The sequence below is a fragment of the Pavona decussata genome, unplaced genomic scaffold, assembly GCF_977016875.1.
Source record: "Pavona decussata unplaced genomic scaffold, jaPavDecu1.1 SCAFFOLD_38, whole genome shotgun sequence".
NCBI lineage: Eukaryota > Metazoa > Cnidaria > Anthozoa > Scleractinia > Agariciidae > Pavona > Pavona decussata.
In genome coordinates, this window is record NW_028145460.1 from 2,876,357 (window position 1) to 2,948,445 (window position 72,089).

The 72,089-nt window shown below is 37.7% G+C and overlaps 4 protein-coding genes across 6 annotated transcripts in view; 2 read left to right on the top strand and 2 right to left on the bottom strand.

Moving 5' to 3' along the window:
- Nucleotides 1-8,408: 8,408 nt before the first annotated feature.
- LOC146483614 (uncharacterized) lies at nt 8,409-21,053 on the bottom strand. The gene is made up of 11 exons (XM_085105771.1): nt 20,943-21,053; nt 20,719-20,865; nt 19,327-19,422; nt 17,649-17,777; nt 16,387-16,517; nt 14,442-15,523; nt 13,371-13,456; nt 12,496-12,606; nt 11,174-11,215; nt 9,807-9,866; nt 8,409-8,581 (listed from the first exon to the last, which is right to left on the bottom strand). The coding sequence occupies exons 1-11, from the start codon at nt 21,036-21,038 to the stop codon at nt 8,426-8,428; spliced, it is 2,136 nt and encodes a 711-aa protein (XP_084961897.1). The 5' UTR covers nt 21,039-21,053; the 3' UTR covers nt 8,409-8,425.
- A 12-nt stretch (nt 21,054-21,065) lies between these two features.
- LOC146483615 (intraflagellar transport protein 88 homolog) lies at nt 21,066-50,217 on the top strand. Its single transcript, XM_085105762.1, has 28 exons — nt 21,066-21,281; nt 24,573-24,638; nt 25,411-25,443; nt 26,790-26,840; nt 29,679-29,739; nt 31,258-31,345; nt 32,128-32,218; nt 32,715-32,819; nt 33,982-34,084; nt 34,451-34,565; nt 35,896-36,005; nt 36,465-36,586; nt 36,823-36,893; nt 37,120-37,206; nt 37,484-37,583; nt 39,672-39,758; nt 39,859-39,928; nt 40,758-40,874; nt 41,809-41,917; nt 42,423-42,461; nt 43,042-43,153; nt 44,415-44,530; nt 45,406-45,458; nt 45,899-45,964; nt 46,079-46,185; nt 46,923-47,016; nt 48,254-48,373; nt 49,535-50,217. The coding sequence occupies exons 1-28, from the start codon at nt 21,195-21,197 to the stop codon at nt 49,660-49,662; spliced, it is 2,508 nt and encodes an 835-aa protein (XP_084961888.1). The 5' UTR covers nt 21,066-21,194; the 3' UTR covers nt 49,663-50,217.
- Nucleotides 50,218-56,148: 5,931 nt separating this feature from the next.
- LOC146483616 (uncharacterized) lies at nt 56,149-58,864 on the bottom strand. Its single transcript, XM_085105788.1, has one exon. It carries the CDS (start codon nt 58,777-58,779, stop codon nt 57,787-57,789), a length of 993 nt encoding a protein of 330 aa, XP_084961914.1. The 5' UTR covers nt 58,780-58,864; the 3' UTR covers nt 56,149-57,786.
- The window catches only part of LOC146483617 (uncharacterized), a 73,427-nt gene continuing 60,176 nt past the window's right edge, over nt 58,839-72,089 (top strand). For 2 of the 3 annotated variants that reach the window (XM_085105778.1, XM_085105777.1), the window contains exons 1-6: nt 58,839-58,907; nt 59,001-59,090; nt 62,215-62,340; nt 63,009-63,179; nt 63,513-63,698; nt 70,634-71,557. In XM_085105778.1, coding sequence (XP_084961904.1) covers nt 58,884-58,907; nt 59,001-59,090; nt 62,215-62,340; nt 63,009-63,179; nt 63,513-63,698; nt 70,634-71,557 — 1,521 coding nt within the window. In that variant the 5' untranslated portion in view covers nt 58,839-58,883. The remainder of the gene's footprint in view (nt 58,908-59,000; nt 59,091-62,214; nt 62,341-63,008; nt 63,180-63,512; nt 63,699-70,633; nt 71,558-72,089) is intronic. The other variant, XM_085105776.1, reaches the window with a different exon arrangement.

The window sequence follows — 72,089 nt, forward strand, 5'->3', positions numbered from 1 at the left end:
TTAAAAAGATTCTTAAAAAGTCTTTTTAAAAACGTTAAGACTTTCCGAGTTATTGTAGATGTTTTGCTCCACGGAAGGCGAAAGCCCTTTGGCCAGTCACAAGCTCCAGGATCTACAATTTCTTAGCTAAAGAATCTGTATTCGGGAGTCTTCTGAGAACTTAATTTTCCGGAGATTTATACAAAACACTGTTCATGTAAGGTGTATTGATTGGTTTTGGATAACGGCACTTGTCATTGTTCTATTCGATGTTTTCTATATTTTCCCTAAAACTCAGAAATAATGAAGAAATATTTATCGTGTGTGTTTCTCGCCTCAATTTACTAAGCATCTTTCCCGCCTAATGATTAAAAAGTTTCGTTTCAGGTTGAGCTTTGTTGGGAATTAAACAATTAAAACAGTCTTTATTTAGTTGTCTTCGTTTATTACAGTGCGCTGTCAACGGTAATGACTATCATCATTATCTAAAAATAGAATAATTGCATCATCGGGATGGAAGGGCTTCATATGATTTTGTGTAAACAGATAGAATGTTTCGTGGTTCGCTCTCTTTTTACACCCGCTCGAGTGGGATCTAAAAATAAATAGAATTATGGAAAAAATAAAATTATTTTTCGACAGATAATGTGGTTTTGCTGGTTATAAGAAGATGAGATTGTTTGAAAAGCACATACTATTTTGAAGGAGAAATTTGACGCGTGTTCCATTAAATCACGCACCGTTACACAGCCTGATTCAGTGTTAACTCAGTCGAGCTTTGGTGTCTTTGTTTATTACAGTTCATTGATTCCTTGCTGCTAAATTGTGTGTTAAAATACGTACACAGAGATTTCACAATATGTATATCACAATAAAGTCGATTATGTTTGTTGTTGATGACTGCCCACCTTTACTTACATTAACAAGGGTCAATGCACTTTTGGCTTTCAGATCATTAGCTTTAACCTCTCTTCACGGTCCGTTAGCCACAAATTATGCAATAGCAGTGACCGAATCTAAAACCGGAATTTGCATGAAAAACCTCTACCTTTTTTATCAAAAACAATAGACAGCTTAAGTTTATAGAAATAATCAATTAAAACACGCCCAGAATTTACTGAAAATTCTTTATTCAAATCGTTCAACAATGAAGAACCACATTGCTCCAAAAGACGAACCCTTTCAAATACGCTCTCAGATTGTCCCCTATTTTGGCTTTTTAATTTTCAGTGCGCAGACATTTTTGGATTTATGACGTCATACGGTCGCCACTAGTGTCAGTAGGCAGAGGTTCTTCAGTGTGAAACAATTGGGCAACCGTATGATGTCATAAAATCCAAAATGGCGGCGCCCGGAAAATTTTAAGCTATAATAGGAGATAATAGGATGTTTTATCCGTTAGACACATATCCATGTTTTCCAAAGAATTGTGAAATTAGATTGTATTTCAACAATTTAACATTAATTTATTTCAATAGTGGAAGTTTCCTTTAAGAGCGGAGAATTTTTGTTGTTTACCTGGAGCTCTCGAAAGCTTGTAATTGTTTTGTTTAGCAGCTACTATTGTTTTTGTTATTGATCTGATGTTTGCTCTATTGTTTTCTAGAAGGGTTGCAAGCCAATCACGGGAGACCTTGTGAGAGCTGCTACATCGCCCATAAAGCTGCGAGAAATGTCGAGTGATTGAAGATGCCGAGTCGACAAGTTAATTTAATTTGTTCGCGGTGGACTCACCCGAGGTCACAGTGTACTATGCTTTTTCACAATGCACCAACGACAAGTTTTACTACAGGGACCGACACAAAGTGTGGGTCTACAAACATGTTTTGTAGTTTGCGAAATATAAGGGGACGTATGAAAATAACAAAAGGTTCATATGGCGTGGAATATTGGCATTTATGTTCACTTACCCCAGTTTCTGTGTTTTGTCGTCCTTGTGACTTAAAACGGGCAATTTTAGTGATTTGAGGGGTTTTGCTTGGCTCTCTACTTTAAGTAATGCTAATGTTCCACAATATTTCGTCGTTAATATGAACCAGGTTCGGTTTTCCCAAACATCCTCTTGTTTCAAAACTACCAAAGGCTACCAAGTTACCAAAGGCTACCAAGATTATTTCATACTGTTTAGGGATGGACCATTTTATTTTTGACAGGGGGCGGGGGGTACTTGGGCAATTTTGTCTTTAAGAATTTTTTTTTTCGCCATGGGATGTGCAAGAATTTTATTTAGCACCTTAAGTTTGTGCACGAATTTTTTTCCATCGGTTTTCAGTCTTCATATTACCAAAAATGAGCATTTATGAGGTATGCCTGTACAAGTATGGAACAGAAAATGATATCTGTACCTAATAATAATAATAATAATAATAATAATAATAATAATAATAATAATAATAATAATAATAATAATAATAATGATAATAATAAAATAAAAACTTTATTTCTATAGCGCTCTCATCCTATGTTCAAGGCGCTTTACAGTCATGTAAACAACAGCATTGATAAATATTTACAAATGTACAACCATCTCCTATTATATTAACAATGATTAAAAATTAAAAACTAACGCAATATATACAAATCTATAGAACCAATGATCGTCATTACTAAATTTAGTAAACAAGTACGTCTTAAGTGAAATTTTAGAGCTCGAAATGGTGGTGGACTTCCGAATTTCATAGGGTATTAAGTTCCATTCTCTTGGTGCATGAACAGCGAATGATCTAGTATAAGAACGATAACGCAGCTAAGTAGCTAGGTGATGTCCCATTCAGTGATTTATACACGAGAAGCAGAATCTTGAAAATAATACGATATTGAATCGGTAGCCAGTGAAGCTCGCATAAAAAGGGGTGTAATATGCTGAAACTTACTTGCAACACAACTCTAACCGCCGTGTTTTGTTCAAGCATTGCTTTCTCTCCAGGCTGATACAAGCTGCATTTAGTCTATTCAGTGTTACATGTTGGGTTACAAAAATAAAATACCTGGATCTTTTTATCCAATGCCAGAAAATCAGTATTGGATATCTTATTTAAAACGCAAATGTGTTCTAAAGAAAACACCTAGCCATTTACTTCCCACCCTCTAAAGGCTGGTTTCCATATGATCGCGGATCGCAGATCGCAATAAGGTCTGCGATCATCTGCGATCATATGGAAACTACTTCTGCGATCGTCTGCGATCCTGCGATCGCGATCGCAGAAGATAGAACCATGTTCTATCTAAAGGCTGGTTTCCATATGATCGCAGACCTTATTGTGATCTGCGATCTGCGATCCGCGATCATATGGAAACCAGCCTTAACAGTAAGGAAGCCTTGACATAAATGCAGCCTGACAGCATAAAGCCATGTGGTGTAGCTATGCCCCTCAGTCTTAAACCGCTTCCTGGCTGGTGGCAGAAGCGGAAGCAGGGGCAGAAACATAGTTTATAGTGGGCACTATCAGACACTTTTTGGTTTTTTTCGTTTTTTTTTTTTCAATTTTGACAGTCTATTACACACCAACTGTTAGATGGTGTTTGGGTTTAAGTACAACCACTCTAGCAGTTGTCCTTTTATAGTTGTATACATTCAAGACTGTGAACACTATAATAGTTATTGTTTATTTAATTAATAGATACAGGCCCTGGGCAGGCTTTTTGCGCGAGGCTGCGGTCCAACGAGGAGACGGACCAAACGAGAGCCGGAGGCGCGAGACTCTAGGGGGGTTCGGGGGCATTCTTCCCCCCGGGAAATTTTGGAATTAGGTTGTCTGTGACTGCATTTCGTGTGTTTTGAAGGCAGTATGATATGAAAACAGGCAGCCAAAAGCGAACTTAAAAACGTGGATATTACTCAATTTTTTGAACTTCAAAATGGATTTTTTTCGGCGCAGAGCCTACTTTACGTTTGTATTTTACAATTTTAGAGAATAAGGTCACTATTTAAAAAGAACAAAAATAGAAATAAAGTTAGAGCTGTATTATTCACTGGGTTTACTGCAGCAAACCATGATGATTAGCAGTGTTGATAATCATGATCTTTCAGGAGTGTGCCAAGCTCAAGTCTCCTTGGGTACTTCTTAGCAAACAGATCAATGTCTGTTAGATAAACTTGGATGTTTGACGTCATTTGAAAACATGTTTTGTTCGCCAGTGCATTCACGGGTACATGCAATGGACGGTATATATTTTCTTTGCTTATTTATTCATTTTTCCTACACTAACAGTGAATCAGAACGGAACTAATCTATCTATATTATCAATTCACTTTTTTTGAATCGTTGGTCAACAAAAAGTGGACCTCCGCAGCCTGTGGGGGAGTGAGGGCGCACCCGTCGCATCCCCCTTCCCTACGGGCCTGAGATATCAGATATGTTGCAGATAGCTGAAAATTGTATTTCAATACAAGAGATGGAAAGTGATATTTTATGACACGAATTTTATATTGTACCAGATTCAGCGAAAAGTTGAAATTTATGTTTTAATACAAGAGACAGATGGAAATGACGTATTTATGATATTTATGACAAAGAGGTGAATTGTTATACAAATAATTACACAGCATTTTCGCTTGTTGAAATTAAATTATGACAAAAAGTACAGATTAGTTTTTCATTTGGACTGACAGGATCCTACGAGTAGAAAAGCTTGCTCGATTTTTTTTCCCTTGGTCCACTGTGCATGAAATTGTTTTCTCTCTACTTTTGCTGTACAGGAATTTTTTTGGTAATTGCCCAACCCCCCCCCCCCTCCCTTAAAAATAAAATGGTCCATCCCTTAGAACTATTTGCAAAAGAAGCAAGGAGGTATCAAAAGTTGCACTAAAGGTTACTCGTAGTAAAAGCCATGTTCGAGTTCCAGTAAAGTTTAAATACTGTATACCTTTTTCGCCTTCCAATTTTAGATTGACTGATTTCATACCTGTCAGTCAGTCAAAAACGTGGGTGGTAGACGCCCCGTAGAAGACTTGCCCCAGGTTCTTTTTTTCGTCTCTTTTTTTTTAATCATCCTGTGGGATGGAACGATAATAGAGCCTTATCGGAGGCTATCGAGTACCATCTTCAATGTTACAGTCACAGGGTACAGGATATAAATCTTATTCTAATCTTTGTAAATTACGGGCAGTCCTCTTTTTCTGAGGTATAGTAAAGCGTGCGGACCACTCGAGCGCGGATTTTAGAATCAAAGGCTCCTGTGAACCAACTTGTGAATGCAGAAGTGAATAGTGGTAACCGTAAAGCAGTGCTTGCATCAAACTACGCTACAAGGATTCGTGGACGCCATGCCGCATACGGGAATGCATTATCTATAAAGTTATTTGCCTAACGCGCAAAACAATTAAATTACACACGCACTCTGATTCCTTTCGATACGCGAAGCAACGCAAAGGTGGAAGTGTACGTTATTCAGGTGGTTTTACGTGTTGTCCAATTAACAAAAAAGCGTCCAGTTTTTCTTCCAAGAACATCCGTATTTTTTTTTCTCGCTTCGTGTTCTTGCCGTGAGCGTGACCTAAATCTCGCCGGTGTTTTCAGCATGGTAGTTTTTTTCCACGTTGAAACGACGGCTTCTGTCAGCGTTTTATAACATCGGAACAAGTTTCGCTAAAGTTTCTATTTTGGCTTTATCCAAGTGAACGTAAATTATAGAAATGCGTCAAGCTGCAGTACTCAGTAGACTCTCAAGCAAATTTTCAGTGTTTACGTTTGTTCCAGTGAATCGATCTTATCGCTCACACTAGACCCCGAATGGAATTTATTGCGAAGTTTTGGTTTCCTATTTTACCCTTAGCATTTCACCCACGGAATTGCCTTGGATCTTTAAAGTTAATTGAACGTTTACATTTTGCGGCCGGAGATGACGGATATAGGAATGCGTGAATTGTTGTGTTCGGCTGTATGTAAATTCAGTGTTTACGTCCTGATCTTATCGATTACGTTTGACACTGAAGGGAGATTTATCGGACTGTGGAATTTCCTATTTTTTCACTTACGTCATTTCCTCGGTTTTTAGGGTAAGTTCCTTCATAGGTTTTCATGTTTACGTTTAATATTTGCTGAAACGAGCAGTTCCGCCTTACGAGGTCGACCTTTAGGAAAATATCCGTCCCGAAAGGAAAGTTGCTCCTTAGTTTCGGTTAATGGAAGGATTAAGCAGACAACAAACCTACTAGCTGTCTTCTTTTAAGAATAAGTTATTCGTTGCATTGATTTTTCGTCCTTGTCTTTTGTCCCGTAATGGCAGGTGATGGTGAATACATGCACTATACGTAGACTTATGAAATATTTATGATTTTGATTAAATTCCAATTAATTTAATATAAAGTTTACGACTGATCGAGCGACAATTTAACCGTGACGATAACTCGTTCATTGCGCATGCGTGCATTCACGAGTTAAAAATGCGACTGCTTGTAGTCTAGAAAAATCGTGTATTGTTGTGTCCTACTTTCATTGAAAACGTCTTTGAAAGTTTTTAGTAATCTTTCCGGAAAACTTCAAAAATAACGGCTGGGAAAGGGTTTCTACTGAAAAACTGCGGCCTGGGGAGCAGGAACCATTCTGATATCGAATCCTAAAAGGGAACTTGGATCTCTGGCACCTTTCTAGAACACAGAAAGCGAAAACTGGGAAATCACTCTAACATTGGAAGTGGCAGAAAAAGTATATTTGAGCTTGACTCGAACGTGACTCGCGGTCGAACTTGGTTTGTCCTATGACTATACTCATGACGAGTAACCTATGAAATGTTTGTTTCTAGGTGCTGCAAGGACTCGCAGTCCTTCGTAAGTCTTAACAGCAGCATTGATCATCATATACATGTACATTACATGGGCTCAAAGTGGAATGCAGCTACTGAACTTCGACAGTTAATAACAAATGGATAAGGGGTTAGTTTTTAAAGAAACTGTGGTGCTGCGTCGGTGGGGAGTAGAAACGAATGTTTGGTTTATCCACAGAGTTGATTAGGTACGAATGTTAGATCCGCTCTGAGGAAGGGCCAACGCTCGAAACGTGACCACTCGAATCTCTTTACGGTGATAAAGCAAAACAATTATTTGACAGTGACTCGTGCTACAAGTGAAATCCTCGCAGACATGATCTGCGTGTGAAACAGCCATGAGCTTTTATTTTCCCTAACATAGATTGGTCCGCGTACTTAGGTACTTGTTGCGCTAAACAGTTTACTGGTTGTGTTAATCGGACGATTATCTGATGACTATCGGAGGGCCTTAAAAGGTATGCTCAACACGAAATATGAGTGCAACTGTAAGAATTGTTCATAACCGATTTATACGAAGAAATAGGCGTTCCTCGTTCAACTGAGATTTACATGTAGTTTTCAGTTTTAACACATGTCAGCAATACAAACCCGAAAGAAGATAGCTCGCTGAAGTCGCTTCTTGTCGACACAAGACCCGGCGAAACAAGACAACGCAACAAGGTAAGTTGATTTTATTGAGGAAACTTCGTAACTTCTATCTTTAAAACGAATAAATCCGTTCCGTTCACATACAAATTCAAATTCATGTATTAGTTTTATTTAACACTGGAAAAGCATCAAGTCATCGTCATTTCTCTGTAAGTGTTATCAAACGCAGTACTACCTTCATGTGAGGCCATTTAACTTGATCTTTTTGCTTTGCGAGACTTCACCGTTTGGTTTCCATGAGTTCAACATGTATGTCTATAACTGTTTCATTTTTTGGACACGAAATATACATTTGCAGTCACGATACAGCACTGTGAAGGAAAGTTGAATAAAAACACAAGTTATGTGGCCTAGTGTAGCCGGAAGAGGTCATGTCCCTTACAGAAGCTCAACAGGTTGGAAGTTAAAGAATTTAAGGCAGGCAAAACAGCTCCATATTCTTGTGCCTCCATTTACAGACTCTACACTCTGTCAAAACAGTGAACCCTCTTTGAGCCTCTAAAGAGGACAGAATGATCGGGCCTGAATGGCGTGAACGGAAATGTCAGATGAAAATGCTCAGACCAAACAGAATCGCTTTGTCAACATCTAGTCGCATCTGGTATCACATTCTCCTCCAGTACTACAGGGTTAAGGACGGTGCGTCTTTTTGCTACTGCGCATACGTTCTACGCATCTCGAGATGGTGTGTGAAGCTCTGATTTCTTTAAGGACGGTGCCTACTAATTCAAGGGTATTTTGTACGGTTTATAACTATGCGGTAAAGGAGATCTTTGCAATGACTATTGGAATCCAAAAAGGAAATCAGGGATAACCACACATTTTTCAGAAATAACTAAGCTTCAATTTGGAAAAAAAAAATGTCATACATTTTTAGAATTACTGTTGTTTAATTATCTCTGAAAAATGCATGGTTACCCCAATTTTCGTTTTGGATTCCAATAGCCCTTGCTAGGGTCTGCTTTCTTGCATAGTCATAAACAGTGCAAAAAACCCCCATTGTATCAGGAGGCTTTCTCATTTTTTAGCATCAGGGCAGTGAATTGACATGACGGAGCATTGCTGACACATCTGTGGAAGTTGGCTGAGCAAGGTGAAGAACACGTGGTCGAGGCATGTCTGGGGAGAACTGCAAGTCCATCAAACAAGATGTACAGGCAAGGTTTCTTTGAAATAGCTCGGTTCTCTGTAGGAAGAGTATTGAAACCAGTACTACGCATCAGAAAAGTCGTTCAATTCACAGTAGTTACAGTTTCACAGTATGTTTCACTATTCGATTCGAAATACTCCAAGCATCCATAAAGGGTGATAATTTCTAAAGAAAATGTGGTGCTGCATTGTTGGGGGAGCAAAAACAAAGGTTTGGTTTATCAAATGAGGTGATGAAGTAAATTGACCACCATAAGGAGATACAAAGCCTGACGTTTTGAGAGCTAACCCATCTTCTGAAAAGATGGGTTAGTCTAGGATAAGCTCTGACAAAGTGCTCGGAACGACAGCTTTTAAATCTGTTACGGTGGCCAGTTTACCTTATCGGCTCAGTTGATAAAACCAAATATTAGTTTGTTATTAACCCTAACTGAAGGTGGCACTTATGTCCAGAAATGCAGGCAATGGCGAATTTGGCAATTTTGACAAAATTTTGCCACAGTCATAACGGTGACGAATTTGGCAAGGAAATATGCTAACCTGGATTTGAAATGCTTCCATTCAGAGCATTTAACGGCCTTTATAAAATTAACTCCAAAGGATGCCCGATCAAAACAGATCTCAAAGTTATCTTCTCAAATCACGGGGGGTGGGGGTGGGGATGATGGATTTAGCAGACAAAAGAGCATCACAGTAACTGTCATGACTATGAGGTAAACAGTTGCAAAAACGACTAAAAAAAAAAAAAAAAAAAAAAAAAAAAACGAAAAGAGTACGCTTGAACAAATTTCAATCCCATTCAAAACTGACTTTTTTCAGGCTTTCTTTTTTGTAACTCAACAGGGTTGCCTCCCACCAGAATAAAAAAACATTCCCTGAGTATTCACTGACCACAAACCAGTAAAAACTGACTACCAAAGACAAGTCCTTAGGCAATAAAGCCAGTGATGAAGCTACATTAATAAGCTGCTTTGCAGATAATTTTAAGAATGACCTTGCCCTTTTCCAACAAGGAAACTCGTTTGGAAACCCAATGGCTAGCCAGATATCAAAATTCCCAGACTTTTCACTGACGGTGGGTTGGGATTTAGAAGTTCCCTGACCATGGCAACCCTGCTGAAGTTGAATTCCTAACTGCGACAATCTTTCATCTGTTGACCCATTTATCTCAAACCAATAATTATTCAGACAGTGATTGTAACAACTTATCCTTGTATACAATCAAAGGAAATTTCAGAAAATAAAAAATGGAGGAAAGATACCTTTTGTGACCTTTGACACAGAGCTGTGTCACGTGTTTTAATGGCTTCTTGCATTTCACGCTGCAAATAGAGCAAATAAGAGTCACATGTACTATTTCCTTGCTTTGCTGATCAATAAGTTAATTTACCTGTAAACAAGTTCCACGGTGGTGAATAACGCAAAACAAGAGCAATACAGTAAACACCCACATAAAAGAACAAGTGGATTAAGAACCTCCAGGCTGAAATTTGTCATTTTAGACACCTGGCCCCAGTTTTTCAAAGAGTGGATAACTTTATCCAGTGGATAAAATACTATCCAGCGGATAAATGTACTTCAACCAAAGCTTTTGGTAAGTTTTTCACACAATCCCATAGTAAGATTAGAGAAGACGCTTCTACTTTAAACACAAATTATAGGGTTATCAGGAAACTCTTGTACAAATTTTATCTGCCCCATAGCGACCTATCCAGTGGATAAAATTATCCCCTCTTTGAACAACTGGGGCCTTTTATATAAGAACCTTACAATAAATATATATGAAGACTTATTCAGGCTGACCTTGAAAAAAGTATGTTCTTAAATGTGGGTGTTTGCTGTAGTCCATTTTTCAGTTGTGTACTTAAAAACCTAGGCCCGATTAAGCTAATCCTGGGTTAATGTGAACTTTGATTCAAGTTTATTTACTTACCCATACAAACTCTTCCAAAAGATTTTGCCATAAATTTTTCGTTACCATTAGTTAAAACTAGCCTTTAAAAACAGTCTTAACGAGCGAGATGAAAACCTTGGTTAATTTTTAATCGTGGATAAGTGTTAATCGGCTCTCGAACAACTGGGCCCTGGCCTTGCGTGGAAGCGAGGATGAGGTTAACTTTGTGTTAATACAAACGTCAGTGTTTTTCATATGTAATGCAAACTAGTTAGCAAAAGAACAGCACTATTTCCATATGATAAGCAGTAAAGTTTGTATCAAAACAAAGTCAACTCCAGCAGAAGCGAGGTCAATAAGCACACAACTCTAAAATACTTTGTTCTAATTACTTAACTGAGGGAGACCATTCCTTGTAAGCCCGGTGGCTTCCCTTGGGCTTCCTCGCCATTAATGTTTAAATAATTAGTTTTGTTTTCTTGCTTTTGTACCATTTATGGCAAAACAATAAACTGAACTGAACTGAAATGGGCAATTCCAAACAAGACTCATCTGCTGCCAAGCCTTGCTTGACTTGCTCCTGTCATCCACCCTGGATATTTTCACTCTATTTTCAATGAAGCCGCATGCTCGCAGGCTAAAATTACACAATTATTTTGTGAACATGTTACCAGGTCAATGCAATCATAAATTAATACCAAACACTTAAAAGACTGTTTTGAAAATATCACATACCCGAAATTCATCTACTGGAAATTCCAACAACTCAGTGAGAACCTGGAAAAAATAATTGAAGAGCTCAGAGCATAACCAACCTATGTCGTTTTTCAGATTGCTTTTTGTTGTTTTAGTGCAGATTCATTAAACTGTGAGCAATACTACTTTGTTCCTCAGATCATGGCACAAAGCAACAGTAAAAGTACGCAAATTAGAAAGTGAAGAGGAAGGATTGGGGAGAGGGAGTGTCTCACAAGAAATCGTACGAAAGTGACAGAACTCAGGAGAAGAAAGAGACTGCCTACAGATTCACTGGAATTTTTGCATGTGACCTTGAATTCTTTCAGGAAACGTTGCTTGCATATTTTCTCTGCTGCTTTGCACTTTGTTTGCAATGAAAACCTATGATTATGGGCAAGATTTCTGTTTATCATAAAATGTAGCGCAAAGCAGTGGATAAAAGATTGGAGCAACATTTCCTGAAGGAATTCAAGGCCACATGCATAACCTCTGGTGAATCTGAGCTATAACAAGAAGCTATCGGAAATGCGACATTGGTCGGTTATGCACTGATCCCTTCAATTGTTTAGTTGAGTGTTACTACCAATACAACTATTGTTAATGTAACTAAACAAAGCCAGTTGGTGAGAAGAAACATCTCATAGTTTGTCCAGATTTTCAAAGGTGAGTGGAAACAAAGGGATATGAGAGAGCATCATTCATTACTACATTTTTCTGTAACGCAATTTCTGAGGTTCCCTAAATGCCATTTAATAATTCATGAACAGCAAACAAAGGAAAACACCATGGTGAAGGAGTTTTCAAATTGTGATCTAAGTAACTGGTATCATACAATTTGGTGCACTTTTGCTTTGAATTTTACCAAGAATTATTAACGGATTAAGATAGTATATAAACTCTCGAAAGAGGTATCGTCCTATTTCCAAACATCTCAAAGTTGGTTACAAAAACTTGCCTGTGCCTTGTTTTTTTTACTCTACTTCTATGGCGCCAATGTGTTTGGAAATGAGACAAAACACTCTTCCTTGTGTTTGATACATAACTTGAAAACCTGCACCTATTGTTTGCACTCCAATACAACCAAGAACTCATAGTTGCTAACTCATGACAAAGTTCTTTTGAAACTGATAAATTTAAATTTCTTGTTTCCTGAGATATGACAGTATCATATCATTGAGGGAAACATACATTTAAGACTGCTGTGTATCCCCTTACAGGATGAAAGGTTCTAGTTTTATGAGAATCATTTGAAGCTGCTCTGAAACAAATAAATTTATATACATACAGTGTACAGTTATCAATTCCAGTGAATTTTTCACCTTTTCACTAAGATCAGCATCCACAGTATCTGTCCCATCATTCAGTTTCACAATTACATTCCAGTTTGGTGATGACGGATTAGAGCAAGACACGATGGTAGCAATGTATGCCTACATGAATAACAGATTTCACCATCATTAAAAGGTAGACAAGCAGTGTGAAGTCATATGTCAATCAATACTTTAAAGTGAATCCCTTCTGCTTTCCATCATTTGGGGTTAGGTAAACTTGCACTCAAGCTGCAAGTGGCCCACATGGCCAGAGCTTAATCTGGTTTCTGTGGTATGAAGTGACAAAGAGTATTAGTACTTCCCCTGGGTGGGGCACTAGACCACAGCACGATACCTACACTCACTCTCCAATCAACCTCTCCAGCCACACCAGACGCTGTTCCAGAGCCACCATTCAGACTGTGACACCATAGTCTTCTGAGACTGAAGGGGTATCAATCAGGTTAATCTAAAACTAAGTTTGTTTTCTGGGCATAGCGTTGATTTCCACTGCCTTCTTGGGTCCAGTAACAGCAGCTGGTTATCAAGTTTTTCTGTCCATTGCATCACTAATGTTTGGTTTATCAACAGAATTGATACCTTAAGGTAAATTGGGCACCATAAAGAATCTCTTGAATCTGTACCTTTACTTATCAACTCTGTTGATAAACCAAACATTTTGTTTCTATTCCCCGCTGATACACAGTACCAGTTTCCTTAGAAACTAACCCCTTTAACCCTTCCATTACTAGTCTAATGGTGCAACACATGCCAGTGAACTGTCCATTGGGGGGAATAAGAACTGTGTAAGAGTTTCACTGTCAGTGATGAAATGATACACAATGTAGCATACGTGTAGTGTGGAAACATAAAGAAATACTGACCTTGACTCTTACAATGCATTCCTGGTGGCCTTTCAAAATCTCTGACAGGTACTCAAAGGAGGTAGCATTGCACTCCAGGCTTGTATCTGTCGAGAAGAAAAAAATGCTGTTCATGTGGGGTCTTACTTGGCTATGGTTTGTGCGACAAGTTGCATGGACCAAATTGGGTCCCTGAGACTTGTCTCCTTTTGTGTGTTGATCTTAAAGTTTGATACAGATACCTGTTACATGTAGGTGGATTCATGAACTAGTAAATAAAAATACAATCTGATGTGTTTTTGTCACTCATTCTATCTTTTTTAGGTGGAAAAAACCAGGACTTTTTTTAGTTACCCTATGGGCCACTGGATTTTAATGGGTCTTGTTTTAGCCCAATGGGACTTTTTCAGGTCTTAAATAATTGAGACTTGTTGGCACGTCCCGGTAACAAATAATTTTATACCTGAGTTACCCCTTGGGCCTTATACCAAGCTTATTCCCAGAGCTTTCTTCTCTGGTGGTCAGCAAGGGAGAAGGAGAGAGCCATTGGAACAGGTTTGAAATAGTGTAATTGTACTTTGAAATAAGTTGTACTGTCTTGTACTCATGATCCTTGATAATTTTTAACTTCTTTTTCAGTTTGAATTTTAGAGCTCATGTGTTATAACAAAATAAACTCAAATCTCTGTTAAGCGACTGCACTCTTGTAAGCCACTGGTTCGCAGAGTCCCAAGGAGGAGTTTACCAAAAAGTACCATAAACAAAACCGACCACCTCTATGGAGTGGCTGTGGCTCCCTTTTCCACACCACACATAAGCATCCACTAGCTTATTCTACGTGGGTGGCTGCACAATGAAGGCTTGACTGCAATGACCTTTGTGTCATTCCAGTAAATATCCAAACCTCCCTGACCGCAGGTCTCTGGAATTTCCTTGGGGGAAGGAGGTCTAAAAAGTCAAAGTTTTAAAAGGACAGGATGGACCTAAATTGTAATTTCCAGAAAGGTGGAAGCGGTCTAAACCACAAAAACTCCTGCAGTTAGGGTGTGGATATTTTCTGGAATGGCACACTGTTGCAGCAAACAGTATTACCTTGTTCCTCAAAGGTACTTGATTCATATGAGCAATGGTCAAGAATACGTTTAGGGTGACTTGCATGTGCAACTGTGGTAGTAGAAATGTTTTCCTCAAAGTGATCATGCTGCATTGGAAGACTGGAAGCCTGGAAAAGTGATGTTGCTGAGGGCATGGTTACTTTGATCCCTGTCTTGTTGGCAGAGAAAAGTTTTGCTGTCGTTGAGCTGTTAAGTTTAGTGCTGGATTTTGTTTTAATCAAACCACTGCTTGAGTTATTCATCTGAATCATGGGCTCTGCCTTCAGGTTAGCTGGTCTTGTGGAAGTCACACATGGTTCTGTTTGATTTTGAATGTCATGATTTTGTGATGTAGAGGAGGTTGTGATCCTGGAATGATAGCGAGATTCCACAGAATGACTATTTGATATTTTTGCTCTCTTTGATTGGTGCTTTGCTCCTGAAGTGTCTAATCTGTCATAAATTCGCTGATGAAGAGGTTTTATTTCAAAACAGTCGGCATTCTCTGGTAGGGGATCTCTTGTGATGAAATCACCTTCAAAAATGTCATCATCACCATCACACAGCATTTCTAAATCACTATTTTCAACTTTCTCCACTTTGCAAATCATTGTTCTTCTTGACATAACAGTTTTGCTTCTATTTTCCATCCCAAGCTCCAGCTGATCAATCTGTTCCATGTCAAAATCTTCATCACTCCCGAAATAGTCTTCATCTGCAATAGCAGCTATAATGTCATCATCATCATCAAAAAATTCTTCATTGCACACTGTTTCCGCTTTGAAATCTCTGCTGGAATTTTTAAGCATTACTCCTTTCACTGCCCTATTTTCACTTGAAGCTTGTTGTTTAAATCCTCCTCCAAATCCGGAAAAGTTCTGTTTATTGCCACCAAGACCTCCGGCAGACATGTTTGTTGGTTTTGCTTCCCTTTGTGTAACAGGTCTTTGATTACTTATACTATTAGTGACTACATCTCTAGCTGTGTTATTTTCAGTGCTGTTTTGGTTCACATATGGCTCATCATTGCCGATGGCTTCTGTTTTAATGACACCAGGTCTCTCAGGTGGATCTTGTCCTCTAATGAAAAAGAGAAGGCACATAGAGATAATGACACCAAAATAACAAGCAAAGAAATGAAGGAAAATGCAAAAAAAAAAAAAATTCCTCTTAACTTTTGCAGAAAGACTGTTCTATCTTTTTTATTCCAGTCAGAAAGAAATGATATCTACTATTTAAAACTGATGCATTGGAGAATGCAATTCCTGAGTTTTGATTGGTTTAGTGGCCATGGTATATGAGCCATTGTTATATACCTAGACTTTCACTCAACAAAACGAGCACTGTGATTGGTTGATTCTTGGTCATGTGCCCCTGATCAAATACAAATGTATCCCGACGGGGATACAATTTTGCAGTTGTTGCCCTCTCAGTTGTTTGTTTGTTTGTTTTGCTGTGATTGTTGAAGGGGAAGTCTACATATATAACAAAGCACTTAATGTATGTTCCCTCGGGAAACTAGTTAGTTTTGTTTTCCCTCGAGTCCTGATGTTTCCCTCGACGAACCACAGGACTCTCGGGAAAACAAAACTAACTGTTTCCCTCGGGACCATACATTAAGTGTATATTATACCATGCCCCACAAATTTGGTATGTGTACATGTCAGCAAGAAAGAAAATATCACTGAATCAGCAATATGCATGTCAGCATATTTCATGGTTGCTTTAATTATAAAACAATAATTGTTGACCCCTGAGTGTTGACCATCCATCATCTCATATCCAACACATGCTCATGAACAATTATTAAATATTTTTTGATATTTAATAATTGAAAGCTGACTTTATGCAAGGTTTGATTGGAATCAGAAACATGTATATATATGCGTGTGCTTTTGGAGAAAATATTGAAAGGCATAAAAAAATAAAAGTGACAAACATACATTGCCTGATGTAAGACATTCCAGAAGGAGTTTTCCTCTAGTACCTCCACGCTTCCACCTAAAACTTTCACATTACTGGCCGTCAGTAGCAATGCTCCAAGTCGACAAGTCATGGGGCCACTCACTTGGATCTATAAAAACAATAATGGTGAAATTTGTTTTTCCTTAGAGTATTTAAAGGGAAAGTTGCATGGAGGCAACAAGTGGCTCACATAATTGGAACTTAACCCAGTTTCCATGGCATGAAGCAGCTAGGAGATACGTAGTCCTGCATGGATGGGACTAGTCCATCCCAGGCTTACCTTCACGATTTTGTTAGCAGTTCATCAGTACTGATTGATACCCATGGGGCCTGGTTCTGGAACATCCAGGGCCCAGTTGTTCAAAGCTTGATTAAGCTAGTCCTGGGTTAATGAAACTCTGATTCGAATTTAATTGCTTATCAGTGAAAGATTCTCCCAAAAGATTTTAGTCCCTTAAATTTGACTTAGACTTCTTCTTTACCATAAGCTTAAAATTAGCATTTGAAAAGCATTTTTGACAAGCGAGTTGAAAACCTCGGTTAAGTTTTAATCGGGGATTAGGGTTAATCAGCTTTCGAACTACCTGGCCCAGATAATTTACTGACTCTGATTAAGTAATGTACATGTGTATTTTTTTGAAATCCATTTTTATTGATTAGTGATAATTTTTAGGGCACACTTGGCCAATGCATTCAAATAATATTATTAAGACTTCAAAGCAATAAAGGATGAACCTCCCTTCAAGAACACTGTGTACATTTATAAGCTTTTGGCCTGATAGGTTTATGGTTGTGATGATTTAGGAAACAGACATAGAAGGAAACAACACAATGACTATTAACATTGGAGGGCTGGAAGCATCACAGACCTACACTCAGATTCACTGGAGTTTTTGCATGTGACTTTGAATTCCTTCAGGGAATGTTGCTCTAATCTGCTGTTTTTGCACCTCATGTGCAATAAAAACATATGATTATGGGCAACGTTTCTATTTTTATCACCAAATTTAGCCAAAAAGTGGGTAAGACATTGTAGCAACATTTCCTGCAAGCAAAGACTGTTGCAAATCTGAGCTAAAACAACAAAATGCAATCTGAAATGCACTTAGGTTGGTTATGCTCCCAGTCGCTTCAATTCCAATAGCCTAGCTAATGTACCACCATGGCTACGCTGATGAAACAGCATCCCAATACATATTTAAATTTGATGGTTTCGTAGACGACAATAAAGTCAGTTTACCTTTGTTCCAGGAGGGGTTGTGAGTTTCAAGGATGGAATCAGTTGGTATTCCATTCCAAAAACAGTCTGTGTCCCATCAGTTAGTTCAAGGAGTAACATTCTGCTGGACTTGATTTTTGGTTCTGAAGGCTGAACAAAGGAAATCAATAAATTCAGCTGATGTGGATTTACAACAATTGAAACAATGCTAGCAAGAAATGTTGTACAGTAGATATGGTACAACGTAACGTGAAAAGTCTCCCAACAAGGTAAGCCCCTTTGATTTGCGAGGAAGCAAATGGGGGCAAGGAACAAGGCCAAGGCTTTAAACAGAGCAGCATATGGTAACCAACTGGATTTAGAGTGTGTTTCTTTAGAGAAAGTACTGGCTGATAACTGCCTCCAGAAATATGGATGGTTTTAAAAAATGTTCCGGAGATGATAAGCTTTGAAGGCATATATACTAGTTTTCAGAACATCAATTTTTTAAGGGAAACTATCTAGTTGATAGTCCGAAGACAGAACTCTATAGCTCTATAGTTCTAAATTTCCTTCCAAGCAATCTCTGACACTGGCAGTTTGAATTTGCAGCTCTAACTTGATCGTTTAGGCAAAAGGTTGAAATAAGGAAGCAGAATAGATTAATAAAATGGAAGCAAACTGTCTGTTAGTAATAAAGGGGTTAGTTTCTAAAGAATTTGAGGTGCTGCGTTGGAAGGGAAACTCCACTCAGTTGATAAGGTAATTTGATCACTTTAAAAAAATGTGAGTGCTGATGTTTGGAGTGTTAGCCATTATCTATTTATCAGAGTGAATTGATTCACTATGATTAAGGGTTAACACAAGAAACGTCAGTACTCACATCTCTTGACGATGGCTAAATTACCTTATCAACTGAGGTAATAAAACCACATATTTGTTTGTTAATGAATCAGAAGTGGTTGAGTTCCATCCATCTAGGTATTTGTGGCAAACGAACCCTACTGGCTGCTAGTGTCTCTCCACAGATGAACCCTACCATGTTACATGACAAATTTTAACCAATCAGACCCAATGAAATTGAGCAATTAACTATAGACGAATAATAAGTCTCTGGTGACCAAAACTTTCCTGATCATTCTCACTGACTGGAAAAAGATTAATCAGAAAACAGTAACACTCTTACATGAATAGGCCACACAACAAGAAAAGTAATAAGATTAAGGACCCCTACTTTTGTTACTATGCATACGTTCTGCGCATCTCCAGACACTCGGGTTTCCTATGGGTGGTGCCCACTAATACAGGGACATTTTTGTGTGGTTTAAAACTATGCAGAGAAAGCAGAACTTAGCAAGTGCCCTTGGTATCCAAAAAGTAAAATTTGGGGTAACCATACATTTTTTTTAGAGATAATAAAGCTTCAATTTGGAAAAAACGCCATGCTTTGTATTTTACTGTTTTTAGAATAATTGTTGCTTAATTAATATCTAAAACAATGAATGATTACCCCCAATTTTCTTTTTGGATTTCAATTAAGCCCTTGCTAAGATCTGCTTTCCCTGTATAGTCATAAACCACAACCAAATTGTGCGTGTGGCTAATGCAAATTTTTCTGTAGGATGTCTAAAATGTAAGGTGTGTACATGCATGGATACATCCCTAACTGGACAAATACAGAAAGCATGGTGTAAAAATTTGCATGGCATCCTATTTTTACATTTGTTTTCCAGTTCAGCTCCTGTGGATCATCCTGGCCTTTCATCTTTTGAATCTGAGAATATGCTGATTCTCCAACATTCAGGATAGAATTAATCTGCAATGTGTAAAAAAAAAAAAGGCTCACATGTTTACAAGGAACATTGTTATTCGCCGATTACAATGGTAGCACTCAAGTCCTGTTTTTCCTTGGGCCACTGTCTTAAGCCCTTGCCAACTTGTTATGACCTTACGACCTTTTCCCTCTACCTTGACTGACAAGCCCTTAAGGTTCCCTTTTATTTATTTGTTTTTTATTGTTGTGCCATCTTCCTGGTATAAATTTTATGTATCAGTTGTTTCCAGCTTTTCGATTTCCAGTCATTACCCCTGGCTATGTTACGGGTACACATTTATACACTTGGGTAAAGAGAAACAATATGGAGTAAAGTTCCTTTTTTGAGGAAACAACACAATGGCCTAGTGCCCAGAACAACAACCTTCAGATCTACTGCACTGAACACCCAGGGGAGGGGGGGGGGGGTACTACCATAATATAGAAGATATATGGGTATGTTCCACTGTGAACAGTATGGTTTTCAAGTGGTATAGTCTGTTTCATTTTCCAGCGAACTGATCAATTGCTTGAAGAATTTAGTCTAGACAAGGTTTCCCTGGAATTGACTCCTAAAAAATGTGTTTTGGTTGTTGTTGCACACATAGCAGATTTTGTTTTGGCTGGACTGTGATAGTGACCAACTTTCTGGAAAACAGAAAGTCTGGGATAGGGTAGGCAATTTTGGTCTTTAGTCTAGTATAGGGTTGCAAAATGCAGCTGAACTTGATCTGGTTTAGGGTAAGGGTTTCAGAGTCCCAGCAGCACACCCCCACCCAAAAAATGTTAGTACCCCCCCCCCCCCCCCAATCAAAGCTGTGACTGAGTACTACACCACTATCCCTGCACGCAACAATGTGGAAACTATAAAATTGAAGTGTGTGTCTACCACTCATAGAAAATTCATCATTCCACTTTGGAACTGTTGTGCACGATACTAGAGGAGAATACCCTGTACAAAAGGAACACTGGCCCCATGCACAATGCATGTCCATGCTCAAATGCATTGTTTATTAATTTTCACATCGTTGTCAAGGCTCAGTCTTGCTGACTTCTTTTGCTTGTGTAACCAACATCTGAGTGGGATTGGGGGGCGCTGGGCAGGGGGGTGGGGAGAAGATTAACAAGTGATATTATGGGATTAGTGGCTCAACCACATAACACCATCGAGGCTTTAAGAAACGTTATTGTCAATCAAAGTCAGGGCACAGCCTCCAAGATTTCTCGGCTAAGAACATGCCATGAAGTGGCATGGCCCTACGGGTCCCCACGAAGTTTAATATGACAAAACTTTTAGACCTGAAGGTTGAAACATCCCTCTAGTTTGCAGATATCTGCGTTTCCAAGTCCTTCTGGTAGGCGAGGAAGACTGGATTCTTGAATGTCAGCCATAAGCCACTGCTCATACACAAGATCGTTCAGTTGGCGAGACGTCAACACTCTTTCCTGTAATCCATTTTAAGCAGTTTATACAAATTAATCAGTGATTTAAACTACAAAACTGCAAACAAATTTTAACAAACCTCGTTGTCTTCTTTTACAAAGTTTATGCAGGCTTCTAACCATTCATTTTGAGTGTAAACATGACGAGATTCCAGCCATTTGCGAACAGCCGCCATTTTGAAAATCTGCGCGGGAAATTCAACGCATGCGCACAACGCTGTTGGTGACGTCTTTGGGGCGGCCATGTTGTTGATGGTAACTACACACATTCCGAATTTTTTTTGCTCTTGACGTGAAAAAACAATTTTTCCAGACATCATAAGCCATACAAGATGATGCAGTCAGTGCATCTCGTTGGTGAAGATGAGGATGACCTCTACAGTGGTTTCAACGAATACAATCCGGCTTTTGACACAGAGGTGAGTCAACGCTTTGAAGGAATAGAGTGGAACTTCGACCATACTAGCTTGCTTTTCGGTTAATTTGATCGATGTTCATCGTCTTTCCTGTTGAGAACAGTTGATTGAATTGAGCAGCATTGCATTGATCGTGGATGCAGTGACATAAAAGTATTTGTTGTATTGTATACGTGCGAAATGTAAATGTTCGACCCAAAAAGTTCAATTCAAATTTCAAATAACCACTTAAATATATTGTTCTCGATCTTTGTGAGACAATCAGAGCTTTGATGTCTCTCAAACGTACAGTCAATGTCTTTTTGCAGACTGCACTTTTTTTTGAATAAGCTGCAGGATGAGTCTCGGCATTGAGCAGTTTCTGGCAGCTTGTCTGACAGCATCATCGTAATGCTATCTATAAGCTGTTACAGTACATCTGGCCCCAGTTGTTCAAAGAGCGGATAACTTTATCCAGTGGATAAGTTACTATCCAGCAGACAAAATGTACTACATTGAATCCATTTTATCCGCAGGATAGTAATTTATCCACTGGATAGAGTTATCTGCTCTTTGAACATGTACAACCAGGGCCAGTAATAGAAAAAAAAGCTTTTGTTTTTGTTAGTGGTGCTGTGCTCTACAGAACAACCAATTACTATTGTCTAAAGTGCATGATTAAAACCTGGTTTACCCGTATGATGCAAGCATAAGCACAAGCATAAGCACAAGGATGTTTACACGTGCGATAAGCATAAGCATAATGTTACATACGCAAGCGCAGAAGCATAAACTTTTGCTGCCGCCATTTTGCAAAATTTTATGGCAATGCATGAGTAACTAGAATGTACGTTGACAATTTGATGCCATTTTTCAGTTTCCTTTCCGTGCGCTTGTGCTTGTTGCGTCACCCGGTTTACACATGCATAAGACGTAACGATGCAAGCACAAGCACAAGAGAATGGAAATCATTCCATTCTCTTGTGCTTGTGCTTATGCTTGAGTCGTTGCATCATATGTGTAAACTGGGACAACGCAAGCATAAGCACAAGGGCAAACACAAGGCGCTTATGCTTGCATTGTACCGGTTTACATGTAGGTTTCTTATGCTTGTGGCATGTGTGTAAACCAGGCTTACACCTGTAAATGACAAATTTAATAATACATTTGTAATTACAGATGATGAATGTTATTGTACAGTCTTTTCTTATTGGTTGGGGATCTTACCCACTCCCTCCCTCTTCCCCCCCCCCCCCCCCCACACCAAACCATCTATCTCATACAAAGGTTGCAAAGAATCTAACTCAGTTGTTACAATCCTATCTATTAATTTCTCCTTAATTCCATCATTTTGGTATAGCAATAGGATGAAATCACCCGGTGACCAAAATTACAACATTTACATCATAACAAATTTGACCTGTCTAAAGTTGGTCACTGAAGTGTCTCACTTGGTACTGGGACTGTCGTTACATAACAAGATGGCTGCCAAATAGGCCTTTTGCAGCAGTTGATCAAGTACCCACCTCACTAGTTTTCAAAAGGGCACAGTCTTGACCTCAGTGTATTGTGTCCGTCAAATTTCTATTGTTTTCCATTGAAGTGAAGAATGCATAATCACACATGAGATGTGCTGAAATAATTAATTGTAAAAATGGTTGTTGAACAAGTAACATATTTAGCTGCACCTCTGATAGAAAGCAATTTAATTCATTTGTCATTGAAGAAGTTAAGGTGGCCGAACACAGTTTTCTAGTAAACAGGTGTTAGTGAACATTATTTGAAAACTACGTACTTCTGAGAACCCGAAATTAGCATGGTGCAAGATTAATTAAGGAGGAATAAATTTTGATAATTCTTGTTGAGCAAGGTGCCATTTCCATGGCAACGCAGCAAGCTATTAACCATCCACAAATAATGGTTTTCCTTAATTTTTAGAAAATGCACTCGTTACATTTTTTCCATTTTTTTTATCCAGAAAAACTCACAAAATACTAACATAGTGATGCTGCATTCATGTTATTTTAACGGAGAGATCTCCTGTAAATGTCGGTTTTGCACTTTAATGTTTTTTGAAGTAACCCTCTGTTAGATTTTGTTTTTGGTTTGTAGGCAAGTTACGCTCTTAGAAAACTACTGTTTTGTCAAATTTCACGAAATTCTAACGAGCGGTTCCTTAGCAAACAGTTCATTTCCATTAATACAACCAGTCACAATTTTTTGCTCAAATGCGCGTGTGTGGCTTTTGGTTATGTTTTCTCTACAAAGATGAAAAGCGCACAAAAAGGCTTAGCTCATTCTGAACTCACTGTCTTTGTTCGGCGATAAATGAAGAAGGATTCACAAACGAGAAACTGAGTTATTTTAAGAGCAAAACTTACCTTTGTGATCCATTTGGTATAAAATAGAGGGATCGATAGTATTTGCTTACCACAACCCTAGCGTGCGCTTAATGGCATCACTAACAGAATCTGTAAAGCGCGCGCAAACTGTGTTCGGCCACCTGTATCTTAATACCGCATGAAATATTTGGCAAATGCGAAGTAGCAATAAAATTACAAATGCATGTATGCTCAGCATGATCCTACACATGTCAGATTTTTATTAATTTTATAATGTTCAATGAAGGATTAGATGCACTCTACATTGTAAGACGAGTAAAAGACTCTAAGGCAATCAAATGTTTGACACTGTGGTCAAACATATTTCCAAAATATGACATTTAGTATGCTGACACTATTAAAATGTTGCTGAAAATAATGAAGTCACTACTGTCAAGCCAATTTCTTTACCAGATCTATACATGTACATGTATGTATTTCTTTTTGGAACCTACCTATTAGTAATCAACTGGATTTATTCTCACAGATTCCAATTATTGGTGTCATCGCCGTAAAAAAACATCCAACAAATTGTCCATGAAAAACCTTAGGTAACAAAGTAAAATGTTGCCAAAAAATTGGCCGAGGCATTCCATGAATGCTAATTGAAGTAAAAGAACCATTATTTTAAGCAAGGTATATGTAATGATGGTTCTTTGTAACGTATAGACAGAGTAGATTATTTTATAGAGGGTTTTTGAGCAATGTAAATTGGATGGTTTAATATTCTCAGTACTGTAATGGCAGGACCACAACAGTTCTGTTGTTATTGTTTAACTTGTATAAACAGTTTAATGCTATTATTATTATTATAGGGATGGAGGGCTACCACTTTCATAAAAATTCGTATAACAATTTTCTTTACTTGCAGCTGTGTACATTAATTAAATTATATTTTTTCTTGAATCTCTACATGTATGAATTAAATCTACAGAACCTTGAGGAGGACGAGGAGTTTCAACAAGCTTTAAAAACCAGTCATGGACAAAGACCTGGTGTGGTGTGTATTTCCAACAGTACTATGGCCTGATTGGATATGTTGTGGTTCAAAATGTGGGGGGGGAGTTAAAATTTTCAAACCATTTTCATCGTTATTTTCCTTTTTCCACAAAGGAAATAAAAATTAAACTGGTTTGAAAATTAAAAAAAAAGGAAAATTGAAGCACAGCAGATACAGTACATTGCCCAGAGAACTGTTTTGTACACCAATGACCTTTGTTTTGTAAATAAATAAAAATTTACCTTAGCTTGCATGTGACCTAAACCAAAATGGTGACCAGTCAGACCATGTCCTTTGAACAAAAGAATTGAATGGAAATGTCACACTTTGGGATTCTATCTGTAAACTGCACACTGCCTGAGAATCACAGAATGATGCACTCCATCAAAGTTCTCTTCTTGTGTAATACTAATTACCCTGGACTGTGAGATGTCCTATTTTCCTCAGATGCTATAATTATTAGAAGAAGAGACTGGTTTCAGTCTATTATTATCAATATTTGCCCTCTGGGAAATCCTTTGTGCACAGGTGTTTTTTGTAGTCTGTAAACAAGCCCTTCACCTGCACTGCTGTCTTCTACCAAAAGATCATTGTGAGAGGTCCCAGGAATTTGGTGGTTTAGTATTTCTTGTTGTCCAACTCTATGTGTATATATATAAAAAAAACCTGGAGGTGGTTTTCATTATGGAATTATTTTCTCTGTATTCTTAATTTACAATGTTCTTTTGTGAACAATAATTATGCACATGTTGATTAGCTTTTCTTCGTACAGAAAACTGGCATGAAGATATCAACATCAGCTGGGGTAGGAGATTATCTTTGATCCATTATTTTTGTGATTTTGTCAGTGTTATTGTCATGAGTGTAAGCTAATGTGGAAGCAGAGGAGCCAAGTGCTTCATGTGTAAGAACGTTTATTTTAAGTCACAGACGCTGCCATAATTTATGGTTTTTTTCTCAGACAAGAAGCTTTACTTCATAGAGTATATATATATGTCTGTTGCACAATTTAGACTGACTTGAGATATAAATCACAAAGTTTGGACTGCCTACATTATACTGTACTCCTAGTCCTCATCAGGCAATGAGGTTGACTGGTTAAGCATTGCTGTTTGCGGCATGACAGTCGCCTGTGATTGGTGTGTTTCAATTCCATTATTCAAAAGACTGAAACTTCCCCCTCTGTGGGCTGCTGCTGTTGTGATGTCCTTTTGCGCTTCTTTATTGTGGGTATCCACAGTAATTTTGTTGCCATTATCCATGTTGACGTTATCAGGGCAAAGTCTTATGAAGACTCTGTGGGTGTATAGTCTCAATAAGCTTAACTTTTCCAAAGTGAATAGTGGCAGGCCTCTTAGGCATTCTCAGAAATGGAAACATGCTGATCACAGCTGACCAACGCAAAGCAAAATAATGATGATGCAGTCGAATTCCCTGCTTGATGAAGACTAGCAGTTAGATGTCAAAATGTCATGATTTACATGTTCCATTTCTCAGCTGATTACATGTACATTGTAAGACAAATAATAAATAAAGACACTTTTTTATGGTGACTACATGTACCATGATGAGCGTCAATCACCTTTTTCATGACAACATTTCCTTTACATCATCTTTCTCAAGCTGGGTGTATAAATTTATTGGGAGCCAGCAAACCGTTAGAGAGTCCTAGTAATAATATTATTATTGAAGTTGCTGGGTTTAGTCTGGGGTAGAATTGCATCCCATCTAAGTTCAAAGGGAGGGAGATACATGTAGGTATGTTGTCCCACGTGTAGTTTCATTCATAGAGGTGACTAATGGTAAATTCTAGACTTTTTGGGAGGGTGGCTCTATGGTTCTTTTCTGTGAGCCAGACTCCTTAGTCTTTTCAAAGAAATCACTCTGTAATGGCTTATTGCAAAAGAGTTGAAACTGTGGGCATACAGTTTGATTAAATATTATTTTGCAGTTCCAATTCATAGTTTTTGAGAGATAAGTCACCACCCCTACAGTACAAAAACACGTTGCCCATGTGAGCCACCTCTCACATGAATAGGACTTAATTGTTATGTATGGTAATAATGACTTTAAATGTGACTAGCTTGGTAGCTGGTAATTAGGTGGCCCTTTTGTTTTACTGAATCCCTTTCTTTTTTGATGGATGTTTAGCGTGGCAAAGTACCAGGATCTTCCATGGGACGGCCTACTACTGGCATTGCAGTAAGAACATTATCTTTGTCCTCTAACATACTAGGGGTGTATTGTTTTGTGACTATTCTGAAATGGGAATACACAGAATAGATGGTATTTATGTTCTTTTGGGAACTATTCTGTCTTCAGAATGAACAGATTACAGTGTTCCGTTCATTGTGTTCCTGATAGCAGAATGAATGGAATACAATGTACCTCATTCGTACTAATTTTCGTGTGTACTTAATTTCGCGAAAATCCTGGAGGTGAATTTCGTGAGTATAAATTTTTTGCGATTGCAAGGAAAAGTGGACTAAATTTTGTGATTCTGTCAGCATTCTATTTTCTTCAATAAGCTCTGAGCAGAGGGCACTTGTTACAAAGAATAAGGAAACACTGGAAAGATACAAAGGTCTGGTTCAATCTAACTACAAGGAGCCTACAAAAGGAAACTTTGATGACAGTACTAAAGAGGTTTTGGCCGAATTACAAACTGAAGAAAATAGTGAATCGGAGGAAGAGTGCTAGTTGAAAACAAGACCGAAAAGATGTTTTCAGGAAAGATAGTTACAGTTTTAATTCAGGACAATTCACCACAAGGCCCGCTTGACTCAGAACATTTAAAATTCTTATTGGTGTGTAGTATGATGTGGTATTATATTTCACGCAATCATTTTTTTGCGCATATTAAATTTTGCGATTTGTTTTTAAATTGTAAACATCGCAAAAATTAGTAAGAATAAGGTATGGTTTACTCAGAATAAGAGGAACTGTGTTCTTTTAAGAGGGTTTACAGGTTGATGGGAATTGGCAATGTGGTGTAATTATTTGGTCACGACATAATTTTTTCAACCTTACCAATCAAAATTCATGAGACATGGGTTTTTTCCCTCTCTGATCCTCAAAGAGTAGGACAGTTCTTTGATTATGACTCATGATCAGGTTACACAAATCTAAAAAAATAATAATCATATTGTTTTGAATGGCTTGTCCACCATCACATCTTTACCAGACTGTTGCGGAGCACGCTTGTGATGCATTCTGGGATTTCGTGCGTCATGTTAGATTTCAATGAGTGAAATGTGTGATGTTGGTGGGTACTGGTGCCACACAGTGGATGTATACATCCATTTGTTTTGTAGCTAAAACTACTGGCCCCAGCCAGTCAATGCCTGCAAATGGCAAATGCCCAAGCCCACAACTTTATGGACCTTACTTATGGCAAACTTGTTTTCCCAAAAAGTTAGCTTTAGATTGCGTTTTGCAAGGATCCCACACATAAATTATGCAATTCAAAGTAATTATTATCACAACATGTTAATTAACTGCTTTACATATTAAATTACCATGAGGTGCTGCAGGTGATGGTTTTAGCATTTTTGTACCGGTGAAATTTTTTATTTATACATCCATTAGTGACAACAGTCATATTGAATTCCATAGGAACTGTCTGCTGTCAAATAAAAAAATTATTGGAGCTTTATGAATTTCTATTTTTTGTGTTTTAACTCATTTTATTTTAAAAAGTTGTAAAGTTGTAATTCTAATTTTTGTAAGCTTTTTTACCTTTAAATTATATGTTGCATATTGTATTAGGCAGCAGTGACCGTTATCTTATTAAACATGAGATCACACCATGTTATAACTCAAATCCTGAATGGTTTGACTTGCCACTGAAAATTCCAAATGGGGATGTTTAATTTGCTCACCAATAACTAGAAGTCATTAAGGCATGCTTCAAACGTTCTCGAAACTTCCTGGTTAAATATGAGATCATGACTTAATTAGCATCAAATAGATTAAAGTAAGAGTTCAAAATGTTATAAGTGTCTGTAATTTTGTGGCTAAAACGAGTTTTCATCCCTGTGAAAGAGGTTAGTGGTTAATTCTAGGCCATGGTAGAAATCATGTGGAACAGTTTCACCTACTCAAAAATTGGCATTATTTTATAATTATTTTTTAAAGAGCAAGAATGTTGAGGCAAAATATAACCTTGCCGCAAAATCGGAGGCAATGCAAGTAAAGCCACAGAAAACTAATTTAAATGGGGATGGAGACAGCTGCAATAAACTGAGTAAAATCCATTCCACCTGTTTTAGAACTGAAGCAGAACAATAACTCAGCAATTTGAAACAAAACTGTACTGTAGTGTGGATTGTTTACAAGTATTTCATTCTTCCTTGATCAAAAAAGTATTTTATTTACATGTACCTTTTTGTGCACTAAATTATCTCATTTTGCTTTTCATGTTTCAACAAACTCCCACACTTTAGTAATGCTTGAGTTAATTCAGGCTTTGATATTATGTTTTTAGAAGCTGTAAACAGCTATTTTAGGCACATAAAAGTAGGCTACATCTACTTGACATCTGCAACCAACAAAATTATTACTTCCTGTGGTCCCTTAAGGACAGAACCTTTTTAGACAGACTGAGGTGTTTTTGTGCAGTTTATGACTATGTGTGAAAATCTTAAGGAGACCTTAGCAAAGGCTAATTGAATCCAGGAAGGAAATGGGGGGTAACCATACATTTTATTTTTCATATGTAATCAAGCAGCAATAACTCTAAAAAGGTTTAAAATACTGAAAAATATAGGGCATTTTCTTTCCAAACTGAAGCTCAATTATCTCTGAACAATGTGTAGTTAACCCCAAATTATCTTACTTTTGGATTCCCACAGCTTTGGGAAAGATCTGTTTAAACACCTAGTTGTGAATCGTGGAAAAACACCTTTGTTTTAGTAGACCACCATGCTTAAGCAAACCAAGTTCCTTAGACAATCTCAAGATGCACAGAGTGTATACATTAGATAGTAACGAAAGGGAAACTGTATTTCCGTGTTTAATGTACCTTTTTTTTTCTTGTAGGATACAGGGACGGCTCGTCCCATGACTGCAGTTCGTCCTGTGGGTTATACATCATCCGAGCGTAAGTAGAATTACTGTTAGTGTACATTGTATTGGAACAAGACAACATCAGTCTGGTTTCTTCAACTAGACACCAAGCAAGGAAATTACGTAAAAACTTAAAAATTACTAGATGTAACTGCTAACATCAGACATTAATCTTTTTAGCCCCAATAGTGATCAGCATCTAACAAATTCTCCCAAATAGTATCATAAGAAATATAATGGAGAGGAGTAAGGAGAATATGAATGTTTGATACTGGGGCTTAAAGGGTTATTTCTGAACATTATGTGCCACCAGGCACAAAGGAGATAGGTAACAGTTAACAGAACATTGGACATACATTGTACATTGTAAGCAGAACAGCCTTACAGCAGATTTAATAGAGCTTGCCCAGCTTTAATATGTGTACTGGGATTATTATGGTTCAGTGAAAGCTTCCCTTCAAAACAAAATGCTGAAGCCAGTTTGTGGTATCCAAGTGTGATTTTACCAAGACACTTCGGAGACAAACTTTTTCCAACAGTGATATTAAACATACAAAATGAGTCAGATCAGTCTTATTTATACTGTGTCTTCTTGGTTTTACAACACCCCAATATTACTGTATTGAATCTAATCTCAGAAATCCAGCATTTATTAAACCAAAAAAAGTGTTATATGGTTATTGTTATTTTGCTGAAGTAAAAGCAAACTTAATAAAAACATAACGGAAACTTATACTGAATTCCTGTGGTTATAAATTATTATTGAACTTTATGTTTTGCCAGGATCTGTAATTAAAACCACAGGCCAGCGCCACACTGACTTCATTGCCTTATCACTTTCTAGATCAGCAATCCTCGTAACAATTTTCATTTCCATTAGTATATGGTTTTCTACACAGCATGACAACCAAAATGGCACAGCCTGGATTGCTGACTGAGGGTGTTTATTGTAAAGTCAAGATGGGAGCTGGTATCAGATTCACAAAGCCCTTTTAAGTACTGTTTCTAAAGAATAGCTTGTTGTTATTCCAACAATAGACTTTTGTTAAGGAACTACAATACTTAACATACAATCTTAACATAGGAGAGCTTTGTAAATCTGGCTCCCTGGCACGTATTTAAGGACGGTGCCTTCTTTTGTTACTGCGCATAAATTCTGCACATCTCGAGACACTCGGGTTTCCTATGGGTGGTGCCTATTAATATGGGGATATTTTTGCACGGTTTAAAACTATGCGGAGAAAGAAGAACTGAGCAAGTGCTCTTGGTATCCAAAAAGAAAATTGGGGGTAACCATGTATTTTTTTCTTTTTGGATTTCAATAGCCCCTGCTAAAATCTGCTTATCTCACACAGTCATAAACTGTGCAAATCATGCTTCTGTATTAGTAGGCACGGTCCTTAACTGGTGTTTATTTAGCGCCACATGTTAAATTCAGAAAATACATTGTAGGTTAATACCATAATACCAGTCACAGTGGCTGCTTTAGGTGTCAGGTGATAATACAGAAAGGTTTATAATTATGTTTTCTATTTATTTGACTCTGAAACAGGAACACCCATGAGTAGTGGGGGCCAGTTTGATCCTTTTAACCAGGCTCGCTTACCTGCCCCTCCCTTGGAAGGGAAGAGCGAAGAGAGGTACAGAGTGAATAGTGCTTTATTCTACAATGCCAATCCTTTTTATTCAGTATAGTACAGTTCCAGAAAAAATCCGTACCCACGCCATGGAAGGTCAGTGGAATTTCCTATTGGGAGGGTGGTCTTAAAAGTCAAAATTTTAGAAGCAAAGTATGAAGCTAAACTGGAATTTCCTGGGGGGACAGGGGTGCAAAACAAAAAACCTTCCGTGTTGGGAGTATGGATAATCATATATTCTGGAACTGCACATTGTGCATGACCATGTATGTACATGTAAATACTTTTATTGTCAAAAACGTTTACCATACTGTAAGTGTTCAAACCTATGCCAAGTGACAGAAGTTTGAAAAAAAAAAAAACTATTTTGATTGATTGACAGAGTAGTCAAAGGGCCTGTTTGAAATAACATGTCTTTTATTTGTTGCTGCAAAGTCAAAGGCTACAAAAATTATCACAATTTTATGAAAATGTTGTAGACAAAGCCCAGAAATGAAATTACATGTGAGTACACTGTGAGAATTATGAAATACAATTTCAATAATATTATTTGTAGTTATTTTACAATGTATATTTATTCAGTGTTTGTATCCCTTCAATGTATTTGTCCCAGAGGATGACGGATTAAATCTTATATTGTTAAGTGCTAGTTTTGTGGCAGTAGTTTAAAAAATTTAACTTGTGTCAGTCAAGATAAAGGAAGGGAGCATTAAAAGTAAATTTGAGGCACAGTAACGAACTCAAGAATTCAACGATAATTATTTTTATGTTTGCTTGATCTACAGTCCAGAGGAGAAAGTCAAGCAAATGGAAAAGAAAGTTAATGAACTGGTGGAAGAAAGCTGTTTTGCTAATGACAGAGCAGAATATCCATTGGTGAGAAAAATATCTTGAACATGTTGTTGTTTATCCATTCTTTACTGAAGCTGAGTAACAAATTCATTTCAGCTATACATGCAGCATCTATTTAAATCTGAAAGTCGACATTTGCCCTGATTTGTTGCCAGAAACAACAACACAACAATTTTATTTGTACCATTGAAAAAAAAAAAGAAATTACAATTAACTTATTTTGATTTGAACAAGAAAGTTGGAGGCAGGGCATGTGAAATAACTATGACTAGCCAAACTAGTTGGGTATCCCTTATATGTTTACATTTAATTTGTTTGGTCAGGTAAAAATATTAATAAAATTAATAATAAATAAATAAGTAATAAATGAAAAAGTGTAACAAGCACATACAAGTGTCTATGAATATTTTTCCAAGATTTGAAGTTATGTTATGGTTGCTTACAGGAAATTTTTGAATAATTTTGATCTGAAATGTTTAGCTGACATAAAAGTACATTTTCTGTTTTTGTTTTGCAAAAGGCTCTTGAGAAGGCCAAAGAGGCAGGTCGTAAAGAACGTGCACTGTGTCGACAGAGGGAGCAGACCTCCCTTGCGGAGCAGATTAACCTTGACCTGACCTACTCTGTAAGTACCTTGCTTGATAGGATCATTTTTGATTGCTGACAATCAGCTGGCTGAATCATATTATTCAATTCTGATTTAGCACAAAGGGGTTCTTATCAGGTGTTTGGCCCTAATCTGCATTTGGAAAGAACGTTTTGGACCAAAAATCTATTTTATGCAGAACAAGAGGTTTAGAGCATTCAATAATTTGGCTGGGTGAAGATATTGGAATACCGTCACACGAGTAGCATGCAGTTAATAACTGATCGGTGCCTGCTAATGTCCGTGCTTTCAAGCAATTTTTAATTAACACCATGGATTGGTTCCCCAGCTCAAGTGTCTGTGGCTCGATAACTTCTTGTTACTCTGCATCAACAATAATTTTTATTAGGATTCAAACACTCTGGTATTGCATGTTTTTATGATCAAGACATAAAAAATGGAGAGTGAGCCTTGAATTGTGGCCTGCCAGTTCAAGCACCTGTAGGCCATTTCTCCAAAAATCCTGGTAACTTACCAGGCCCGAAAAGTGTCTTTGGTGATAAATGTCTCTTAACAGAGGTCAATTTTTATTAGCATTGAATGCTAAATTTTAAAATCTTTATGATTCTTTGAAAACATAGGCCAAGTACCATCCCTATAATCAGTGAAAAAGCATTTAAAAATATACTTTTAGGGCCCGGTAAGTTATTGCTATGGAAATTTCGAGAAACAGGCCCCAGTGGGAAAGTGTTAAAGCGTGAATGAAGCAATACACAGAGCTCTGAACAGGGTTGTCTTGAAATTGGGTTTTGCAAATATTTTAATAAGGCCCATGTTGTTGTGGGAATGGATAACCTTGTCCAGTAGATAAATCACTATCTAGCAGGTAAAAATATGCTTATACATACATGTACATATGCATATATTTTTCCCTGCTCACAGGATAGTGACTTATCAACTGGACAAAGTTATCCATTCTCATTATATTAGCTGGAGTACATGTTATCTGCTGGATAGTAACTTCTCCACTGGATAAGATCATTAGCTCTATGAACAACCAAAGCAAGACTAAGGCGTACCCTTAGAAAACATGTCTGTAGTTGTTTTTTTTTTTTTTTTTTTTTTTTTTTTTTTTTTTTTTTTTTTCATTCAGCAATATTGGCAAACAGCTCTGCAGCTAAGTTCTGTGTTGCTATTTTAGGTGCTGTTCAATCTGGCCAATCAGTACCATGCTAACAAAATGTATGCTGAAGCTCTGAACACATACCAGGTCATTGTCAAAAACAAGATGTTCAGCAATGCAGGTATATATAAATAGTGTATTTAGATTGAAAGCCCATCACTCATTTGAATTGTAGAGATTTTATCAGATGATGGTATAGATGGTAGATGGTAGATGGTATTGAAATTCAAATAGAAAAATGCATGGTTACCCCCAAATTTCATTGTAGATAGCCCTTGCTAAGATCTTCTTTTCCCGCATAGTCATAAACTGTGCAAATGAGTGGCAGTTTTGTGCAGCCATGGCCCTATCTAAAAAAGAACTTATAAGTTATATCACCTATCAGTGGTCATAGGTACCTTGCTTTCTGTAAAAAGATTTGTCTTTACATGGATCTAACTGTTAACAAAGTGTACAGTTACCGGTACCATACCCACTTCTCTTTCAGGACGACTGAGAGTGAATATGGGGAATATTTATTATGAGCAAAAGAAATATCCTCAGGCAGTAAAGCAGTACAGAATGGCCTTGGATCAAGTCCCCAACACACACAAGGACATGAGGTATACTATGTACCTGCTTCCTACAGCTTTAGTTTAGTTTTCAGCATGTCAATTATCTATAAGCAAGTTGTTACAGAAAGTAAAGGTAATATAAGACTGCCAGCAGTGCTGGCATTCACCAACTGGAACAGGTAAGGAGCCTTTTGTTAAGGGTATGTTTTTTTGAGCCATTCTAGAGAGAGGATGCTTGGAATGACTTTTGGCATATTTTTTTATTACTTATTTTTATTCTAGAACTGTTAGGCCTGGCTCACACCAGTGACAGAAATAGCAGAAACAGAAGAATCGTCTGACCTAGTGTGAATCAATACAATAGAAGCAGGAATGGAAGCCTCATTTCCATTCAAAATGGCGGAAGGCCACCATGTTTTTCATTCTAAATCTTGCATAAAGGGAATGGGAATGAGCTATGTGATTAGTTGATTCTTCTGTCTTCCCTTCTGATTCAGATCAACCAGTTCACCTGTGATCGTGAGCAATGGAATAAGAAGCAGAATCAGAATAAAAAGGAGAAAAGTGTAGAACTGATCCTTGCAATTCCGATCCCATCGAGCTTACGATTGTGATTCCTTGTCCTTGTTTTTATTCACACTGAACCAGAACGTTCCTTGCGCTTCTGATTCTGATTCCATCACATTTGAACCAGCCCTTAGAATGTCATTCCAGTCAGGAATGAAAAGGATGAACAAGTTCTCATTCCCTTTTCAGAATGGTCTTTTATTCATTTATATTCCAGTCATTGTAATCATTCACATTCTGTCCATTCTGATTCCAGAAGAATTCAAACAATTGCATCCTAAGTATAAACTTTTTTTTTTACCATGGATGCTCCCTGTCTTCTGAGGGAGGTCAGTTTTTGGATGTTGCAAATCTTTGTTAAAGCAGTAACCGCCGATGGGTTAGCTCAGTTGATTGAGCATCGGACTACCGTGCAGGAGGTCGTGGGTTCAAACCCCGGCTGGACCACCACTCAGGGTCTTTGAATAACTGAGGAGAAAGTGCTGCCTTTGTAATGACATCTGCAAATGGGTAGACTTTCTAGTCTTCTCGGATAAGGACGATAAACCGTAGGCCCCATCTCACAACACTTCAATGTTCATAACCCTGTGGGACGTTAAAGAACCCAGACACTAATCGCAAAGAGTAGGGCATGGAGTTCCCGGTGTGCTGGTCTGGTCTTTGTGCTGTTTCATGATTTCATGGGTTGGGTGGGTAGGATGAGGTCGCTAATGGACATATGCTGATGTAAACCGCATTTAAATATATATGAATAGAAAATGCAGTATATAAATGCATTACCATTACTGTAACTGGTTCCTTTTCTCCTCAGGATAAAGATCATGCAAAATATTGGGGTGTCATTTGTCAAGATGGCACAATTCAGTGATGCTGTCACATCATTTGAACACATCATGGCTGAGAAAGCAAGCTTTCAGACTGGTATGTTGACAGGAGAGGCCTTGTGCCTTATAAGTACTTAGTCACTGTAATCATTAGATGAAAAAACTGTCCTAATGTGTTATGGGAAAGTGTGTTAAAGTAAATATGGATTTTCCAGCTGGGGCAATCATGTTTCCTGGCAACCTCTTTCTTCCTCCCTGGAGTCGAGGGTGGTTTTCTGGTTTTTCCTGTCAATACCACACATACCACTGCAATTTTGATTTCCCCAAAATAAAGTCCACTCTAACACTATTAGCTCCAGTCCAATCTGGTAACTTTAATTTGAAATAGTGAGTACCCAAAATGCCTTTTGTAACTGCAGTTTAGATCCCCCGTGGCAATAAACTTAAACACAGTTAACCTTGTTGTAAATTCAAAGGAGTTCATAGGCTGAAGAAACAGTGTTGTTTATTTATTTATTTATTTATTTATTTATTTAATTATTTATTTATCCTTCAGGATTCAACCTACTTCTGTGCTACTATGCTTTGACAGACAAGGAGAAAATGAAGAAGACATTCCAAAAGCTGTTAACAGTCAGCCTTGGCTTTGATGATGAGGACAAGTACACCTTGACAGGAGTACGTGAGGATAGATAAAATCTGTTAAATTTGTTACAGCCAGTGACAACAAACTCCTTGTGTCCAAAACTTGTGGTCTGTGGTTAAAAATTTACAATGTGAACAATTGTCTAAGAACACAACATAGAGCAAATTGCCTGAGGTTGTCTTCAGTTTGAACCTACTTCAGAGTAAAGTCTTCTTATATCAGGTTATAAATTACAAGTTTTTATCATTTTTTTCTTCAATTTTATCAGGATGATCCCCAGCAGGCACTGATTCTAGAAGTTATCAGGAATGACAAACTGAGACAAATTGAACGACAAAAGTAAGATTGATTGTAAATTAGGTGTCAGCCAACATTTTTTTAACTGTTAAAACTAAATGGATGCAAGCAAGCTTTCAATTACTGTTATGTTTAATACTGCACCTGGTAGAGTAGATTGACTGCAACTGCCAATAATCTGAAACATTTATTTATAACCTTCTCATACAGTCAGCCCAGTATGTGGTTATACTGTAAATTCATGCCAGTTGTCTTAATTTATTTGTAGGAAATCCCAAGCTGATAAATGCATCATGAGTGCTGCTAAACTGATATCCCCAGCAATTGAGAGTAGTTTTGCAGCAGGATTTGACTGGTCAGTATCAGTGTCTGTATTTTTAAAATGAAAATTTGATTTATTTGTAACACACGTACTGCGATTGGATTAATTGTATACAAATGCATGCCCCACTTTCTTTTTTTGAAAGTACATCACCTGATAAAAGAAAGTTGTCTGGATCATACTGAATTTTTTTTGTCTGGTTATATCAACTAACACTGTAGGTCCATGCAAAAAAAGCTGTGATTAACCCGTCGTATGAATGGTCACTAGTTACCAAACTACACTTTAACTGGTTGTCTTTCTTTGTTAGGTGTATAGAGTGTGTAAAGTCGTCACCTTATTTGGAACTGGCCAATGAACTTGAGATAACAAAGGCTATTACATACCTCAAAGAGAAGGACCTTGCTAAGGTACATACAATATTGTTGCATCTCGAAACAGTGGAAACTTTGCTTGTAGACAAGAACAATAAGTGGGCAGTCGTGTGTGGTAAACATAATTTTTAAAAAAACTTTCTTTATAAGCTGCCTCAGCAGACCCTTGTCACTGGAAGTTGGCACCTTTCTGGTGCTGTACTTTGGTAGATGTACACTGGATGGGATGTAGGGGGTAGCATGGGGACAAGAACTTCCCCTTTTCCATGTCCCTTCTTGGATGTTTTCCCCAATTCCTGTTTCTCACCCTTATGTTACTAGTATGTAGTCCTTGAATAGTTGAATAGTTTCCTGCCTCTTGGCAAAGTTCATTTCCTGGCATTTTTCCCCTACCCTTCTCAAACTCATTAATAATTCAAAAGCCAAAGACAAAGGAAATCATGCACTGTGACATGTTAGGAAATCTGATGAAAAACTCCTTGTTTTTGCATCCTTAATTTCTCCTTCAAAATCAGTTTGTTTGAGAAGTTATATCAAACACTCGTCACAGTGTTTCATCACAATATCAAAAACCTTGAAGTTCGTCAAAAATGCTGCGCTATGCGTTGTATTTTCAACTTTCTTCTCGGTGTTTGATATGTGATGAAACACTGTGTCTCGTGTTTGATATATTACATCATAGCCTTCCACCCCTTTCTCTTGGGTTACTTCCAATCTGTTAAACCCTTCTCTTCTCACCTCCCTATGCACTTAAACAAACATACTAAATAGCCCTACTGTGAGCATAAAGTTCCTGTCATCTAAAACATTTGCAAACAAACAATTAAACGAAAAGAAAAACAGTTTTTACTCCTCCTGGAATCAGCTGTTTATGATGAGTTTTACATTGGTTGTATGACAAAACATTTATTGACTGTGTTAGGTCAGTCTGGACAGAATTTTTTTTACCTCAAGTCAAATTTTACGTACCCATCTAGAACACATTATTGACTGTGGACAAAAAACTCCCTGGGTGCTATCACATTTTGAGAGGAAGAACAGCCAAACATTTCTGAAAGGTCCTTGAACTCTAAGACCTTGAAGTGAGACCTGTCTGAGAAGCGAAATTACTCCAGGAAGTGGAACCTGCCATAGTCCAGGGTCCGAAATTGCGCTTTCCTGGTCGCCAATGCGACTAAAAATTTTGCATTGGTGACCAGAATTTCACAACTGGTCGCCAGCGGGCGATTAACTATTTCATGCCACGATCGTTATACAAACAATAACTTTGATTTTCAGCCAAATCGATAAAAATAGAATTCAAAGCTGCCCGCCAATTGGTCACTTACTTTTTAACTTTCCACTGCTTTTGAAGTATAAAACCGATTTTCCTGTTATTATAAATCTATCACAACGCTTCACAGCTCGACCAGTAAGCTCACCGCCATGTTTTTTGATCGAGAAATGCTGCACGGTTGTGGCCTGGTGCGAACAACATGGCGATCCGTCGATCGTCTTGACAGAACAGGAAAGGAAAGATCGTTTTTTTGAACATAGAGCAAAGAACCAACCGGCAGTTTTTCAATCGGGTACATTTCTTCTCCAAAAGGTAGAGACAAGAGAAGGTATAAAGTTGACTTAAAACATTTAGCAGTCTTATGAAACTGCGTATATAGCCGCCATTTGATTCATTCGTCGTGGTTTTTCAGTGGTAGGTGTATAAATCGCCATTGGGGCCCCAAACGCAAACGCGTTCTCTTCGTTCTGATTCTTAAAAGAAAAATTGGCGACCAGAATTTTCCATCTGGCAACCAAAAATTTTGGTTTGTGTTTTGCCGCGAAGGAAAAATTTTATTGCCACTTTTTTTTTCTGCTTTTTGGCGACCACATTTTTCCATATGGCGACTGAAAAAAAAAATTTCAGTTGCCACTTGGCGCCTGCCTAAAAAAGTTAATTTCGGACCCTGCATACAACTACAATAATGATACCAAGAACAGTACCAATAACAATAATAATGAAATGACAATGACAAAGACAGTGATAATATTATTATAATCATGATAATATTTAACCAGGGGTAAAATGGGTAAAAATCTTGTATGTATTAATCAATGCCACTTTTTTTTTTTACTTTGCCTTCTTAGGCTATTGAAACCCTTAAAGGTTTTGAGAAAAAGGACTCCAAAGTTCAGTCTACTGCAGCAACTAATTTGTCATTTCTGTACTTTCTGGTAAGTCTTACAATATTTTTTCAATTTCATAGGTTTATTTCAAAATGAACAATTTACAGGCAAATAGGAATTCTAACAACTATGTTAATTTTTGTTACAGGAAAATGAGGTGGCACAGGCTGACAAGTATGCAGAACTGGCAATAACAGCAGATCGCTACAACCCCGCTGGTGGGTACAGTTCAATCATTCTAATATTTTTCTGCATTGTATTTAATGATGTAAGTCAAGAAAGTGGAGCGTTGTTGATGCCTTCAGTTTACAGCAATAGCCAGAAAACTTTGACCTGTACAATACTGCCATTAGTAGCTCATAACCGGTTATCATGTCTAGCAACTACAGTGAAATCCAGAAGGGTATATCACGTCTGAGTCATCTTCAAAGCTTCCTGCACATTTCAGTAACACATGGACTCACCCATAAAGATTCAACCAACCATTACGTTTTAAGAAAACAAAGTCATTTGACTGAATGGGGTCAAAAGGACACGTCCAAGTGCTGTGTGGTTTCTATATTTTTGCAGTCAACCGGTTGTCATTGTAGTTACAATTGATGGCAGTAAAACACGCAAATTGTTAGTTGGGTTTGGAAGTTCTGAGTGTAAAAGCCGCCTGGATCCTCATAGACTCATGAAGAGACCAGTAATTACAACAACACATGGTTTATTCCAAAGAAACTATGGGACAAAAGTATCCTGTACATATAAAGGGCTTGTATCTACGTCGTATAATCCGAAATGATCTATAACACTCCATGTAAACACACTCAATGTACAACACAGGATACAATGTTCACTGAGTTGGCATGTTATTGAAAGGTGAACTACTTAATGAAAGCCCTGATAGTATGTTGGATTTAATTAGTGCCCAGTCAATAAGATGCAAGACATAAACAGGAAAAGAAAAAATCATGCACCACAGAATTCATATCTTTGACTGCTGTTTCTCCTAATATCAAAATGTTGTAGTTATCGCTGGAAAATTATCTCATTTTGTTTCAGCATTGGTCAACAAAGGCAACTGTTTGTTTGCTAATGGGGATTATGAGAAGGCAAGAGAGTACTACCAGGAGGCTTACAATGTGGAAGCGTCTTGCACAGAGGCCTTGTTTAATTTAGGTATGACACTGGCTTTTGGGCTAGAAACTGAAAATTGGCCATCCTAGAGACATGGTTTCAGGGAAATTTTATCAGGTTTGCTGGAAATCTCACTTGATATTTTCAAGAAGTGGTTGTCCAGAGGGTATCTGTTCCGGGGGAGGGGGGGGTACTTCCTTATAAGAGGCTAATGGGGATGTGCCGCTTGATGGGGTAGCATTTTCACGACTGGATTGACTAGAATAGGGTTGCATTTTCAATAGAGTTACTAGAATGGGGTCGCACATTTTCGGATTTTTGGGGTAAGAAAATTCTATTAAGTAGGGATTCAAGATGGTCTCAATTACAAAGTTCAGAAGTTGTTGTTTATTAAATGTAACAATCACTTCGCATTACATTCCGTTCTGTCAATTCATTTTAGGATTACCTATTTAAAGGATTGATAAAGTAGATGCATAAATAGAAAGTGACTTAGTTGGGATCGCGAAAATTACGTTTTCCCAAAAGTGACCAAGATGGGGTCTATAACTGGCCACAAAATAGACTATAATGGGGCAGGGGCTCTGAGAGGCCAGTGGCACATACCCAGCAAAACTGAACCCAAGTACCCCCCCCCCCCCCCCCCGGGTATCTGTGTGGATATCTTTGTGGGTATTTGGTATAACACTAACTTTTACTACACAAAAGCTCCTTCAGCTGTATTGTTTTTTTAGGGTGCGGAACATTGTTCTGTTACAGTTCATTCTTTTGTCCTCTCGACCAACCATGTAACATGTTACATACAGTGCAGGTCACCTCCTTCATTTCCATATAAAACCGTTTTAGTGTTGGGTTCTAAATATTAACTTTGGTGCTTCATCTAAGGGCAGGGAAAGATGTGAAAAATGAAAAAGTCTAGACATCTTGGCCAACCCACAAGACGGCTCTAACTTTCCATACTTTCTGTCATGTACAGGTCTCGTACATAAGAAGTTAAACCGGCTGGAAGACGCTCTGGACTGTTTCCACAAGCTTCAGGCAATCCTCAGGAATCATCCTCAAGTTCTTTATCAGATTGCAAACATGTATCCTTTCCTGTCTAATTTCCTTGTCTGGTTACCAGATATTTACAGCTTGATTTCTTTTAAAAGGCTATGAAAGTCTGGCAAGGAAAGAATGTTAGGCCTGCCAACTCAGCAAGTCTTAAATTTACCTTTCACCACTCCTTACACCAAAAGCGATCCCTATTGATACTAATATTTGATTTGCTTTCAAAATAAAAAATGTCAGTGCAGATCATGTTTTTCATGAACACTTCAGTAATCATACCAGCACGTCACGAGAATGATGTATTATTCAAAGTGACACAGGCATGCTCAGAAAAAGAAAATCCGAGTTCTCCCAACAGGAGTCGAACCTAAGACCTTCCAATGACTAGTTCGGATGCTCCACCATTGAGCTACAGGAGACGCGTTTTCCTTAGTTAAATTAGATGTAGCTTAGATGTTGTTTTGAAGTTCTCCACTGACAATGATGGCAGTGACACACTCAATTTACAATGTGCTATTTTTCTTTGACTATGGCATAAAGATATGAAATGTTAGAAGATAAAAATCAAGCTATAGAATGGTAAGACAGAGCTACAACACAATCTCTCTCTCCGGCATTAGGGGGGCACTCAATCCGACTTTGAGTAGGCCTATTTATGACCAAAATTATGTCCTACAGCTGTATCCTCACCCAGTTTAGGACTTGAATTACAAACAGGTCACACTGTTTATAACAACATTACTATCAGATGCAAGGTTGAACTGCTGAAATTGTTGGAGAAAATAGGGAGTCGTTGAAACTGAAGTACATCTGTGTACCCTATCCGTATTTGTATTGCCAATTAAGTCAAAATTCCATGCCCTACTGTTCTAAGCAAGTTCGAACAATATTGCTGCCTCCTGCATTTTATTATATGTTTTGATGAGGGTTTGTTGCAGATACCTGTAAGAAGCAACGCATTATAGCACAAAACACGGAATCAAATTTAATTTTTTCATTGTTTCTCACTGATCCTCAATCCATGCAGAAGATACAAGACAGGTTGATGTTAGAAGATCATGTGTAAGCAGTGACTTACCCTTGTTATCATTAATAACAATAATGTTTCCCATTGCCCTTTACATGACAAGAAATTAATTCTAATTTTTGTTTTTCAAAGGTATATGCAGCTTGTCTCTGTAGTACCTACAGATCCATCCGTGCTGTCAAAACTTGGTGAACTTTATGACAGTGAACAGGACAAGTCACAGGCTTTCCAGTATCACTTTGAGGTGAGAACAATCTTCTGCTCATTCTTTGTGAAGTGCCCTGAATTGAGAAACAATCCAAACAACTCTGTGGATTTCCAGCAGAACATTGCTAATAGGATGTTGTATCCATGTGGTACAAATTTGAAACAACATGAAATTGATATTAATTTGCCCTCTCTCCTCATGAAATAAAACTAAACAAAGTGTAAGAAGGAACATTACAATTATTATAATAAAGTATTATAAACGTGATCATTGGATAACGCAATTCTAAAGTTTTGATTGGCTTAGCACCCATGGGTATATCAGCCATTATTAAAAACTGAATCATTGGTATAATGCAATTGGAGGGATTTGATTGGCTTAGCGACCATGGTATATGAGCCATTATACCATGCCTGAGAAATGGCAACCATGAAATTGTCTTCTGGTTGTTCTTGCACAGCGAAATCAGTAAGATCTAGCAATATTTCTTGATTGTTTTTAATAAAACAATTATTCCACTTGCGCTTGTTGGATATGAGATGATTATAGCCAACACGGCGCTACGCGCCTCGTTGGCTATCTATCATCTCATATCCAATGCGCGCTCGTGGAATAATTGTTAATTATTAAAAACTGAATCATTGTATAATGCAATTCGAGGGATTTGATTGGCTTAGTGGCCATGGTATATGAGCAATTATACCATGGCCGAGAAATAGCGACCATTAAATTGTCTGCTGGTTATTCTTGCACAGCGAAATCAGTAAGATCTAGCAATATTTCTTGATTGTTTTTAATAAAACAATTATTTCACTTGCGCTTGTTGGATATGAGATGATTATAGCCAACTCGGCGCTACGCGCCTCGTTGGCTATCTATCATCTCATATCCAACGCGCGCTCGTGGAATAATTGTTAATTATACCATGCCTGAGAAACAGCGACCATTAAATTATTTTCTGGTTGTTCTTGCAAAACAAAATCAGCAATATTGTGTAGTTGGTTTTAGTAAAACAATTAATCCACTCGAACTTGCTGGATATGAGATGATTATAGCCAACTCTGCACCTTTTGGCTATGTATCGTCTCATATCCAGTGCACACTCATGGAATAATATTATTGTTAATTTAAATAATTATTCTCTTGCCCTGGAATACAGAGGTTTTTGTATGACTACTTGTTAATCAGCTCTTGAAGCTAATATTAACAAGCAGAAAAGCCACACGAAAATCTTTAGCGTGGAGGAATTTAGTTGATCTTTCTAGTTAAACCTTGATTCTCCTTCTTTTTCTTTTAGTCTTACAGATATTTTCCATCTAATATTGATATCATCTCATGGCTTGGAGCTTATTACATTGACTCCCAGTTCTGTGAAAAAGCAATACATTACTTTGAAAAAGCTGCTGTAATACAGTGAGTCACAAATTTGTTTACTTTTTATTTCAAGTTTACATTAGGCCTAAACGTCACTTGGAATATTCTAGCTTGGAGCTCAAATATCCATTTTACACGAGCTGTACTCTCAATAACTTTTGAAGAAGAGGACATAATAATTTAAAATAATAGGCTACTGCTGGTTATTATGATCACAATGAGTTACAAGTATCTCTGTTCAGAATCACAAAATTGTAGAGAAACTAAAAACAGTGAAAGATATGATTTACATTTTACTGTATCTAGTATTCTCAATAATTTTGTTACATGAAGTGCCAAAGAAAGTGAGAAGTGAGTACATCAGCAGCCTGAAGATGAATTTTGTGTTACCTTTAATATTTAAAATTTGTTTTAATACTTTGTTTGATGATAAGAAATTAGTGGCAGCTGCGTTGGCTCAACATGTTTTTCAGCGGTTGAAAGGACTACATGATGGACCATTAGCTATTCTCACTGGGGGCCGCCAAGCACAAACGCCCCCTATTCCTGTGAGACCTGTGTATTCAAATTCCCGCTCATCTGTGGATCCTCAGGGGAACCGGTTGTGCATAATGTTTACAAGTTTAGTATAAATAGGCCTGTTTTATCCTGTTTATTCCTCCCTTCGTTAAAACAGACACAAGATATCAGGTTGTCGCCCCACCCTCCTCCCAGCAGCGATGGCTCACTTTTGTGCCTGAGCTCTCGCTCCTTTCCACCTCCGGGCTTGCCTCTTCCCATAACTTATCTCAACCTGTGGCGTTTGGGAGTGGGTGCTCCTGGTGAGAATTTATAACAATCAACGTTTCTGATGCAGAGGGAGGTCAATATTTGCCTAACGTAGTAACGTACTTCAAATACGTACTTTTTTTAAGGCCAAATGAAGTCAAGTGGCAGCTTATGATAGCAAGTTGCTATAGAAGAAGTGGTATGTAAACTATTACAGTAAATTTTGTATGAGCCATCTACGTCATGTACTTTGTCATGAGCCTCTGGCTCTGGAGATTGCGCAAGCACTCTCCGTGTTATTGGCATTGGCTAAATTACAGTAAAATACTTTACTTTACTTTTACTTCAGGTACATACTGATACTGAATACTAATACATCATTTATATAGCGCTCTATGCAAGGCTCTAAAGCGCTTAACAAGAAATATTGAACTATAAAGTGACTAACTAGCAATCTGAAAACAATAACAATAAAAAAGTACACTGACAGGGTCGAGCGGGAGTTAAAACTAAGCAATACGAAACAAATAGGTTTTCACTTTAGATTTAAATTGGTATAGGCAGCATCTTCATAATTATTCTTATATTCATTTGAGTTTTGTTTGTTCGTTTGTTTCATATTGTTCTTAATTATCTTAGGTAACTATCAGCAAGCTCTGGAAACATACAAGACTATACACAAAAGGTTCCCTGAAAATGTAGAATGTAAGTATCTGTTCCCTTCAGAACACACTTAAGTTTACACAAACAAAGCTATACCGAAATGAAAATAAATGTAGAGTGAATTTTAATTTTGGTAATTTTTTATTTGTTTTCAAGGTCTTAAATTCTTGGTGAGAATTTGTACAGATCTTGGACTAAAAGATGTTCAAGATTACGCTCAGAAACTGAAGAAGGCAGAAAAGGCAAGAGAGCTGAAACAACAGGTAAGCTTCAAATTTTAACAGTTATGGGAGAACAAGAGTGTTTCAGAACTGAAAAGTGAGAATGTCCGACAAGGACGTATCCGGGGGGGAAGGGAACAGCAACCATCCGTGGAAATGTTAAACTGAGTTTTAGAAGGTTTCTAGAAGGATTCAGGGTGGTAATAAAAGTACCTTTCAAGTTTGTGAGTTAGCAATCAAATAATATTTCATGTTCCCATTTCTTCAATGTTTCTTCTAACTTGATAAAATATGACAAATGATTGAACTCGATTGTAAATAGTAACAATAAACAATAGCTGGAAGACGCATATATTTCGTTTTGTTGGTCCATAGGCTAGTTCATAGTTAATTGAAGGACTGGTTATGAAACCTTGCCATTAAAATAATCGTACTGCTATTTGTGTTGGAAGGGCTGCGACCGTGCACAATCCTTTGTTTTAACGTTCACACCATAGCTGAATATCGTAACAGGAAGGTTTCTATTGGTCAGTTGTTCTAACACATATCAAAATGTATTGTGGTTTTTGCACGGTCAAGACCAAAAATGCTAACAAAAACATATATTAACAAAAAAGTTTGTCAGGCTTCATAACCATTGCCTTTTGTTAACTGTGGCCAGATCACGTCTCTTGTTTGTGGACGTATAGTGACTCTAAATTGAAAGAGTATTTATTTAGTGAGATGTACCACCTATAGCTCTTATTGAGACAGTATATCTGTCTTGTCTCCTTCACCAGCGAGCCAGCAGTGGATCTAGAAAAGGAAGTGGAAGAGCAGGGAGTGCCAACATGCCAGGCTCTGCTGGGTCACGAAACAACAGTGCGGGAAGTGGTGAGTGTCAATGTCAAGAAACTTCAACAGTTATACATCAAAAGACATTTGTCAACATGTAGTTATTCATTCTAATAAGTATTATTAAAATCTGGATCATTGTATATTGCAATTCCAGGGATTTGATTGGCTTAGCGGCGATGGTAGATTATGCCATGCCCGAGAAATGGCGGCCATTGAATTGTCTTCTGGTTGTTCTTTCAAAGCGAAATCACCAAGATCTTGCATTATTTCTTGTTTCCTTTTAAATAAAACAATTATTTCAGTTGTGCTTGTTGGATACATGTGAATGAGATGATTATAGCCAACTGGGCACTACGCGCCTCGTTGGCTATCTATCATCTCATATCCAACGCGCGCTCGTGGAACACTTGTTAACAATTGTTGGTCATTATTAGCTGCCTTTAGTTTGAGTGTGATTTTACGTTCCACCCTCAAAATTCAACAGCAGGAAACGTCTGTTTTACAGTTAGATTTGATCGCAGTGTATCGTATTTAAGATGTTATGTAAACAAACACCTCTATTTGGTGAAAAAATAGGAACAAGTATTTGTTTACAGCATTATCTGTTCCGAGAAGAAAACGGTTTGCAGACAGTAAAACTTTAAGAACACTGTTCGGTTTAAGGAAAAGATGATACCGAAGGATAGATATTTGTGCATATTTTATTTAAAATCAATTGATAGGTTATTGCGTTGATCATCCTCCAAATATTTTTGCTGAAGACAGGCTTACAATAGTGACTTTTAGTGTTTTTAGGTACTGCTTTCGACGATATGTTCCAACAGTATAATTCTCTTCCGTCTTAATCTTTTCAAATGACATCTTTCATGGCATATCACTTAGAGATATCATCTCATTTTAGGGATATTCAGGGCTCGACTTTCAGGAAAAAACGTTGGGGCCAACTGGCCCCTAAGTTTTCAGATTTGGTCGCCAGCACAAGTATTTTAGTTGCCAAACATTTTCGACCTTAGGGCCTTATATATTTCAACAAAAGAGAGGCTACAATAAACTGAAGGTCTCAAAAATTAGTTTATTCTTTAGTTTCAATTAAAGGTGCTCTGCTTAAGTGTGACTGACAGTCAACACTGAAATCTGTTCACGTGTTACAACAGTCCGTTATTCACAATATTATTGTGTCTCACGATTCATTTTCGTCCCAGTTGTAATGAGCCTTGTACTGGACTGAGTACTTGATAGCTGATATTTTGGTGAATTCTGTTGCGTGTCGTAGGATCTGAACGCGGAGACAGTAGTGGAGGTAGAAGAAGTGCAAATCGTTCTGCTGGACGAACCAAACCTCTTATCCCTGATAATGACGACTCCTTTAGTTTTGGTGGAGCAAAGGAAGTTGGTGAGTTTCGTTTCGCTGTAACTTCAATCCTTGAGGCTTAATAGCCGTCCTGTGACGCCATGGTATTATGAAGTAATCATGTCCAAGAGTTACAAACATGTGGAGCGCTTTTCAAGGTTCTCTTCCAAAAATGAGTTTTCTTTGCAAAAGAGTCCCCTTGTCGAAGTAAAGAACATATGTTTCATATTCTGACCGATTCTGACCCAGCTACATGACAGTGAGTTAAAACTGAATCTTGTATTGTCAACTTGAGCGAAATGCTCAGTTTTTTAGTCCGTTATAGTCGTTCATTAAATGATTTGTGTGCAGAGGTGAAGTTTTACTCCTGAACAAGACCAGTCAGACAAACGGCTTATCTGTATTTACCGGCATATCACTTCTGACAACTACCAACAATCTCACTGACAAACTTGTGAAACCAATAATCCCAGACAGTCTCCAGACTATTGGCAAACTACCTTTTTCTACCAACCATCCATTGTCAAACTACTCATAGTCGACCCACACAAACAAAACTAACAAGACTAAGAGCAATTCTGCTGATAGTCTGAAACATATATTTGAACTGCGGGTGAAGGATTAAATAGCAGAAAGACCCTCACAGTTATTTTAACAACTTAAGCAGTTGCGAAAAGGAAGCCTAAAAAATCAGGCTTGAACAGGATTCGAACCCATGACCTCTGCGATGCCGGTGCGGTGCTCTATCATTTTGAGCTGTAGTCTATCAACACACGCGAAATATAGAACTTTGAACTGAGATTGGAACTTCAAATAGAAGAAAGATCCACGCAGTTAGTACGCAACTTAAGCAGGTGCGAAAAGAAAGCCTGAAAATTTTCAGGCTTGAACGGGATTCTCTGCCGTGACCTCTGCGATGCCGGTGCAGTGCTGTACCAACTGAGCTATCAAGCCAACTGGGAGCTGGTCATATTGTGAGTTCGTAATATACCCGTGAAGGATGAAGAAATGAACTGCGGATGAAAGATCAAACAGAGCAAATAACTGCGAGGATCTTTCTTCTATTTGATCTTTCATCTGCAGTTCAAAATATATTTTTCATATATTTACATTCATTGAGATTGAAACTGTTAGTCTAGTGCTATCGGTATGTTACATTTTAGTCATTTTGTAGACAACTTGTGATCACTGGTCCTTTCACAGATGCCACATATGCAGATCCTCTGGGAGAAGCCCCGGCCAGGCCCAAGACTGCTGGCAGGCAGCGACCCCAACAAGTCGAGGATGAATTTGGTGATGAAGAGATTGGAGATGACCTTCTACCAGAATGAGGAAGGAACGAATGTTCTTATCAAACTACGGCAATAACATCTATAACTCTAATCAGTCTCCTTAATCACTTAATAAACAGCCTCTGTTCCAAAGTTAAGATATCAGAGAGATTAGAATTACGTTCACGGCAAACGCAAACGGCAGAAATGACCGCAAGAGCATGTTTACCCTATATTTGCCGCTCGCTGTTTTCAGTTTCTCAGTAAAATTGAGTAGTTTTACGTAAGCATCAAAAGTCAGAATTAGTTTGCACTGTTCTCATGTGTACTAATTTTTTTCAAGAAAACATAAACGCGAATCTCACGCTTGCCGTTTGCCGTAAACACGATTCTAAATCACTCTTAGGTAAAAACGGCAATGAACACTACAAAATTGCCATCTCGTTCCCTCATGTAAATATACTTGTAAAAATTGTTGCCTTCCAGTAAGTACCTGAATTTCAGTTACCTAAGTTATTCTTAAATAGTAATTTACAACGTTGTATCATGTAGTGAAGAGTATACGTGCTGTAAGCGTGTTCTACTGTTGATAAATGCCACTTGATCTTTCCCGGAGTGTGTGGAAAATGGTTCCTGGATGTTTATTTTGTGTCACATTTTCACTGGAAACATTTTTTTTTTTTTTGGGGGGGGGGGGGGGGGAGTGGTTCCCGAGATGGAAGGGGGGGGGGGTGTGGGTACTATAGCAGAGTAATAATCGTGTCATATCCAGATGGCGAGAAAGAAGGAAAGGCCCCTTTTACTTCAAAGAACACTCAATGGATCCCACATTAGCAGACTTTTGGCATTTAAATTATTTTGTGCTGCATTTCTGTCGAACATACGACACGAGTATTCGAACATGGACACGCAAACGTAAACTCTGCGTCGAAATTTTGAATTCAAATCTACACCCCAAGAAATGCAACATTTGAAACGTAGATTGGATCAAGATTAAAAGGTTGTTTTGTTTCTCATGAGTTTATTTAAAACCAGAAGCAAAACGTCAGCTGAAAATTCACATCGGTGACGTCGGATGACGTTGGGAGACAAGTTACAGAGTACACTTTCGAAACTTTTGCGTATTTTACTGCAACTTTTCTCGCACAAATTGCCGGTAAGGATGAAACTTCAAATAGCACAAATAAACCAAGGGTCAATTCAATAAAACTTTACACTTGTAATATACAAACTGGGCCCTTGCTTTTACATGCTAACGCAAGAAAGAGTTCAAAAAGGAGTTCAGTAATCCTCAGTAAAGACTTCAAAAGACGTGAATTTTTATAATTGAAGGAGTAGAGAACCTAAAGCGAGCCGTGAGAGTACGCCATATTTGAAAGTTTACGAACGATAACTCGTTCATTGCGCATGCGCGCGTTCACGAGATCAATCAAAGGCTCCTGTGAGCCAACTCGTGAATGCAGATGACACATAGTAATTGCAATTTAGACGGCTACGGAAACTTCCTCAAAAGCTAAAAGAAATTATATCTTTGCCCGATTATGTAACGAAAAATGACCATTCTTGTACTATTAAAATGATTGTCAAATTATTCTGTACAGATTGAATAAGCCGATTATTCTGATGCGCCGATTAAAAAATATCACGTGTTTTTTTTATTCAAAGTTTATAGGAGCACGCCATGTGCAGCTACGTCATGCAAATTCGTGTGATAGTCCGCGGCTACTGGATTTCGCGATCGGGCTAGTGGATTCTAACCATCACTTGCCCGATGGGCAAGTGAAGTTTTTTTGGGAATTAAAATTACAAAATTACTGTAGGGCAAGCCGATCTCACAAAGGGAAATATGTTCAACAAAGTATCGCATTACGATTCATGCCCGACATAAATGCGTGAAATTTTTCCTTTGGAGTTCAGTCCACGCAATCCTCAAGTAAAAATAATGAACTATGACAAGCTCTTGCTAAATAAGAATTATTTATCGACCGCGTCCTTTTGCTTTCCCATAAATTACCAGTTGTAAATTTCGAAAATGAAACATTTTTTCCCTTTGAAACCTCTATGAAAGCTGACAAGATCTTAAACTGGTGTTCATTTCACCAGAAATTTGCATAATTTTGTTTACGACGTCAATGATGCGTGACATGGCACGTTCCGCTTTCGCGTGAAAACTGACAAATTAAATTATTTTTTAATTAAATTATTTTTAAATTAAATTATTTTTAATTCTTGAAAGAAACCGCACTTCGTAGAGAAAAACGAAAAAATCCTATAACTTTGCTCAGATTCAACGAAGAATCCCCATTCTTACACTAAAATGATTGTCAAATTATTCTCTACAGAATGAATGAGAGAATTCTGACGCGTCGTGAAACAAATTTTCACGTTTTTTTTTTTTTTTCACTAATTGAGTTTACGACCCCGGACTTTCTGAAAAACTGAAAAAACTTGAAACTTTGCTCAGATTGAACGAAAAATCGCCATTCTTGCACTAAATGATCGTCAAATTATTCTCTACATATTGAATAAGAATTTCCTGATGCGCCATGAACAACAAATGTTCGCGTGTTTTTTTCCACTAATTGAATTTAAAACTCATTCACTGCGCACGCCCGAAAGTTAACGACAAAACCGACTGATCGACTGATCGACCAAGTCGAGAGTCAGCTATCGCTATAACTCGTTCATTGCGCATGCGCGCATTCACGAGTTAAAAAGGAGTTCAATAATTCTCATTATGAAATAGCCAGGGTCAAGCAAGCACTGTGATTGGTCAAACTGAGTTCTGTATAACTCCACAATGCACGAAGCATACGTATGGTGCGTGCATTATAATTGTACATATACACGGAGCACACGTCAGATTTTTTGCCTGTGAAAAATCTGAGAAATTCATAGACAGAATGCGCTGTAACTCCAGCGATTCGCAAAGAACAGTCTCGTGTCGTGATCGGCAAGAGCGCGTGCCATTAAATTACGCGTTATCTCGTGTAAGGAGAAACTTGATGTTGATTCATTAAAACTCGCACTTGTCTGAGGAGTTGCGATTGCTTATATTTTATAAAAGAAATAAAAAACTTGTTCCTCGTGCATTGTTGAGTTATATAAGCACTTGGAAATTTTTAAGAACACTCGAGAAGTGCAGAGAGGCACTCGCCTACGGCTCGTGCTTCTCTGCACTTTTCTCGTGTTCTTAAAAATTCCCGCGTGCTTATATAACTCAACAATGCACTCGGTGCGTTTTTTATTTCTTTAGTAAAGACTGTAACGATATTTGTCGAGATCATTTCCTGTATGTGTGTGTATACGAGGGTACAGCTTGTTAGCTGCAAGTGTAAAAGTTTTGTTAAATTGGCCCCCGCTGCGATTTCAGTGTTCCCAATTTCTATGCGTTCAAGCAGCGAAAAACACTCAAAACCCTACAGGCTATATGATATCGCTCTAGTTTTCTGAGAAATCCTAAAAATTTGCATCGAATGTCAAAAATGCTCGAAACCCCTGCGATATCGCGACGATAAATTGTACTGAAATCGCTGCTAATTTATACACGTGATTTAAAACTTATACTTCAACGCGACAAAAGTTGCGTAAACATTAAAAGAAAGTGCGAAAAATGAAACGGAGATTGCTTGTGTAAACGGGGCTTAAGTTTGTGCAGCGTAGTGCAATGCCTCACGCAGTGTTGCAGGGTTTACTTTCTAGATATTTTGCAAAAGTAAATTATTCATGTTTCTTAAATTCTGATTGTGACCCTCCTGAGATTGAAAAGATTGAAATATCATAAAACAAATTACTTACCAGTACAGCCCACCCCACGATGCAAAATGTAAAAGTCTTTCTACTCCACCACAAATTCAAATCCTGCGAAAGTGACACTATAATAATTTTGTCATCTAATACTCAAGCATCTGTTTTGTCTAAATTAAATTTTAGAAAATCAAAACCAGAATACACTATGTGAGGATTTCATTTTTAAGAGGGCAAATGCTCTTAAAACCCAAAACTTGAAACTTGTGCAAAGGAATTTCAAGTTATTGAACGGTGAAAGGAAAGTTCCTTGGAAATGCGTGACAATCCTATCCAAATTTCAACTTACCCGCCTAAGCGCGCGCTTAATGACGACGCGCGCGAGGAACACCCTTTGAAAATACAATGGTAACCAAAAGTTGTTTGGTTTTCAGAAAACAGTAAACAAAGTTTTTAAAACTTCATCCGTACTGAAATTCTTGGCGATATAGGATCATGTATTTTGTCTTTCATTTGATTATAAATGACGAGAAACAGCATGATTTGCCGAGAATAGTAAAACCTTTTGATACGAAAAGAAGATTTTCTTTGATTCTGACACGAACGTTTTCAAGTCAGTGAAAAAAAAAATTCTCAAAAAAAAAAAAGAAAGAAAGAAAGAAGCAATATACATATATATATATATAGTACCTTCTCGTTTCGCTTGACGGGTGTAATCCGACGGTAAACTAACCACCACCACCTGCTCGCTCAAAGAGAGATTTTTGCTTTCCACACAAAAGAGACAGCTAATCTGTCCCGCGGAAAAAGAGCAAATTGAATGTTTGACGTCACAATGGGATTTACGCAGAGTGCGCGCGAGCGATAAGACTCAACCCCAGGTTTCTGGTTCAAAGCCAATCTCGTTCCCAGAGCCCTCGTTACTTATCCAGTTGGGAACGAGATTGGTTCAAAGCCTCTTCCAAAAAGGGTCAAACCAGTGCTTTCGCATATTAGTATCAAACCTCCACTAATATTTAACTTTTATCCGTGTTTTCATTTCCCGTCTACTTTGGGATGATCCAGATCAGGATCAATGATCCAAGATCACTAGGATCATCGTGCATCAAAGGAACCGACGAATCCTTGGCCAGAGTGGATTCGTCGGTTCCTTTAATGCACCATGGTCCTGATCTGGATTATCCCAAAGACACGCACCTCGGAAATACGCATCGAAAATGCAATCTTTTGAAAAATGTCGACAGTGTAGAAGCTTCAGAAACGCCAACTTTCAACTTCAACTTTAACTTTACTTATTATCTGACAAAAGAAAATACAATCGTTTTAGGAAGTACGGGTGAAACAGCCTTTTCGAAACGTTCAAATGCCTTCAATAGTTTTAAAGTGGAGAGTGCATCATAATGTAATGTATTATTTCCTATCGCGTCTTCTAGTCCCGCATTGAGAAAATATTGTTTCCAAAATGTTTTCCATATGGTACCATACAGGGTACGCAAACAATCAACAATGTTATTTATTGCGGAAACAAAAAGAGAGCATAAAAAAATAAATAAATAAACAAATAATAAAATCGGGAATTCTTGTTTGTAGGAAGCGAAAGAATGTTTCCGCAAGAAAGGTTTCCTGTTCACAAATGAAAAAACCTTTAGAGAACAGTGCTTCGTCACTGCGAGGATCTTTATTTCAAACGTTTGCAATTTTGAAAGCTCGTTTATCCGTGTGGAAAGATCACGAAAACACAAAAAAAGTTTTTGTTTTTAAAGACGTGTGCATGTCTGTAAGGACAGGACTTAATGAGCTGAAAAGCATCAGGTTTTAAACGAAGACCCAGGTTTTGTGGTTGTGGTTAGATTGGGAAAAAACTCAGAGAAAAACCACGCCATCCGTTTGGTGCACGAGGGAACAGATTGCATGCTAAAGACGCGAGGCGTGTTATTGTAAGGGAACACCATGCTGCCTTTCTCGTCTTTTCAGCTTATGCTCTCCTGTTTTTGTCCACATCCTTCTCACCTCTATGCATAGTTGATTGTTGAGAGCAAAGGAAGTACTGTTTGAGGAAACTTATCCCGACGGGTAAAAGGAGAGAGAGCTTCTTAGAAAACTACAGCGAGGGAGCCCTTCGCTCCTTTTTTTATTCACGATATTTTCCTTCTCTTCCCCAGTACCAGCTGAATGCCTGGAACATGCCCCCCCCCCCCCGGGATACTCTTCCCTCTTGGTAGGGGGTGTGCCCCCTGTTCTCCAAATCCTGACCCTATTTCAGACCAAAACATGCCATTTTCCATGCACACCGGTTTTCAGACCTGGCTTGTAGGTAAAATTCACCCGAAAATTTAGCTTGAATGATATATTTTGGATACTTCTATTTCTCTACTATTCATTTGGAGTTGAAAAGACAAATACGCTTATACGCTCTCGTGGTTCCCTTGAAAACCATACCCGATTTAAAACCATACTGGTCAAAATCCATACCCGTTTCAGACTAAAATGGCTCAAAAACCATACCCTTTGGGGCGGCACATACCTATACAGCTTATATAGGGGAGTACCTGGTTCTCTATTCCACCCTTCGATGCATCTGCTTTTAATTTCCAGTTCTTGTTCTCACTAGATCCCATCAGTAGGCTAAAACAATTGATGTTTGTTACCATGCACATGAACTTAACCTGTACAGTGGATTCCCCCAACCCTGAAACTATTTCACCCCTCTGTGAAAGAGGAAAGAACATAAACAGCATTGAAGGGTGCTGTTCTTCATTTGTAACAGTCAAGAGTGGAAAGAAAAAGTGCAATAACTGGTGAGGTCAGTGCACTTTATTACACACCCTTCATAGCAGATATGTTGCATCCAGGGAAATGAAATCAAACGTTTATATTTTCATGTTCAACTGAGTTTGAGTACCAAAGGTTCAATTTGATAAGTTACATATATTTGATCTGTCATGGTCAACTATGAAACCATAATTATCGTATTACAGTAATATTGGGTGCTTACCATTTACATGGAAAACCCGGAAATTCCAGTTGGAAAATCAAATGGTACGCATCATTCCATTTGGAGTACTTCTGAAATTATGGGCTTCTGGTCAAAGTGATGTATTTTTATTACTCCTTTGGGGATTTACAGCTGATGTTCATACATTTTGCATGTTATCCATCTTCTGTTACGACAAGCTAAATATTTTCGTATTTATGCCGAAAATTTCCATCCGGGTGGTTTGCGTAAATGGTAAGCACCCATTATTATACTGTGTTTGCAAAGGTTCCTAGCATAAGACTCCACAAATTACATGATACTTTGAGCTCAGCTGTGAGAGTCCACTAAAAGCAGTCACTTTCAAAGTACTGTAAACCAATAGGTTGTTCTTTCCTGTAACAGAGAATTACTTATTGTGCTATGTCTTACACTGTTTCTTCAGGATACTGAAAGCACACCTGGTTAAGCCACTGTACAAACCAAAAAAATATATCAACGCTTCTGTTCTTCTCAGAAAGTGGTTTCTTGCATTGATTTGAACTTAGAGTTTCACTTAACCATGACTAGTTCTTATAAACAAATTTTTCAATGCATTTGTTTCTCTGCTCAAAGTTTTGCAAAAATGTTTGCTTGGCAATCTGACATGTATAACTAACTTATAGGCATAATACAGCGAGTGCACTTTAGGCACTATAGTCAACAAAACTTAGCATCAGCTTTCTTCTTTTCTCAGAAACTTGAAATCATTGATTTCTTTTTTGAATACAAGAGGTGAAATATTTTCAACATTTATAGAGACAAATTGATCTTGAAACTCTATCTTGGCCAATTTGTAAGCAACATCTTTTTGCTACAAAAAATTGAGCATGCGCAGTCATCCAATGTGTCACATTCCTGACACATTATGACGTCATTCAAATGGATTTTACCAGATGTTCTCCCCCAAAGAGTGAGAATATCTGGGTACGAGACTAATATATGAGAATGATGTATTAATCAGTAAATGACACAGGTATACTCAGAAAAAATCTGAGTGCTCCTATGAGGAGTCAAACCTAAAACCTTTTGATCACTAGTTCGGATGCTCTACCACTGAGCTACAGGTGACTCGTGGGAGCTAAGGCCATTAAAATAAGTTCATGAGACAAACATCCTGCATACTACTATTATAGTTCTATTATAATGATCACCCCAATATTACAATGAGAAATGATGGGCATTCAGAAACTATGTATTGCAATAATCTTTTTTCTTTTCCTATTTAATCCTGAAGAAACAGCAAAAGACCCAACAACTGCAACAGTGCAGACATTCATTTTCCACAACAGAAAGTATTGCACTGCTCTGAAGCAAGGGACAAGGGAACAAGACACAAAGTGCATCTCAGGGCCAAAAGGACCTAAACTTGCCATCTTTTTGTGTTTTCCCAGGGTTACAACCAAGAATTTGCATTAATTTATCTAGAATCCAGGCCTATGCTTTTTCTTTCCTTTGCCCGACTTCTTCCCTTTCTTGGCTTCAATTCTTTCCTTGATATTTTTCTGTCTCTGTTTCTGTTTTTCTTCAGTCTGTTTCTTTTGATGATCCACTCTCTCTTTCCACTGTTTTTTACTCTTCATTTTTTCCTTCTCTCTTTTTTTCATGGCTTTCTTTAACAGTTTAGGATCATCATGTTGCTTCACGCCCTCGGCTTTCTCCAAGGCATGACTCCAAGAATGCTTCTCCTTGAATGCCTTAGCCTTCTCTGTATCTTCTGTCTGGAGGGTGTCTAGCTTTTTCTTGTGAGCTTCAGCTTTTGCAAGCAGTTTTGAGTAGTTTTTCACTTTAGTTCCAGGTCTTGGTTCTTTTTTAGTTTCCATGAAATCGAATTTACTAAACACAACATCACCGCTGTCATTGAGTATTCTCTTATTTGGTGAAGATTCTTGTTTCACAAAACTCTTATCTTTCTTACCAGCGGCAGTTTTTTTCTGTTTATTTTTCTCTTTGATTTCAGTTTTCGATTTCTTCTTGCGTGGCTGTTGATCTGTTTTTCCTGTCTCCGCTTTACGTTTCATCTGAAATTCCTGTATTCTGGCATGAAGGCGAGATTTCAAGTCCTCGAGATTTCCACTCTCGACCTTTTCAACGCTAAAGCCAGGTTTAACTAGTTTACTGTCTTGCTCTTGCTCGCTGGAGCTACTAGTCGCCTCCTTTTCCTCAGTTTCTTTCTGTATTTCAAGTACTGTTTTATGTTGATTTGGATCAAGCCTGGCACGTTTAGCTTTCCTCGAAGCCTCTTTGATGCTCTGTTTAGGGGCTTTCTTCTGTCGATTTTTATAAAACTTGTTTGCTTGTTCTTCCTCGTCAACAGGGAGGTAATGCTTCACTGGTATCAAATCAATCAAAGAGCTGAAATACGCTGAATTTGCCGCAAGACGCTCTTCCAATTCAATTGTCTGTTCGTCCGCCATCTTGCTTCCAACATGTGCTGGAGCCTCGTACCGATGGTACTTGCCGATTGGTTATCGATTTGGCGAAAAGGAAGACCATGTGATCAGACCAAGCGGCTTTCAACATGGCGGACGCTGGTTTCTTTCGAGTGAGTGAAAAATTATATTGTGTTTGAGCACTATCTTTCTCTCTTCCTCTGGTTTTGTTTATTCTTATGTCAAGAGGTATCCTTTCTCTACAGGGTACAAGTGCGGAGCAAGACAACCGGTTCCTTGATAAACAGAAGAAGTTGTTGAAGTCCATGCGTTTTGATGATGTTCTCACTAAAAAAGTAAGCTTAAGAGATCAGCGTTTGATTTCTTCCTTTGACGTGTAATTTGCATCTGTAGCTTTTGCCAAAATTGACTGAGCATTTAATCTCCATAATATGTGTAAAATTGAAGGCAGGATTGTCTCAGATGCAACAAAATTTAGTTATATTTTACACCTGCATGTTCGCGCGCCTTTTCTATAATATAAAGCTTACCATAATGAAGTTAATTCCGGTTGGAAAACTGAGTTTCTCCCTGATTAAACTTAACATAAAAATAAGCCATACGGTATGTGGAGTAACTATAGATGTACACGGCCACTTTTAGAACAGTGTTTACTGAAGTGGCTCTACGTTTCATCAAGGAAGGAAAAATATTGAGTTTAAGCTTAATAGTTTTGTATTTAAAAAAAAATGAAGAAAAACTAAAGTCTGAAGCGAAGTAGCCCTTTCAAAATTTTCATTCTTTTGATTTAGACATAACTCTCTTCTCTAAGTTGCTAAGAAATGTTTGCAATGCTACCCCCTACAACTGGTTGGAACAAGAGGAGTTACAGTAGGTCCAAAAGAGAGAAAACCAGCGTACAGCCGTAGAAGCAAACAACCATCTGTATGTGGTTAAATGGTTGGCTGTCAGTACATTTTGAGAGGGCTACTAAGGCTTGATGGCTCTGTAGCTTGTCAGTTGATTAAGTGGCTTATGGAACAAAGAACGTATATAGAGTGTGTTCATGATGTCCTTGTTGGAGGAGCCAAATGATAAAAGATATTTGCATAAATTTTTTTTCCCAAAGGAAAATCCTTCTTTTGTTTAGGTCCTCCAATATGGCTGCCGCGAACATCTTCTATATTTTGAGACTTGGCAGCTCTGTGGTTTGTGAATCAACTTAGTGGCAGAACAAGGAAGGAGTATATTACATTTACTCAGCAGCTTTGTAGCTTGTCAGGCAAATTAGACTTAGTAGCTTATGTATGTAGGGCAAGGAAGGGATGTGTTTTGGTGGCTCTGCAGCTTAAGGAGGCTCGAGGTAGTTTTTTTGGACTTAGGGTGGAAGTTTTGAAATTACAATCTCGCATACAAGATAAACTTTGATCTCCTTCACACTACTTCATCATGTCAACATATGATCAAAGTTAATTTTCTCATCGGTTTCCAAGCAACAGCTATTACCATAGCAACGGAAGCGCATAGCCTCTCATTTTAAAAGTTGTCGATTATCTCGAAATCTAGTCAGACACTTTATGACGAAACTTTAGGGATTTAAACTACTCAATCTAGACAACTTGTAGGCGAAATTAGAAAAAAATCTGTAAGAGCGTTTTCAAGTAAATAATGAATCAATTTTTACGAGGTGATTTTGTTTATTCCAGCATTTTTCAACAATATCTCTGACAAAATAAAACTTGACACTTTGTCTTTTCTGTTAAAAGGTCCTTGCTCATAGCAAAACATTCTAAATGTATATTGAGCTTCATGGGTGTCTCCGATTTTAAGATATTTATGTTTGAAAACAGTGAAAATAAAGCGCAGATGAATGAAAAAGTTTCTACTTTGCATAAATCGAGATATCTTTAAAATACCCCGGCAGATTTTTCTTTTAAATTACAAGGGGTTAGAGTAAGAATTCTTTTCAATATTCACGCAAGTTTGAGGCTCAAGAACCGAAACCGGTGTTAGATAAGAAGGCTGAATCTTGGTCAAGTTTCAGTCATTATTCGCTTTCTCCGAACAAGAATTTTATTTTGTTTGTCCCGGTCTATTCCACTGCTATTCACGTGCTGTGAATATTCATGATTACGTGAAGTCGTGCAAAAGGTAACCTTTACATAAATATATGCTCCTGCTTCTCAAGTCTTCCATTGTAAATTTTACCTTTTGCACGACTTCACGTTATGATAAATATTCAAAGCACGTGAATAGCAGTGAAACAGACCGGGACAAACAAAATAAAATTCTTGTTCGGAGAAAGCGAATAACGACTGAAACATGACCAAGATTCAACCTTCTTATCTGACACCAATTTCGGTTCCTGAGCCTAAAACTTGCGTAGATATCGAAAAGAATTATTACTTTAACCGCTTGTAATTTAACAGAAAAATCTGTTGGGGCATTGTAAAGATATCTCGATTTATGCAAAGTAGAAACTTTTTCATTCATCTGCGCTTTATTTTCACTGTTTTCAAACATAAATATCTTAAAATCGGAGACACCCATGAAGCTCAATATACATTTAGAATGTTTTGCTATCAGGAAAGACCCTTTGACAGAAAAGACAAAGTGCCAAGTCTTATTTTGCCAGAGATATTGGTGAAAATTGCTGGAATAAACAAAATCACCTCGTAAAAATTGATTCATTATTTACTTGAAAACACTCTTACAGATTTTTTTCTAATTTCGCCTACAAGTTGTCTAGATTGAGTAGTTTAAATCCCTAAAGTTTCGTCATAAAGTGTCTGACTAGATTTTGAGATAATCGACAATGTTTAAAATGAGAGGCTATGCGCTTTCGTTGCTATGGTAATAGCTGTTGCTTAGAAACCAATGAGAAAATTAACTTTGATCATATGTTGAAATGATGAAGTAGTATGAAGGAGATCGAAGTTTATCTTGTATGCGAGATTGTAATTTCAAAACTTCCACCCTAAGTCCAAAAAAACTGCCTCCAGCCTCCTTAACAGCTTGTCAGTGACTGAAGAGCTACCGGTGCAGATCCAGGAAAAATGTTGCAGTTTTCCAATAATGCGAGTGCCTGAGGTTCAAGGGGTCCTCCATAAAATTCTAAAATTTCAACTCCTGAAAGTGCCATTTCCTGGGTTTTCAAGTTACTCTCACAGGCATTTTCCATACTTTAACCTAGATATTTTCTTTTATTTAGAAAACAGCTATTTACTGTAAAAATTCAAACTGTTTTCTGTAAAATAGTGGAAACCAATCTGCATCTGCGCCAAAGCAATTGAGTCAGCTTGGGAGAATCGAATGCATTAAAGAGTGCCCCTGTGTTCTATAGTATAGCCCAGTAAATGGACTGGGCAAGATTTCCATGCTGCCCCACACATCAGTTATGGATACACTCTCCATCATGTCTGTAGCAGTTGGTACAGTGAAACCTCGATTAATTAGGTGTGCTTTGTTTTTGTGTTTTAGGTGGACATGGAGAAAGTTAATCTGGATGTTATTAAACCATGGATAACAAAGAAGTTGATTGAAATTCTAGGATTTGAAGATGACGTGGTCATGCAGTATGTTTTTAATATGTTGGAATCTGAAAAGGTAAAAAAAAAAATCTCTACATTGAAACATGTACATGTAGGTAAAGTCACACTCAAGACTAAGTGGCCCACACGCCCAGAGCTTAACTCAGTTTCTGTAACATGAAGCAATTAGCAGTATTGCCACTCCCCCCTGGATTGGATGCTAGTCCATCACAGGGTTACCCCCAGCAGTCTGTGACCAGTATAAAGTTTATTTATTTATTTATTCACCATATAAGTCCAAATTTAATACTGAACATACAGGACTGCACTGATAACTAAAAAAAGAAGTAATAATAATAATAATAATAATAATAATAATAATAATAATAATAATAATAATAATAATAATAATAATAATAATAAGTATACAAACTGTGAACTGATAAATCATAGATTTAGCTTCCTTGAAAGACTTAAGCAATTTTGCCAAAGCTACTTGTCTTGGTAACAAAACGGCAATGAAGCGACCAACTTAGTCTTGAACCATCGACCCTTCGATCTTCTGAACATCCAATTCAATGTCTGATGTGCTAAGCACTACACTACTGAACCTTCACATTGAAACATGAACTGTCTTTGAAATAAGAAAAGGATGCTTTTTTCTGACCTTTATTTGTTAGCAAGTTGTTTTCAAGTTTGGCAATTGAAGTTGCTTGCTCATTTGTATATTGTATTTTCTTTTAGAGTCCTGATCCCAGGTCTATGCAGATAAACATTACTGGATTCTTGCAGTCCAAGAATGCTAGAGAATTTATGAAAGAGTTGTGGACCCTGCTTGTAAGTGCCCAGGAAAATATCGGAGGCATTCCTTCACCATTCTTGGAAAAAAAGAAGGAGGAAATCAAGCAACGAAAGGTTTGTGTTACATTCAGATTAATTATTATTATTTTTTTGTTCACATGAATGTAAACTCTACATAAGAGTAAGGATAATAATTGTGTAAGTTGGAATGTTTAGCTTGCAGCACAAATCATGTTATAGGCCAAGTTATAGCTTTCTTACCTGGTCAGTGAACCAATCAAACAAATCCACAGCCTCATTATAAATTTAGATTGACGCTGAACACTTCAGCCTTGGTATATAGAATTGTTTCTTATTTAAAAGCTGCACTTAAAACACAGCAACACTGACTGCCTACATACAACAGTACTTCTCTGTAACTTTTTTTCCTGTTGTATAATTTGGTAGCTGGAACAGGAGCGTATTCAAGCCAACTTACAGAAGTACCAAGGAGATCAGCAACAAACAGAGCCAGACAGCACAGCCGTAGATGACAATGTGACCAATGAAAATGGATCAGCTGGCGGGACACAAGACATCAGTGAAGAAATTAGGAAAGCTAAAGAAGTGGCGCAGTCACTGGCAGGGAAAGAGGTGAGTATTGTGTTTACTGGTGATTATTTTGTAAAAGATTTTGCTTGCTACATGATTGTATCTTTGTAGCAAGTATTAATTATTTTTTTAGATCAGGTCAACCTACATGTGCATGTAAAGGGTGATTTACACACAACTGTTTGGCCGCCTGATTTGTCAACCCGGGGCCAGTTTCGCAAGGACATCATAAGTTAAAGCATATCCTAAATATTGTTTGGATATAAAAGGGTTATTGTCAACAGACAATTCTTAGCTTTGCAGGGTTTGGTATAGCTGGTCTTTGATAAGTCTGTTCTTTGATCAGTCCACGTCATTTTAGACAAGACAATTTCTAGATAATAGTACTACAAGAGACTGACAATTTTATTGACCTGAACTATGGAAAACTGTGGCACTGTAGCAGATTTTCAGAATCTGGCTATTATTATTACATGTATTATTTTAACTCATATGTCAATATATTCAATCATACAATTCGGACTCTGATTCATACTTTGACTGTAAATTATATGTCAAAATACACATGTATACAGTAAGCAGGGTGCAAAGAAAGTCAGCTAGCATGTACTTGCACGAAAGTCATTTTAACTAGCCCAAAAAAAAAAAAAAATTACAAGACGCTAAAGTAGTATTAATTTATTCACTACCCGTTTTAATTAGATAATTATTAATTACATGACTAGTTAATTAGTTAGCTGCTTTATTAATAACTGATAATCCACCATAATTTAACGAAACCTTTACTTAATAGTAAAAGTTGGCCTGGTAAGAAACTTAACACATTGGCACAATGATTAACTCTTAATTTTTGGTCGTGAATGCCTTTGCCTTTCTTTCATTATAAATGTCAACTGGTAATTAAATGATGGAGTAAAGAATTAAGGTGAAACAAGCAGGAAGAAGTTCCAAAAAACTTGCAATTGTTTTTCCTAAACATAATATAACACATCTAACTGACTAGTTAACCTCTAATTTCTACATATTAATTAACTAGAAGCTGTATTTCCTAACTGTTCAAAGTCTCATTACATTTTGTAATCATTAGAACATACATGAACCAGATACTAAAAGTAAACGGTCTCATGAAGAAACAAGTGATGAATATGTATGAATCGCAGCACGTGCAACACGTGGTGACCAACGTACATCTTGCAATTTGGAATTAATCTACACACATCTTCTGAGAAAAACTAGATTGAAACTAAACAAATTCCCACTAGACACGCTAACACAACAACGAGGAAAGCTGCCGACTTCAGTGCAGTCAGAACTTGATCGTGCATTTTGCCGCCAAAAAATATTTCCCGCCAGAAAATGTCTTTAACTGAAAGGAGCACTTTTATCAACTGAAAAGTTCACTGCTAATCATAACTTTTTGCATAAAACTTGACATCTTTCATCATATTTTTGCTTCTCATACAAAAGTATTACATCAAGTAGATTAGCTTTCTGAAAAAAAAAGTTCGGCTGTCAGATTTCACGCGAAAGCAGAAAGTGCCATGTCACACATCAGTGCGGTCGTAAACAAAATTATGCAAATTTCTGGCGAAATGAACATCTTTAGATGATAAAGGTTTCAAAGGAAACAAAATTGTTTCAATTTCGCAATTTACATCTGATAGTTTATGGGAAAGCAATAGGACGTGATCGATAAATTTTCATCCACTGTTTAATACATACCGTGAATACTGTGTAGAATTTATTGCACAAGACAATGCAAAAACCATGAACGAAACTGAATTTACCGGAGTACAGGATCAAAGCCTTTTTGGTACGTTCATTGAATAATGAAGCATAATAAACACAGACAACTAGCTTTCTTTGAAATAATTCTTATTAAGCAAGAGTAAGTCATATTTCAATTTTTCTTGCTTGATAATTGCGTGGACAAGACTACAAAGGAAAAATTTCACGCATTTATATGTCAGGCATGAAATGTAATGCGATACTTTTTTCAAAAGATTTCCCTTTGTGAGATCAGCTTGAAAAACGGCTTTCAGCTCACATAAATCTACCTGGAAGTTAAAGAAGTATGGCTCACAGTAATTTTTTTAATTCAATTCCCAAAAAACTTCACTTGCCCGTCGGGCAAGTGATGGTCAGAATCCACTAGCCCGATCGCAAAATCCACTAGCCCCGGGCTATCGGACACGACTTTCTTTGCACGCTGGTGAGTCTCTTGCACTGATACTGTCACACCAACAAGTTTCAAGAATAGACAAAGCATGTAAAGGAGTTAGTTTACTTAACAATGTGTATTTGGGATGTTTGATTGACCTCTTGGTTATACATATTCTTCACAACAAAAAGAAACCATTTTGATGTATTTTTTTAAATTCTGGATAAACCAGTTAACTGGAGGTGTTAATTAACAAAAGCTTAAATTGACAGAAACATTCTCAGCTATACAAGAACAATGTTCAAGAATTACTACTTAGAACAACTTTAATGCAATTCAAGTTGAACTGTGGTTAATGAAGAACTGGAGCTCACTTTTTTATAATTTCAATGGTTAGCAAGCGATCATGTTTAATTGTAAAGTCAGAACTTACCCTTCTGTGGGTGAAATGTCATACATGCAGACCAATGAAATCCCCTGGAGTTTGTATTGAAAGAATGTGTCATGATTTGGCGGCTGCAAATGGCAAGGAACGTTTCTGTGTTACCTCTGGTGTCATAAAACACCCTTACAACATAGCTTTGCCTGGTAAAGCAAGGAATGTGATTTGGTGATCTTTGCAGTCTCAATACAGTTATGCGGTTGCAAAGGATACTCCAGAGTAAACAAGGCTCCAAAATCTTGGGATAAACTTATAATAACCCTTGCAAAATACTGTTGGGAAAGTGCCACCTTCTGTGCCTTAATATTACACTTGGAATACATCAACAACGACATCATCTGCAGGCTACAACTGAATTAAAATACACCGAGGGACGACTTTAAAACTTCATTTATCCTGACCCAGGTTATTTGGATCCATGATCCAGGATCTGGATTTTGAGAAATCAAAGTGTGGAGATTTGAAATTGGTTTAGGATTTTTTTCGGTTTTCAAAGGCATGTTCTAAAAGCTGTCTGAATAATAAAATATTATTGGCCCAGTTCAAGGACACTGTACATGTAATACAGATCTGGAAAGAATGATGGACTTTGCTATGTACTTACTATTTTGTTTTTTCAAACAAACTAACTTGCTTCAACATTTTAAGTGTATTGTGCAATGGATACTTTCAGCTGTACTTTTTATTAGGTTTATTATAATATTACTGTTATTACATTCTACAAATATTAAGAAGAATTCTTCACATTTTTCCCTAGTTAATAACGTTGTATTCAAGTGTGGTTCTAGTATTACATAAAATAATGTTACATTATTGTTCACATGTTATGGACAGTATTTCTGTCTCATTTTCATTGATATAGATTATTAAAAACTATGATGCATTTCTAGGGAGTTGATTAGCGCAGCGTTCATGGTATATGAGCCATTACACCATGCCTGAGAAATGACAACCATTAAAATTAATTGTCTTCTGGTTGTTCTTGCAAAGGGAAATCAGCAAGATTCTTGCTATATTTCTTGGTTGTTTTTAACAAAACAATATTATTATTCCACTCATGCTTCTTGGATATGAGATGATTATAGCCAACAAAGTGCACAGGTCTGTCTATCACATCATACCCAATGCATGCTTATGGAATCATTGTTAATTATCCCGACTGTTTCTCCAAGACCAGGCAATGTTGATAATTGACCTTAGTGAAGAAACTTAGCTTTGTAATGGAGATTCAAACTCATGGTCATTGTAAAAAATCTACTGTTGAGTTATTGAAGGGAGATGGCACGATTGAGTGGTTGGAGGCTTAATCTTTTAATCCATTGGTCCCAAGTTCAAGTCTCCTCTTTGACCACTAGGTGGAGTCCCCTGTTCAAATCCTCTGCCGAGTGCTTTAAATACCTGTAGCCAAATGGTAAGCCTCCCTGCCAGTTGGGATGTTTAAAGATTCATGTTTTGTAACATTTTTCTTTCAGTAATTTATAGTCCCCCCAATTAGCAACACAGTGCAAGATGAATTGACACTTCAATAGAGATATTATTAGTTCAATGAAGTTTACTTGAAAAATTGAACTTCTAATGTGTTTAGGACGATTTTTTATCCACAACATAACCTTAAGTTATAACTAGGCTGGCTTGCAAATAGCGAAGAGCTAATCGCGGCAAGCCAGACTGTACACAAAATAAGTAATTTTTTTTAAACAATACATACAACAATAACAATGATAATGTGTGAAGAGGAAAACTAGACAACAACGAAGTGTAACAAGGAAGACTAAGTCTAACTAAACTTCGGTCGGAATTCTAATCTTTCATTTTATTAATTATGGTATCTATCTCGACATAGGAGTTTTCAATTTCTAGTATTTCAGTTAGTTTTGTCCTAATGGTTTTTTTAAGAGATTAGCCTATTCTAACTGAAGACTCTTCGATTTTTTGGGGACAGTTAGGGGTCTGAGTGCTAGTCTGCCCGTTGCTAGTCACATGTCCTGTTTTTCCACATGTTTTGAGAATCGTACTTCAGTTGTCAAGTTTTCTGCATTTGGAAGTTTAGTTTTTGCTATTGATTTCATCTTGTACGTACACAGAACTTCTAAGTATTGTATTTATTATGGGTAAAGGAGGAGAAATCAGGTATCCCATGAGTCTCCGCGAAAAGTTATTGACTAAAAGGTGTCAAGTATCGATGCGAAGGCGTGCGCACAGTCCGAAATCGACTGAATTTCAAGTGACTATTTTTCCTTATTCAGGATCTGACAATGTAAGGTAAATCGTTTTGTGTATTGCTTTGGCAATTAAGTTCAAGCTTGTATTACAATTTCGCAGCTAATTTGCCTAAGAATAAAGAAAAACATACGACTGTTTGGAGTGGTATGCATGATCGACTCGCTTTGTTCGTTCGCGGCTCTCAAATGCTTGACCCAAATTTGACCCTAGCGAGTTCAATCCTGGGTACATTAGCGTAAAATCTTACCTGTTGTTGCTCGAATAGTATCTCCTTTATTCAAGGTCCCCTTAAGTCCCCATGTTTTGAAGGAATTTGTGTTCGTTGAAGTTTGCCTAAATTGGCGCCAAACATGTAAACAACTGCATAATGCTTTAACTGCTTTTGAACGATCACTCGTTTTCCCGGTCGAAATGAACAGTACTTTAAGCACGATTCTGTTCGGTTCTATTCGTGTAAGGACATCAAGTGGTGACATAAATGCTTCCTTTTAAGTCGGTATTCAAGCAAACGGTAAATGCATGGAAGAAGTCGAAGAAGAGTTGAGTGGCAAGCGGCCGTTCAACGTTTCTGATCGCACAAACAAGCAAAGAAGCCGCTCTCGTAAGTCTTTTGGAAAACTAACGTGTCCCCTGACCGTTAGAAACCGACAACAGGCTATGTTTGACGAATTGACATAACTCTGACTGTCTAAATCTAAGCAATTCACGTAAAGCAATGGCCACAGAGGGGGCAGATCAGTGCTCACTCCGAGAAGCCCCATCGCAAATGCGAGATCGCGTATCAACATCGAGTTGATAATATAGTTGGAAGCGAGGCATTGTGGGATACCTGAATTTTCCTCCTTTATTATGGGTCTTTCCTTTTTGGCAACTTTACTTATACAGTGTATTGTAATAAGTTTTCACCGAACCGAACTGAACCATCATGTTGTGCCGTGCTGTTGAGCTGCAAACTGTGCGGTGTACATTTGTAATTAGTTGGCTGCCGAATCATTAAATGGTTGTGTTTGGTCGAGTCGAAAAGTCTGTGCTTTGTCCCCAACATAATGTTGACTGTTACTTTGCAAACATTTCAATAAAGAAAACTGTTCTTGTTGTATAATCAAGAAAACAAAATCACAGCTCGGAATATACTTTTGACATGTATTCTTCAAGAAGAAAAGATCAATCTGCTGACAAAGCAGTTGAAGCAAAAATATAGCTTCTTTTTCCCCATTGTGGAATAAAAATGCAATATTTAAGTGTTGTAAGGTAAGCATGCGTTGTTCCAGATACATTTCCTTAATGAAGTGATACCTGTAACTGTTATGATTTTTGTATTTTTATATAATTCAGTTTATATCATTGCTTGATGTGTGCTTGGGCAGAAATTTGAATGCTGAGCTACAGTTATATTGTGCAGTTCCAGAAAAAATCCATACCCACCCCACGGAAGGTCATCGGAAATTCCTAGGGGGAGAGGGGTCTTAAAAGTCAAAATTTTAGAAGCAAAGTATGAAGCTAAACTGGAATTTCCTGGGGGGATGGGGTGCAAACCAAAAAACCTTCCATAGGGGGAGTATGGATATTTTCTGGAACTGCACATTCCCAAATAATCATCTCTTGTATCTAAAAGTAGCAATAAAACAGTAGCTACATGTAATAAATCCATCCCGATTGCATGCGCTCTTACCTTTCAGCTTGCTGAAACTTTTATTTTTTCCACTCAGACTTTCATTGGTGCAAGTTAGTTGACATTTTGAAACCATTAATTTTGGACATCTTTCACCTCTGTTTATTTAACTGCTTCACTTGGAATCAAGCTGCATGTACTTAGAAAAGAAGACACTAGTACCAAAGGACTGTACTGCTTGGTAGCTTTCATTTTGAATGTAGCCATACTTGAGGACTTTATCTACAGACTCAGTTACAACCACCTTGTACAGCATAATAAGTAGTTCCAGTACTTAACAACATCAAATGAAAACTTGTACTGTCAGATAGCCTCATACCTGAGGATTTTATTCATGGACTAAGAGAAAGAACCACCTTGTACAGCATACTATCCTGGGAAATGAGTACTTTTAGGTAGCTTTGCACTTCTAAAATTAATATTTTAGGCATCCTGTTTAGTTATAATCTAAATCTAGTTTCTTTTTTTACCCACTTTAGAGCACTCCTAAGAGGGGATACAAGAAGTCGAGGCGAAACTCTGAGGACTCTGACAGCAGTGACAGTGATGATGAGGAAGAATCTAAAAAGAAGAAAGAATCACGCAAAAATGCGGCGGAAAAAGATGAGAAAACTGAGTCTCCATCACTAGCAAGAGTAAAAAAGGAAAAAGACGAGGAAGAGAGACCAGGAAGTAAGTTCCTTCAGCCAAAATGGAGATCACGCCTCTTGTCGTCAGCTGCAAAGCCAGCAAGCAGGGATAAAGCAGGATGGGACACTGAACACTTGCAGAATGTTGCGCTGACTAAAAATCCAGAGATCAATGTTGTTTTGACTGGAGATTCCATCATCAAAGGTCTAAGTCGATATCCCAGGATTTGGAGGAAGTACTTTGCCCCACTCAAGTCGCTAAACTTTGGCATCGGAGGAGACAGAACACAACATGTTTTGTGGCGACTTGAAAATGGAGAAATGGAGTGTGATCCTAAAGTTGTCGTGGTGCTCTGTGGCACAAACAATATTGACAAAAACAGCCCAAGTGAAATTGCTCAAGGAATATTAGCTATTGTTGATTACATTCGAAAGAAAAAGCCAGATACGAGCATCGTTGTCTGTGGCATTCTCCCTAGGGATCTATATCCCACCATAAGGCGTGATAACATTGATGAAGTCAATGATGAACTGTTTCAGTATATAAGCTATTCTGAAGAGCTACGCGATGAGTGTGTGTATTTCTTGGCACCAGACAAGGGGTGGACTACACGGGGAGGGCAGTTAGATGAGTCACTGTACTTCACAGACCACTTGCACCTGGTGGAAGAAGGAGACGAGAAGCTTGCAAAAGCAATTTCTTGTTTGGTGAAAGAACTGCTCAAATCAGATGAGAATGATGACAATCCCGTTCCTCATAAGAAGCTTATCAAGGTACATTTAAAAATCTTCAGTTGATTCAACTTTACGTCCAGGTAGCTGCACTTGCCAACTGAAGCAAGCATTAGCGTCCTCTCTTGCCTTTTACTGCTGCTTTTGGACTTGTGCTAGACATCAGCTTCATTTCTTTTCATTTATCAGCTTGTTTGCATTCTTGTGTCTTGCTACCTTGTCACACCATTTTTCTTTTACATGGTGCATTCACTAGATTCTGTTACTAATATCCTCTATTCCAAGTGATTGCTTTTAAGCATTAACTTTCAAAGCTTTTACTTTACTAAGACATTCATGGCTGAATGGGTGAAAGTTTAATAAGACATCAGATGAAATGAAACATAACATTTTAGTCTAGTAATAAGTATCATGCACTGTTTTGCCTTCAGTTTGTTATTGCATAATCATGTAAGGCACAGAGGAAGATTTTTACGTGTTAATTTAAACTAGAGAGTGTCAAAGAAATTTAACTGTTGTAACAACAATAAGTTGGACAAGTGCAAGCCAAGTGCATCATGTACATTGCCATTAG

Coding starts and splice junctions, on each gene's coding strand:
- LOC146483614 (XM_085105771.1), bottom strand. CDS start 21,038: ATGGCGGCTGTTCGCAAATGGCTGGAATCTCGTCATGTTTACACTCAA. Junction 19,423..20,718: donor AGGGATGTTTCAACCTTCAG/GTCTAAAAGTTT, acceptor TACACATTGCAG/ATTAATTCTATCCTGAATGT. Junction 12,607..13,370: donor AATGCATTGTAAGAGTCAAG/GTCAGTATTTCT, acceptor TTATTCATGTAG/GCATACATTGCTACCATCGT.
- LOC146483615 (XM_085105762.1), top strand. CDS start 21,195: ATGATGCAGTCAGTGCATCTCGTTGGTGAAGATGAGGATGACCTCTAC. Junction 37,207..37,483: donor TTTGCAGCAGGATTTGACTG/GTCAGTATCAGT, acceptor TTTCTTTGTTAG/GTGTATAGAGTGTGTAAAGT. Junction 48,374..49,534: donor TGGTGGAGCAAAGGAAGTTG/GTGAGTTTCGTT, acceptor GTCCTTTCACAG/ATGCCACATATGCAGATCCT.
- LOC146483616 (XM_085105788.1), bottom strand. CDS start 58,779: ATGGCGGACGAACAGACAATTGAATTGGAAGAGCGTCTTGCGGCAAAT.